Source organism: Lycium ferocissimum, chromosome 5 (assembly GCF_029784015.1).
Source record: "Lycium ferocissimum isolate CSIRO_LF1 chromosome 5, AGI_CSIRO_Lferr_CH_V1, whole genome shotgun sequence".
NCBI lineage: Eukaryota > Viridiplantae > Streptophyta > Magnoliopsida > Solanales > Solanaceae > Lycium > Lycium ferocissimum.
In genome coordinates this window covers 17,839,364-17,910,665 of record NC_081346.1, presented here as the reverse complement: position 1 = coordinate 17,910,665, position 71,302 = coordinate 17,839,364, and the positions used below count along the sequence as shown (strand labels likewise).

At 34.1% G+C, this 71,302-nt stretch overlaps 7 protein-coding genes and 1 non-coding gene across 9 annotated transcripts; 2 read left to right on the top strand and 6 right to left on the bottom strand.

Annotated features, from left to right (window-relative positions):
- The first annotated feature begins 2,593 nt into the window (after window positions 1-2,593).
- On the top strand, window positions 2,594-4,859 carry LOC132056315 (nascent polypeptide-associated complex subunit alpha-like protein 2). Its single transcript, XM_059448452.1, has 3 exons — window positions 2,594-2,802; window positions 4,127-4,239; window positions 4,340-4,859. The coding sequence occupies exons 1-3, from the start codon at window positions 2,649-2,651 to the stop codon at window positions 4,685-4,687; spliced, it is 615 nt and encodes a 204-aa protein (XP_059304435.1). The 5' UTR covers window positions 2,594-2,648; the 3' UTR covers window positions 4,688-4,859.
- A 31-nt stretch (window positions 4,860-4,890) lies between these two features.
- On the bottom strand, window positions 4,891-7,236 carry LOC132056314 (peroxidase 5-like). The gene is made up of 4 exons (XM_059448451.1): window positions 6,444-7,236; window positions 5,981-6,172; window positions 5,718-5,880; window positions 4,891-5,615 (listed from the first exon to the last, which is right to left on the bottom strand). Exons 1-4 carry the CDS (start codon window positions 6,639-6,641, stop codon window positions 5,203-5,205), a joined length of 966 nt encoding a protein of 321 aa, XP_059304434.1. The 5' UTR covers window positions 6,642-7,236; the 3' UTR covers window positions 4,891-5,202.
- Window positions 7,237-7,897: 661 nt separating this feature from the next.
- Window positions 7,898-9,612, bottom strand: LOC132056313 (peroxidase 5-like). The gene is made up of 4 exons (XM_059448450.1): window positions 9,357-9,612; window positions 8,938-9,129; window positions 8,683-8,845; window positions 7,898-8,596 (listed from the first exon to the last, which is right to left on the bottom strand). The coding sequence occupies exons 1-4, from the start codon at window positions 9,564-9,566 to the stop codon at window positions 8,184-8,186; spliced, it is 978 nt and encodes a 325-aa protein (XP_059304433.1). The 5' UTR covers window positions 9,567-9,612; the 3' UTR covers window positions 7,898-8,183.
- Window positions 9,613-12,454: 2,842 nt separating this feature from the next.
- Window positions 12,455-24,002, bottom strand: LOC132057616 (uncharacterized). Its single transcript, XM_059450242.1, has 9 exons — window positions 23,957-24,002; window positions 23,236-23,493; window positions 22,787-23,153; window positions 17,660-18,300; window positions 15,444-16,951; window positions 14,252-14,467; window positions 13,971-14,148; window positions 13,318-13,854; window positions 12,455-12,904 (listed from the first exon to the last, which is right to left on the bottom strand). The coding sequence occupies exons 1-9, from the start codon at window positions 24,000-24,002 to the stop codon at window positions 12,615-12,617; spliced, it is 4,041 nt and encodes a 1,346-aa protein (XP_059306225.1). The 3' UTR covers window positions 12,455-12,614.
- A 15,761-nt stretch (window positions 24,003-39,763) lies between these two features.
- LOC132058265 (uncharacterized) lies at window positions 39,764-41,022 on the bottom strand. Its single transcript, XM_059450820.1, has 2 exons — window positions 40,816-41,022; window positions 39,764-40,204 (listed from the first exon to the last, which is right to left on the bottom strand). The coding sequence occupies exons 1-2, from the start codon at window positions 40,937-40,939 to the stop codon at window positions 39,909-39,911; spliced, it is 420 nt and encodes a 139-aa protein (XP_059306803.1). The 5' UTR covers window positions 40,940-41,022; the 3' UTR covers window positions 39,764-39,908.
- A 4,440-nt stretch (window positions 41,023-45,462) lies between these two features.
- LOC132056312 (heavy metal-associated isoprenylated plant protein 9-like) lies at window positions 45,463-49,139 on the bottom strand. Its single transcript, XM_059448449.1, has 5 exons — window positions 48,839-49,139; window positions 48,554-48,740; window positions 48,010-48,182; window positions 47,797-47,887; window positions 45,463-46,219 (listed from the first exon to the last, which is right to left on the bottom strand). The coding sequence occupies exons 1-5, from the start codon at window positions 48,854-48,856 to the stop codon at window positions 45,774-45,776; spliced, it is 915 nt and encodes a 304-aa protein (XP_059304432.1). The 5' UTR covers window positions 48,857-49,139; the 3' UTR covers window positions 45,463-45,773.
- Window positions 49,140-58,154: 9,015 nt separating this feature from the next.
- On the top strand, window positions 58,155-58,239 carry TRNAM-CAU (transfer RNA methionine (anticodon CAU)). The gene is given in 2 exon segments: window positions 58,155-58,192; window positions 58,204-58,239. It is a non-coding gene; the product is annotated as a tRNA-Met (tRNA).
- Window positions 58,240-60,348: 2,109 nt separating this feature from the next.
- LOC132056311 (protein NTM1-like 9) lies at window positions 60,349-64,478 on the bottom strand. 2 transcript variants are annotated; one of them, XM_059448447.1, is made up of 6 exons: window positions 63,937-64,478; window positions 63,021-63,301; window positions 62,007-62,303; window positions 61,528-61,899; window positions 60,982-61,431; window positions 60,349-60,868 (listed from the first exon to the last, which is right to left on the bottom strand). In XM_059448447.1, the coding sequence occupies exons 1-6, from the start codon at window positions 64,154-64,156 to the stop codon at window positions 60,584-60,586; spliced, it is 1,905 nt and encodes a 634-aa protein (XP_059304430.1). In that variant the 5' UTR covers window positions 64,157-64,478; the 3' UTR covers window positions 60,349-60,583. The 2 variants fall into 2 exon arrangements, with proteins under 2 accessions (XP_059304430.1, XP_059304431.1); XM_059448448.1 differs by having other exon boundaries at window positions 61,528-61,890; window positions 63,937-64,477.
- Between the last annotated feature and the right edge of the window lie 6,824 nt (window positions 64,479-71,302).

Sequence of the window (71,302 nt, the reverse complement as noted above, 5' to 3'; positions counted from 1 at the left end):
ATGTAAAAATTGAAAGGAAAAATGTTCTCTTGTATCATTAGACTGCCCTACTGTCGGCCCTTTAGGCCGAAGTTAGAAGTTGAAATTTGAGAATAACGGGTTGTGAATTGTGATGATCTTCTATGATACCATTTCTTGCATTATTTCATGGGGAAAGACTGCACACATGGTGGAACCACGAAACAACAACTTGTACATGCGAATGAATTTCTTGCATCATTCTCTTTCATTAAGGTACTTAGCAATGTATTCATGTTGTTGTTGTGGGTCTTTATTGATGAACTAAGTGAGCTAAAAGCGTTCATTGTTTGTAAATGAGACGGTTGGTTTATTTTTTTGAGGACGAGCAAAAGTCCAAATGGGATGTTGATGTTGGACGTATTTGACTATGGTTTTATATCAATGTACATATTCTTTTACCGTCCTTTAGGTGGTTTCAGTGACAAGTATAGCTCAACTATGTGTGTTGTTATTTTTTTTTTTTTTGGGTTTAGGATGAGAAAGGAATGAATGGAAAAAATTAAGGAACAAAATTTGGATAGAACGGGAGTTAACTGGAAACCTAGGTAGTGGTAGGCACACTACTTGGAACAAGAATTGTTGGGGTCAAGATTGAATCCTGGACAGAACAACAAAGGTTGATCGCGCTACCAGGAGTTAGGCCAATTTAGGCACACCTTATAAGTACCTAGCGCGAGAAGCACGATTTTTGGAAGAATTGAAAGGGAAAAAAGGCAAGATAATACAGTCAGGCCTAGGCAAAACACTTGAGTAATTTGGTCGATTACGAACATTTTATCCCAATATTAAAGCTTCTTAACCCACGTTCACCAGGAGGCTTTGCTGGAGGTCTTTCTTATCCTTTTCCCTTGATTTCGGTGTTCTTTTGGGCGGATCTTGAGATTGTTGTTATGGCGACGAAATGTATTCCAAGGCTATCAGATTTAATATGAATGCGGGAATTTTATATTCAATTTATGAGTTGATAAATCATATGTTGTGTTACTTAATTCATTTTAAATATTAATCGTTTGATTAGTTGATCACCAATTAAACACTATCTACGAAACTTCATTCAAACTTGACAAAGGAATTTTATTAAGATTGCAGTAAGAGTGAATAAAGCAATATTTACCTTGTTTGAACCAACTTACACAGGAACTTGTTATGCATTTATTTTATATTAATCTCATGGTGATATAGGTCTTGGGATAACTAGAGCAAACAACAAAAAAAAAATTAGTGATTATTACTATTACTTACCATGTAGGTTAGTAACCCAAATAAATTAATTTATTTAGGCGAGTATAAGAGAATACTACTTCAATTCCAAAAATTACAACTTCAATAACTCAAATCTTCAAATTTCAACTTCAAAATCTATGGCCAAACGGAAGCTTAGTTTACAAGAAAAAATCGAAATAAGAACCAAAATTCATCTTCCAGATTTCCAGTCATCTAACAAGCAACCTTGAATAAGGTATTATAACTCCTCCCAATTTTATATTTAAAACAAAACAAGACTTACTACATTTCCTTGATTATAGGCAGCCGGGTAGTCCCATTTGGCAGAGATCTATTTTGTGACCTATGATAAAAGCTCTTGTAGTTCTATGACATTTGTCACAAAAGACCAATAAAAAAATTAACACATATAACTAAAATAAAATACAAGTGATATTTCGAAAAAGATATTTTTTTAAATCTGAATTATAATTGGTCATCGTAGATTATATCTTTAGGAAAGTTCATTCACATATTGAAATCTAACATTTTCCGCCAGCAAAGTTAGTAATATTCTGTAGTGAGCTTAAAAAAACAGAAAACCTGACTTTAACATCATTTATTACAAGAAAAAAATATCTTAATTAACACAGTCAATCGAAACATTTTCGTCTATAATAAGATTGTCTCAGAAGAAGAGGGATTTGAATTTCATAATAATCATTTTCTTATGTAATATTTTTTTATTTTTTTTTGCCGGATTGCCCTTCTTCTGGGGTGGTCTTTAATTTTTGCCCCTTAAATTGGTGGTTTTTAATATTTATCCTTCGCTTAACACTCAGACGTCACAGTTCGAATCCAAGCTCAGTAAAAAGAAAGAAAAAAATCGCAAGACATAAATTGAGATTCGCAGGCGAGTTGGGATTCGCAAGGCATAATTAGACCCTTAAGGCAAACTTTTATCCAAAATTCGGCTCTGCCTGAAGGCCTAACTTTTGCCTAAAGTTAAGCCTTAAGACAGAGATTTGCAAAATTCCAAAGAAAATAATTTATTTATTTAATTTTTTTTTATCCTTATGGTAGAGTTTGAAACCCAACTTATGTAGAGTTCAATTTATGCCTTGCGATTTTATTTTTTGAATTTTTAATTGAATGGAGATTCGAATCCAAAATTAAAGGACCTTTTAGTGAAGGACAAAAAATAAAAGATGACTATTTGAGGGACAATAATTAAAGAAGGACAAAAAAAATGAAAGAGAAGGTACAAGTGGGCTGATGAGATTGGGCGCTGGGAAAGCCCATAGAGAGGAACCCTAAAGGATAAAACCCCACCACGATATTGATACATTTCATTACTTGCTTGCGAATTTTATCCTCAAAGCAACCAACTCTTTCCATTCCCAGCACAAGAAGTCGTAGCAGCGATGCCAGGTCCAGTCATCGAAGAACTCGTAGCCGAGAAGAAGCTACAGGATGATGAGCCTATAGTCGAGGACGTCAAAGAAGAAGATGACCACGATGATGACCTCGACGATTCTGACGACGACGACGACGATGACAAGGAAGATGGCGCCCAAGGTATCTATCCTTAATTTTTTTTTTTTTTTTTGTCGTCTAAGAATGTTGGTCTGTTAGTCAATCTGTCAAATTGTGAAATATGCATTCCTCTTTCGATGGTTGTTACCTATTGTTGTTATTTTAAATACAATCTTTGTTTTTATTTATTATGTAACCACGAACTGCTTATTTGGATGGTTGTTACTTATTGTTTCACACTCTATCGTATTATATTGTATTGAGTTGTCTTGTCTTGTACTGTAGTCGAAGCAATTCGAAGGATAAACTTTACAAGAAAAGTAGGATAAAATATGATTACAAGATAGAGCTATATTAAAAAGGTAGGATAAAATATGATTATTAGATAATAAGCAAAGAGAAAATGAGGAAAAAAATGAGCTAACAACGCGATTGCACGTACATTTTACTCTTTGTCGTTACTTAATAAAATTTAAGAAACAATTAAAACAAACATTGTATTTAAACTAACAACACAATGTAATACAATAGGTAAAAACCATCGAAACAAGCTGGAAAAGTCCAATTTTATGCAACACAGTTTTACCTTATTTTTTTTTTTTATCATTTTGCCTTTGCTTATAGTTTAATACTATTCTTAATCCTCTTATATCCTTTGCCCTCTTTTTTTTATAATAACTCTACCACGTCCTCAAGCAAGGCTCTGAGATTTGATTGGATGAACTATTTTGCTGCTGCATATCTTAATTCCCTGATTTTTGAACCGTCTTGTGGATAATGTAATGCATTGAATCTATTTGGGGTTTGTTTTGGTAGTAGAAATAATTTAAATGCTTAATGCCACTTTTTTTAAAAGGTTGTTAGAAGGAGAAACGGATGCTACTCTTAGTTATCTGACTGCTCGAGTGTGCATATCTAATTCTGGAATAATTAAACCTCATAATTGGCATAGGATTGATTTATACTTGAACATATTTGTAATTCATAATAGATGTTATTGGGTTGCCAGGTTTTTGACATTCGATGATGTTATGCTATCATTTCTGGCTGATTAGTTATTGGATTGCCAGGAGTTTGAGCTTTTTATGAAATTAAGTTATGCATTTATGTCTGACTTAGCTATGCATGTTATTAGCATGCAATGTATTTACTGGCGTCTAGTCTTGACCAGCATTAATGTTTCTGAACTTGCTACTTATCTCTTTGTGCTTATTTTATGATCCATTTTGGTTTTGCTTTTGCACTAAATTGCACACGATCTGTTTAACGTCATTATATGGTTATATGACGTGTGAAATAACCATGCCACACTCTACTATGCCTGTTAACATATTCTGTAGAAGAATCTGAGTGGAAAGTGATGCAGGTGGTAATTCTAAGCAAAGCAGAAGTGAGAAGAAGAGTCGGAAAGCCATGTTGAAGCTTGGCATGAAACCTGTTACAGGGGTTAGCAGGGTCACTATTAAGAGGACCAAAAATGTAAATTACCTTGTTCATTCTTTATTTCATCTTTATTCAATTTAGTATCTTTAAAAAGGTATTTGGATTGATGGAAACCGGTGTAATCACAATACTGCAGGTTCTATTTTTCATCTCAAAGCCAGATGTCTTCAAGAGCCCAAATTCTGAGACTTATGTCATATTTGGAGAGGCTAAGATAGAGGATTTGAGCTCACAGTTGCAGACACAGGCAGCTCAGCAGTTTAGGATGCCAGACATGGGATCTGTGATGGCCAAGCCAGATGTGTCTGCCTCTACTGCTGCTGAGGCAGATGAGGAGGAAGAAGAGGTTGATGAGACTGGTGTTGAACCACGGGACATTGATTTGGTCATGACACAAGCAGGAGTGTCCAGGGGCAAGGCAGTCAAGGCTCTGAAGACCCATCATGGTGACATAGTCAGTGCCATTATGGAGCTCACCACTTAAGTTTTTTTTTTTTAGATATTCACCTTTCAATTTGTGCTTTATGATGAATTTTTGAAGATATCATGCTCATTCTATTTTTGTTGCCCTTGTTTATTGGTTAAACCTCGTTTTGAGTAGTGCTATTGTAGAACCTCAATGACTAATATCAAGAAATGAAGGGCGTTCTCTGTTATTTTGGTTGTCTTGGAACATTTATATTGTTGCGCGGGGTGGTCATCTAGCATTTCCATTTTGCCTGGAAAGCACCGAGTAAAGGTACTTGGCAATGTCAATCTTTTTGTAGGTAGAAAAAGGTGATGAATCTAACACAAACACTTTTGTCTTACATCTCTCCATGAAGATATTCTGGAAATGATACAAAATGACATAATATGGCAGCAAAGCATTACATATATAATCTAGTTCCTGAATAATGCTTTTCACAGTACTAATAGGTTGAAGAAATACAGCAATGTGAAAGCTCCAGCTTGAAAGCAGCAGTCCCCTCTTAGGATACAGAGATATATAGCATTTGTTTAGCTGTTGATGACTCTACAGTTAGCTCGGATCTCACCAGCAGTGTCTGTCAAGACACCAATCTGGCCCATCTTCACCATTGCAAAAGCAAATTTAGTTTTCCAGAGGAATGAATTCCTGCCATATTGCGCTACTTGGGTAGCTGTAGTTGGATTAGTGAGTAGAGTTTGATCGGAGGTGAACAAGCCCCTGTTGGCCAGAATATCGGTGTAGTAACCTTCATCAGTGATAGCTGGGCTTGCAGGGTTCATTGGCACCACCAAATTTGCATCCTTGCTACCTTGTGGACAAAGCTGCTTCAACTGGGCTGCATAGGCAGGATCAAGACTAGGATCCTGGCTCATTGTTGAGTTGAAGTTGTATAATCTGTTACTGAAGGACACGCAGTGAGATCGACCAATGGTGTGTGCTCCTACACATCAGAGATCAAAGATTCAGTGTAAGGAATAGAAACTGCTAGTGCATATAACTTAAAACTCTGCTTGCTAGTGCATATAACTTAAACTCTGCTTACCCGATAGAGTAACCATTTCTTCTTGAGTGAGTCCCATATCTTTGAAATTTTGGGTGAGCTGGTCAACGTTGAATGCAGGAGACGGCAAACTTCGTGTCTCGGAAGCTAATGAAATTCTGCCATCTCTTCTACCAGCTGGAACTTCATAGCCAAATCCTCTAGTCTAGTAATTTCAAGCGTGCAAGTAAATATCTAATATGGTTATAATGTTTAATAAATCTAATTCGACTGATGAACTGTAGTACATAGTATTATATACTTACTAACTCTACGCTATCCCTGGCTGCAAATGTGACTATGTCAGCACACGAAACAACTCCAGGACAAACGGATTCCAACCTCGCCTTTGCACTGTCAATGACTTCAAAACCTCGAAGGCTCGGATTATTTACTGGTGAGTCCTTCTCTGCTGTGTTTGATGGAGTCGATTCGATCAGGACTGATCCATCACACCCCTATCATTATGCCAGAACCAAAATATTATCAACGTCCAGAGTCCGCAGTTAATTTGCTGGATGAAAATGTATTAGCCCTTCTATATTAAAGTTTAACTTCTACTTTCATAACCTAAAGATAACTAGATGTAGCTATCCACAAAAGGTGTCATTATTAACATGTAAAATAAAACAAGGTTACCTGTTGTGTTAACAGGTCAAAGTATTATGTAAAAATGATAAAAACATACTACCATGGAGTGATTCATGAGGGAGTGAAAAATGGACTTACCCTAACGAAGCAATCATGGAAATGCATGCGAACAAGGCTAGCAGCCACTCCCCTATCTTCAAAGAAGGCCTTTGTAACCTCTTGTTTCACTATGAACTCAGCCTTACTACATGAATTTTCATAAAATCCCACTTGAAGCTGTGCTTCTAACATCATGCACTCACATAGAACCAACAATATTAGTGCTCTAATCAACATTCTTGCACTCACTTTTCTTTATTCCTTATAGACTAATACAATCTTTTTTCTTACTGAGCTTGAGTAGCTTCAAAGACCATATGTCAATATATAGGGACAGCCCGTTGATATCAAGTGGACCTTACGTTAATTTTTCTTAATACAATAATTAATCTCGCTTGTAGAATCTATATTTTTCAGTGCCATAAGAAGGCAGTAAGCTGTAAAATTGTATATACGTGAGCAAAGATGCCCAATAATTTGGAAGGTTAAGGACAACTGGAGTTGGTCAGATGATTGACTATAATTGCACGTAAATACACTATACTAACTTTTTTTTTCCCTTAAGAGACCTTTTAGCGTTTATGTAGGAACAAAACAAGCTTGACTCATCCAATTCATTTTGTTGTATTTTCTTTGACTTTTTTTGCAAGAAAATACAAAATGTAGTGGGTAGACATTGATTTAACTCTAGATTTCTGCTAATTATAGTGGATTATGCTTGCAAGTGGATCTTTTCTTTTCTTTTAGTGCTTAAGTTAGATATCTTTAATCAAATGTATACTCATTGAGTTGCGTAAACAACAAAGACTTGCAGCCGGTAGGAAATGAGTCCGAGGGGTTACAAATAATAGTATAATTTCTGTGCACCGATGGTTAAGGTTTGCTTTGAGATTTCGACCTTATTTGGATTGTACCTTAATTGTGCTTAAACTAACAACACAATATAATACAATAGGTAACAACCGTCCAAACATGCTGGAAAAGTCCACTTTAATGGAACACAGTTGGTGCCTTATGTTTTTCTCATTTTGACTTTGCTTATTATTTAATACTTTCTTAATCCTATGATATCCTTTACCCTCTTTTTTATAACTAGTTCTTGGATACGTGCAACTCATACTAATCAGTACAAACATTTTATAACTATACAAATAATATTAGAATATGTTTGTGATGAGTTACGCTAAATTTGAAGGGAGAAAATACAAGCTCAAATTAATGAAAGATGAGCCTATTCGACCGACCTAATTGTTGAACGTAAGATGATTACATATTGTTTGAACATCTAATTTAGTCACGTAAATACTATTGTTATATATACCAAATATTCAACTTGACCATTTTCTTGGTTTCTTTTTTATGTTTCATCAATATATAGATTACATCGGAAGATGAGTAACGTCGGATATAGTTGCAAATACTTCATGTCTAGAAATTTTTGCCATGTGTTTAAGAAACTGTAGTCCTTACACAATCACATACATATCAAGAAGTTGTTATCGAATAAAATGCTATTTTGTAGAAGTTGTACAGAAGTCAATCAACATAAGTCTTTCTCAGGATGGATCTAACACAAGCACTTCTAACTTACATCTCTCCATGAAATTATTCTGGAAATGAGACAAAATGACATAATAGGGCAGCAAAGCAATACATAATCTGGTTCCTGGATGATGGTTCTCACAGTACTAATAGGTTCAAGAAAATACAGCGGTGTGAAAGCTCCAACTAGAAAGGAGTAGTCCCCGCTTAGGATACAGAGAGATATATAAGATTTGTTTAGCTATTAATGAATCTACAGTTGGCTCGGATTTCACCAGCATTGCCTGTCAAGACACCAATTTGACCCATCTTCACCATTGCATTAGCAAATTTTTTACTCCAGAGGAATGGACTCCTAACATTTCGCGCTACTTCGGTAGCTGTTTTTGGATTTGTGAGGAGAGTTTGATCGGAGGCAAACAAGCCCCTGTTGGCCAGAATATCCCTGTAGTAACCTACATCAGTGACAGCTGGGCTTGCAGGGTTCATCGGCACCACCGAACTTGCATCCGTGCTGCCTTGTGGACATTGCCGCTTCAACTGGGCAGCATAGGCAGGATCAAGACTAGGATCCTGGCTTCTTGTTGAGCTGAAGTTGTATAGTCTGGTGCTGAAGGACACACAATGAGATCGACCAATGGTGTGTGCTCCTAGACATCAAAGATCAAAGATTCAGTGTACAGAATAGATACTGTCAGTGCATAAAACTTAAACGATGTGCGACACTTCTGCTTACCAGAGAGAGTAACCATTTCTTCTTGAGTGAATCCCTTATTTTTGAAGTTTTGGGTGAGCTGGTCAACGTTGAATGCAGGAGACGGCAAACTTCTTGTCTCAGAAGCTAATGAGATTCTGCCATCTCTTCTACCAGCTGGAACGTCATAGCCAAATCCTCTAGTCTGTAATAATTTCAAGCGTGCAAGTAAATACGTAATGTGATAATAATGCTTAATAAATCTTAATTAGTATGATTATCGGCAGTAATACTTACTATCTCTACGCTATCCCTAGCTGCAAATGCGATTATATCAGCACACGAAACAACTCCTTGACAAACAGATTCCAACCTCGCCTTTGCACTGTCAATGACTTCAAAACCTCGAAGGCTCGGATTATTTACTGGTGAGTCCTTTTCTGCTTTGTTTGATGGAGTCGATTCGATCAACACCGATCCATCACACCCCTATCATAATGCCAGAACCAAAATATTATCTATGTACAGAGCCAGTAGTTAATATTCTGGATGACATTATGACAATGTATTAATTAACTCTTCTAATTAAGAGTTCGACTTCCACTGTACATATATATACTAATAGTGCAAAAGAATTATTCTAATATTAACCTGAAGATAACTAGACGTAACCATCCATGGCTGAAAAATAAGACAAGGTTACTTGATAGACTTACTCTAACGAAGCAATCATGGAAATGCATGCGAGCAAGGCCAGCAGCCACTCCCTTATCTTTAAAGAAGGCCTTTGTAACCTCTTGTTTGACTATGAATTCAGCCATACTACAAGAATTTTCATAAAATCCCACTTGAAGCCGTGCTTCTAACATCATGCACTCACATAGAACCAACAATATTAATGCACTCATTAACATTCTTCCACTCATTTTCCTCTATTCCATAATCTATTTTTTTCCTTACTGAGCTTGAGTAGCTTCAAACCACGATATCAATATATATGGACAAGTACCCCTTGATGTCACATGGACCAGCTGATATCACTTGTCTTAGACTTAATACTCCCTCTGTCCCAATTAATGTGACACTTTTCTTTTTTTCGATAGTTAATTTGACTAATCTTTGAAACTAAATTGGATTAGATCGACTCAAAATTTTTAATTAAAGTAAAATTTAGTTATTCAAAAACTATATGAAACATACTACTATAAGCTGTAATTCTTCTCATGTCAATATGATGAAAACAAACATTTTAAAATGTTAGTCAAAGTTCACATAATTTGAATCTCGAAAAGCAAAAAGTGTCACACAAATTGTGATACAGAGAGCACAATAATTAACTATCTTGCTGGTAGAATCTATATTTTTTAGTGCATGGTGAGAAGGCAGAAAGCTGTAAACTTGTATATACGTGAGCAAAGATGCCCAATATTTTGGAAGGTTAAGGACAACTGGAGTTGGTCAGATGATTGACTATAATTGCACGTAAATACAGTTTACTAACTTTTTTTTTTCCTTATTTGATCCTTTAGGATATGTAGGAAAAAAACAAGCTTGACTCAACCAATCCATTTTGTTGACTTCTTTTGCATGAAAATACAAAATTTAGTGGGTAGACATTGATTTAACTCTATATTTCTGCTGATTATAGTGGATTATGCTTGCAAGTGGGTCTTTTTCTTTTCTCTTAGTTCTTAATTTCTTTAATCAAATGTATAACCATTCAGTTACGTAACCAATAAAGACTTGCCGCCAATAATGAGTCGAAGGGTTATACAAAGAAGACTATAATCTTTATGCATTGACGGTGTAGAAAACATAACTATACAATCTCTTTGTAAATATAAAATTGGTAATCTAACTTACCATCACAAGTTAATATTCATTGATAGTGAAACGAGAACTGTCCATGCATATAAGTTGAACAATATGATATTGGACCCGTGACTTGAGATTTTGCAGATTAATTGGAGGTAACTCTACGGGTCTCTTTTGTTTATACACTGTTCACTAACTAAAGTTTAATGTCGGCATTTGATGGTTGAAACAAAATTTTAAACAAGGTAATATGACATGCATGTAATCTAAGAGCCACCTGCGGTTTCTATCTTATAAATAACAAGATATAAATTCAATTAGGACCCAGCTTGCACATTATGTGAGGTCCTTATCAAGGGTTAAACAACAATCATAAACAAAAAAATTGCATTAATGCTGTAATGTTATTTCTAATACATACAAGCAATCAGACACTTATACGGAACAAATACGGAACAAATTACATCCAACTTATTATATATATACATAAAAATATAATATATATTCTCATTTAAGCTTTGTATGCTAACGGCTAACCTCCCTATTATAATTCTATTATCGTCTTTAATTATGCTGTTTCTTCACGACACAGCTTAAATAACGGATTTCGCTGGCTTACTGGTATTACAACAACACTAATATAACGTGATTAGACAATAAAACTCATAGTTTTATTTATTTTAAGTTCAGTTAATGAGTGAAAAACTATACAACAACAATCTCCAAAAACTTATGTATATTTTCGCTGTTAGAATACATTATATATATATATATATATATATATATATATATATATATATTTTTTTTTTTTTTTTTTTTTTTTTGGGCTTATACAAATTGATAATCATGACAACTGGTTTGTAGTATTGATAAGGTAAGGTAAGCAAAACTAGTAAACTATAATTTGCTCCATAAAATAGGACATTTGAGTTGAGAAACAAAAAAGTACTCCCTCGGTTTACTTTTACTTGTCCAGCTTGGATTTTGCACATGCTTTAAGAAACAATAAATTGATATGAGTATTTTACCATAATACCGATATTAATTGATGTTTAGTCTTATGTCTTGAAAAATAAATTGGGGAATAAGTAATTAATGTTAAGGTAAAACATGAAAAAAATATAATTTTCTTTTGATATGCTAAAAATGACGAGTAAAACTGAAAATATAATTATGGTATATTGGACAAGTAAAAGCGAACGGAGTGAGTATTCTTTTGAGCAAAAAAAGGATCTTAAAAGGTCAATTACCTTTTTAACATATTATATCGTGTTTCGTGAAGAAGAAAAATTGTACTCCTTCATTCACTTTTACTTGTCCACTGTAGACTTTGCACACCCTTTAAAAATCGTAAATGAAGTGTGTATTTTACCATAATACCCATATTAATTGGTGTATAATCTTAATAAATTTGAAGATGTGAAATGAATAATTAATGCTAAAGGTATAATAAGAAAAATAAATTATTTTTCTCTTGATATGCAAAAGACAAGTAAAAGTGAATTTATTTTTGAAATTGTGGACAAGTAAAGTGAACGAAGGAGTACTCGCTAGTCAGCAAATAACAATTTTTTCCTCCTTTTTATTATTTTATGCAAATATTTGAAACCAATTTCATGTTTTATACAAAAGTGGTGTATTTCTATGCGTTGTAATAAACAAAAAGAAAAACCATGCATATAGCCCTAGTAACAAGCTAGAAAATTTATGCATGATTCTGCTAATTGTCTAGCTAAAGATCCACTTTTGAGTGAAGTCAACACAAAATAAATTATCTTTAATAGTTAAAAATATAAACTAAAACTTTACTAGAACATTATAGGTTGAAAGTTCTCACATCCTTTCGAGACAGTTCAAGTCTTTTCTCAATGAACTTGATATCTGGCGAGTGTTTACTTCATTAGCTGAGATATGTTTTCTTCAAGTGGGAGCAGCATTTAAGTAATGATTTACCAAAATATAGTAATGACTACACAAGCGAGCTAGAAACAAAACGATGTGCACAACCGAGTAACGTAGTAAGCATATTGCAGTATCAGAAAGTAGACAATAGGCATACGTAGTTTCATCACATGCACTCTAGAATATATACAGTGTTTTCATATGTTGACTGGAAAGAGAACATTAAATATCTTCGCGTAGCAATGTCTCGTCAGCTGTCACACATATTCATCCCTGGCTACATGCTCCCAATCTGAAGAAGAATTATCATACAAACCTGAAGAGTTGAGATTTCCCAGTCTGCCCTTCCTATTTGAATGGACAACTGGATCATCCGCGACAGAGAGAAGAAACTGTTTCATGGAGTCACATCCAGAACCATCCGAGTAAGACCCAAATTTACCTTCGCTGGCATTAACACTGTGATAATAGAAGTAAGGTTCTATGACCACATTTGCTCTCTGATCTTCTGATACTTCTCCTTTTAACAATCCAAGATTCTCCGTACCTGCAGATAGGGGTGGCAAGATTAGCCCGTGAAAACATGACCCGCCCTATCCATTCGAGTTTGGGCTGGTCATTGACCCACCCATTTATTAGCTCGGCCCATTTCAGCCAAAGCCCATTATTGGGTTCATACGCAGCACAAATTGACCCATGAGAAATCTTGTCAAAATATTTTATCAAAAAGACATTTTTTTTATCGGATATGTTATATATAATCATAATAAAGAAAAATATTATTTACTAGCTACTTAAAAAAATATAAAAGAAAAAACAAAGAAATTAAACTTCGTAAGAACTGGGCGGGTTGGATCGCTTTTTAGCCCATTTCAACCCAAGTAACTTTGGTTGGGTCATTAACTTAGCCTGTTTTGACCCGCCCAAGTTCAGCCCAACCCGCCCATTTGACATCCCTACCTGCAGAACCAGCAGCAACCATATCCAGATCTTTTTTCACCTCCGTCAACGGTGAATTTAGGTTGTCTCCCCGGTACGTTAATACATTGAATCTCGCCATAACAGAATCCTCAGCATCATTGGCGACCATATGATCCTTTTTCTCCTCCATGAAAGATGAATTCAAGTTGTCTCCCCGCTGTCTTAAGACATTGAGTCTCGCCATTACAGAATCCTCAGCATCATTGGGACTCACATCCTGATCCTTTTTCTCTTCCATGAAAGATGAATTCAAGTTGTCTCCCCGCTGTCTTAAGACGTTGAGTCTCGCCATAACAGGATCCTCAGCATCATTGGGATCCACATTCTGATCCTTTTTCTCTTCCATGAGAGATGAACTCAGTTTCTCTTCCCTTCTATTTAAGATATTGAATCTCTCCATTACAGAATCATCAATGTGGACACTCTTGCTTGAAGTAGAGGGGGGACTTTGGGTGGTTGTCTTTGATGCGCTGTCATTTTCAGCTTCAGGTGCCACTGAGGAATTCAGGTTTAGGTCTGCAGAAAATATGAAGCACAAAATCTTATTTGCAACAGTCGCATCTACTGAAACGTCGGAAACAGAATAGAGACCACAGAGTCACAGCACAGATATCAAAACAAACAGCTTTTACCTTTTCCTTGGCTGAATTTATGCTTCTCCATTTCAATCTTCATACGGTGAAAACGAGCTTTATAGCTTAGGGAACATAATTTTGCTTCAGCTTCAAGCCATAAATTCTTGAAGAGAAGGGCTTGGGGCTGTATTATTTCATCAGAGAGAAAGTTCTCATTGAGGACTTTCTTTATAGCCTGCAAAAGGTAGTTGCAACTCCTTTAAAGTTCCATTTTCAACACTTGAATTTACAAGACTAAACTTTAAATAACAATTGCACAACGTACACATAGAGCATACCTGGGCCACTTGTTCTTCATTTGAATCCCCTAATTCATCTGCAGAAGGAGTTAGAAGGGGTGAATTCTCAGCTTTCTTACCATTGTTCTTGCTCTTATCTTGATGCAAAGGCTGATTACCTAGTCCACAAGAATCCCAAGTAACTTCTTCCATAAACTGGGGGAGGCCTGTCCCAGTGCCCTGGCGGACAAAATTACCGTTATCTACAAAATTACGCTAGCAAGCACAGCCTATCAAGTTGATACGCAAACAGACAACTTAAAACTTAGATCCATTCACTCGTACATAAAACAGAAGGGCACATAATGAAAAACCCAAGGTTCAACAAGATAAACAGGACTGATCCAGTCAATGGCCAAAGGTACACAATCAAAAGTCTAAAGCTGACAAACAAATCCTATTAATTCGAAAAGAAAAAGGACATATTAAAACTTAGTTTCATATTCTTGCTTACGAAAAGAAATGCATGATAAAAATATTCAAAGGTCAAACAAAAACAGGACTGACCCAGTCAATGGCCAAAAAGGTAGCTTAATGATTGAGGTTCTCTTATTTAACAACAATATTTCATGGATATAAGACATCCATTCAGAAGTATAAATTTAATGATGACAAAGATGACACTAGTACTAAGTATGTTGCTCGGACTCTTCAAATATGCCAACGAGTGCGTGTCGGATCCTCCAAAAGTAGTGCATTTTTGGAGGATCCGACACGGGTTCGGCAACATTTTAGGAGAGTCCGAGCAACATACTAACAGCAACAATAAGATTGCAGAATACACATCTCATCTTTATGCTTATTCTTCTCTATTAGACTTAAGAGAGTAAAGCAAGCAAGCAAAGCATATCAACTTCATGCACAATTACATGATAAAGTAGGATGATTAACAAACAAAATAAGTGAAATCATGTAAAAGTTGTTAATATTGAAAAATTGTCACATAAAAGAAAAATGCATATGCGAGCTCCTCTTCTATCCATTATTATATCTGGACCATTAGATATTTGGGTATCCAATTGTCCAGAATGCAGAGACGAGGTGGTCAAGGACCACACAATTATTTAGGTCTGGAAGGAGGAATTTAATTCCACACCAGTAATGGTAATACTGCTACTGCTTCCACAATTTGAACACATTTGGCCACACCTAAAAACAAAACTAGCTAGTTTGATCTCTCCCGAAGACATACCATATAAGAGCGGCGAGATTCTCCAAACTTCTCAAAAGTATCATGCTGGGAAAACATTGTATCTTTTGTTTCAATCTTCTTAGCGGTACATGCACCAAGATTGGTAATTGCATGCTTAAGGGCGTCATGGTCTTGTTCCTCCAGTACACATGCATTAGTCAAACATTGGGATTTAAGTAGCTCCGAAAGGTTATGAATTGCATGCACAAGTGTCTGAACATCCAGTTTTGGACTTGATCCTATTTGATATGGTTGGGCCGGCTTGGCATCTTCTTGAGAAGCTGGTGAACGTAAAACATTTTCTGCAGCATCAAGTGCAACTACTCCACCCTCTAATGTGTCATTGAGGTTCAAACCAGAATGTGTAAAACCCTCCGTCAAACAATGCTCTGTGGGTCCGTCGTTTTCAGAGTAATGCGGTAGATTATATCCTTTGCTAGGCTTGTTCAGATCTTCAGAAAATTTAAGTACCCCACTGCTGCTGGACAGATCCATATGCTCAGATGTTTCTTTTGTGACGTCATTGGTCCTGTGCTCTTCTGTAATATAGTTATTAGTTCCAGTGCCTTCTGAAGGAATTGACCGACCAATTCCTGCATATACGTTATGGTTATGTAGATTGTCCTCACCAAGTTTCTTTATTGAAGTTCTCCCTGAATGTTCTGGTGGAGGGAACAAAGGATTGCTTTGACCAAAATCAGAGCATTCTAGTTTGCTTTTGAATTGGCATGGGCTTGGAGCTTCAACAGAGTCACAGAGAGAAATACGAAAAGCAGGAGAACCTTTCCAGCAGGGTGAATCTTCATTTGGGTTATGAAGTTCTAAAGCATCTGAACATTTGTCAGTAAAAGTCACAGGTGGTGCACTACTGTAAGGAGCTTCAGATCCGGATCTTTCTTTAACTGCAGTCTCTATGCTATTGCTACCACAAGGATGGCTTGGGCACGGATTGTTAATTGACGACGATGCATAAAAAATGTCATTGATCTTGCCAAAGTCCAGCGGTGGGCCTGTGTCCAAGGTAAACCCTTTGACCGGAGATTCCTGACCCTTATTTAACAGGTAACGGACATCTGATTTCTCACTGTTACTAGCTCCAGATTTGCAAATATCCACATTTTTGTGCAAGTCTGTCTTCGGTGTGAAGAAACGGCTTCCAGAAGGTGCTGGTCTGATAACCACTGCAGGAGAAGATTTTGATGTGGATGTAGTATCACGGGGACAAGAATCAAGGGGTTGGAAGGATTTTTCATGTGGAGTAAAAGGGTTTTCATAGTTCGGGTAATTCTTAGAAGATCCTAAAGAAAGTCCCGCTTGGCAAGATACAGGGAGAATTGAACCCATAGCTGTTTTTGAGTTAAAAGATGGGTAGACAGGTTCTTGAGCGAGATATGATTTGGCATCCATATGTCCCATACTTGAAGGCCCAGTATATACTCCATCAGTAAAATTTCCAGACAGAGCACCAGAATCTTCTCCAGCTATGTTCACACCTTCAAGTGAATTACCTACAAAAAGATGGACATTAAAAATATGTTTGAGGGGCACTCAGGGGCACTCCCTACCAACTGAACTACTTTTGCAATTATGTTTGAGGGGTCCTTTTAAAATATATCATAGTTTTTCAAGGTGTATATATATATATATAGGGTTTTTTTCGAAGTTGGGGGGGCACGTGTCCCCCCACCCAACACGTTGGGTCCGCCCCTGGTTACAAGCACACAGCAACCCTCGCCCCACATAGAGATAAAATCACATGAATCAGGCGTGTAGAAGTAAAAGACTTTAACTCCACGATATGAATAATTTGTCATTGACATAACAAGTAGAAATGGATTGGAAAATCAAGGAAAATTTTCAGGTCAGGAATAGTATAATAATACTCATCAATTGAATTAGATTTCTTTTTAAAAGAAAAACTACAACAGTACTACGGCAGTGAACAAAGATTATTAAGGTAGACCAATAAAAGTCAAATATGACGTCCTAAATGCAAATAAACTAAAAGTTGGATACACTCAGAATGCGCAAATTCACACACATAAACCAGGAATCCATACAACATGGTAATATATTCGAAAGAGATCATTGCATGGAACATATCTGAACAATGAAAATGCTGAAACTTAAAGCCTGAAAAATACGAGAAGTTACACATTCACATCATTGTTCAATCGTATAAGGAATACATTGATAAGAAACAAAAGCAAAATTACCTTGAGACATGCTATTCATGTAACCAAAAGAAGCACCAGCATTAACTCCCTTCCTCTCATCTTGCTTCCCCTCAGCCACTTTATTCCAAAAACTCCAATGCGATACCGGGTATTCCAAACCAGACAAGCTCTGGGTATAATCAACTTGAGACGACACATTAACAGCAATATTACCCGAATTAGGCAAAACATCAAACGACGGTTCATTAAAGGCCACCGAGGGTTGGTCATTCTTCACTACTGAAGGCACATAAGGGGTATAATATCCCGAATACGCGTCACTCGAAGCATTAACAGTGGGGTTTGAAGTTGACCAAAGGTGATTATTACTGCTGACTTTAACAGAATCAGTTGGGGAAAACTCAGGCATGCCAGTTTTGGGCATAGAATCAGTAACTATTTCATTGTTTGGGAAAAAATTGTATCCATTGACTGAAGGGTCAGCAGTATATTGCCAAGACTGCTGTCCAAATGGTTGTACTGTACCAGTATTATAATTGGAATCAGTGAAATTCAACACTTGTTTTGAATTTGAGCGATCAACAGTAAAAGGTGGGGCTAAAGGTGATAAATTGGATGAACCAAAAGACCCTAAACCCATCATCTCTGAGAGTCCACTCAAAACATATATTTTCAATCCACTGATCAAAACCCACAAAACTATAATTAGTCTTAACAAATAACAGTATTATCAACAAGATAAAATTCAGTCTTTTATCCACAAAAAAGAATCACAACTTGAAAAAAAAAATCAAGGATTAATTAAAGAGAAAAGAGAACATACCCAGACTGTGAGAGAGGTAGCGGAGACTCTTCTCTTTCCCTTTTCCAAAGGTAGACTAGTGGAGTTTTGGATTATTCTGTTTCTATACTCTTTATCTTTTCTTTTTTCCAAATTACAATGTTACCCTAAACTTCTCCTTTACACCCGCCGAAGAAGTCGAAGTTAATGTAATTAATCACGCTTAATTTGTTTAAAAAAGAATGACATTTTAGTAACAATTTAATTTTAGAATATGGTTTTGTTCTAAATAAAGTGATTTACAGTGATATAAATATCTGTGACTTATTTTAAACTACTAATTTTAAAGCATTTTTTTATTTCTTAAAACTACGTGCGTAATCAAGCACCCCATATAAAATTGGACGGATGGAGTACTATTTGGATTAATTATTATAGGGTTAATAGTACTTATTGTGCATTAATTACTAATAAATTTCAATTTTAATCTTTATAAAATCTGATCAAACATATTTAACCTATCAATTAATTGAAATGTGATCATTTGATCCTTTTGGTAGTAAAGATTCACAAATTTAAGATGATTGTTTAAGAATTTCAACAAGGATGATTGTTCACCATACTCCGTTCACTTTTACTGCTAGCCGCCGCCATCACCCACTATTATCAACTACATTACTCACCACCAATGACTGACTTCGCCTATCATCATAGTTAGCCGTCATCACCATTAGCCACCATTCACAACTATCACCACTACCAACCTCGTATAATTTTTTAAAAATTATTTTGTCACCACTACCAACCTTGTATACTTTTTTAAAAATTATTTTGTTCATACAATATTGGATTAATTTAGTATTTTATTTGAATTTTATATTTATTAAGTTTAAAATAAAGAAAATTTTTATATGTTCAGAGTTGAAAAAATAAACTATCTTAATTATTTAGTATTCAGATCTTAATAAAATATTTTAATATTCAAATATATTTAGATTCAGAAATCTAAATCTTTATGCACATCTATTATTCAAATGTGTAGTCAGATTCAAATGTCTTAAAAGGGCAGCTCGGTGCACAAAGCATCCCGCGTTAGCAGGGTTTGAGGTAGGCCTGCGCTCTAAGAGGTGTGATGTAGGGTACCCTAATACAAGCATAATAGAGACGATTTTACCGTTGGTCCAAGACTCCCCTTCTTCAAGTCTACTGATCTTTGATCTTTTATATAGTAATAGAAATGAGGCCTAACTACCTCTTCAGTCTAGTCAATCACTAACTGCCTTTTAAGCAAACCACCGTTCTATTTTAGCAGAATTAAATAGTTACATCCACTAATTACACTATATGTGTTGATTGTGCTGAATGACTTGAAAGAATAATTCAAGTGAATAATGAAAGAAAAAGAAAAAAAATACTTAATTAAAACACAAGAAATGATACAGACGTGTCGACAAACGTAAGATTTGAAAACCCTGAATCCAATTCTAGGGGAGGAAAAGAAGAAGGAAAAAACAACAAGATAGATGGGAATTGAACTCTCAACTTTCATCTCGAATAACCCGTAAATTTCAGGGATATTCACAAAGAGATCAAAGCATATCTCGAATATTCCACAAACTCTTGAATATTTACAAAGAGATCAAAATCTCGAAAATCCCATAAATCACATCAAATACTGTCGTTATCAAATTGACTGATGTTCTTGAGATCAAATACATCACAAGGAGGTCATCCTACGTTCGAGAAATATGCTACTAATGGCCCTTGAATCGCGAAGAAATTTTAGGAGAGAAGAATCAAGGGAATAACAGAATTGTACCCGCAATATTCATCAATAAGATCTATGTTTCTTCAAAAAAAAAAAAAAAAAAAAATCTCAACTTTCACTTGTAGAGGTACTCGATAATCATTGCACCATATGACTCTCTCGAACAAGGAAACTGGTAACATATAGCCTTTTGCAATTTGAATAGAAGAAAATGATCATGTAAAGATCTCTCGTGTGTTATTTTCAGAGATCTTAGTATGTGAAATAAAGATCTCATGTAAAAAGATATAAAACGACAAAAAAAAACAATTGTGAAGTGTTACAAAATCGATTGATCCGATAGTTTGAATGCACACATTAGAGGTGGCAAAATCAGCCCATGAAAATATAACCCGCCCATTTATTAGCTTAACCAATTTCAGCCAATAAAAAATTGTGCTGATATGTAGCCCAAATAGACTCATGAGAAATCTTGTCAAAATATTTTATATTTTTTTTTATTTGATATGTAATATATAACCATAATAAAGAAAAATAATAATTGTAAAAGGTACAAAGAAATCATAAAAGAAGAAATAAAGTAATTAAAACTTAGTATGAATTGGGTGGGTTGGGTTATGACTCGCACTTTTGCCCATTTTAGCCTAGTCTATTTCAACCCAAGCAACTTTTGTTAACTTAACCATTTTAACACGCCCATTTGAAAGCTCTATGCACATATATACTTAAATAGTCTTGGAAAAACAAAAAACTTTACTATACATAATATGGGAGGAGGAACATGGGCCATGGTTCCCCTTGAAATTGCATGAACTCAAACAGTCTTAAAAAAAAAAAATTTAATATACATAATATTGGAGGAGGAACGTGGGCTATGGCTCCCCTTGAAAATGCATGAATGTACCCAAAGTATGATTGATATCCTTGAAAAAAACTTCTTATTAGATGAACTAGGGGTATTCATGATCCGATTTGGGTCGGTTAGTACTTGAAAGATGACCAAATTATTTAAATCGGTTTTCAGATACAAAATCAAATCAAACCAATTAAGTCGATTTTTATTGAATCGGTTTAATTACAGAACACATGACTACAAGAACTAGAAACCCAGGAAAGACTACTCACCAAACTGAGGCTCTAACGAACAACTACTTGGTTCAAGCAACAAAAATTGCACGTATTTCTACAACAAGATAAAACCAAACAAGAAACATATATTGATAGTTGTTCCATACTATTCAAAGAAGAGCCTTTAAGTATCATCTTTGCAACAAAACAAAATCTAACAACATGGTCTGAACAGGGGCGGAGCTAGGTAGGCTCCGGGGGTTCATCCGAACCTCATCGGCGAAAAATTACAGTGTATATATAAGATTAAAATTATTTTTTTATGTATATATAGTAGATGTTGAACCCCCTTGGCTTCTTCGTGTATTTACTTCTTCATATTTTTAAACCCCTAGGTGAAAATCTTGGCTTCCGCCACTGGGTCTGAGTGCCCCCAAAAGAGCTATAAAGTAAGGAACACACACACACACACACACACTATATATATATATATATATATATATATATATATATATATATATATATATATATGTGTGTGTGTGTGTTTTAAATATTTTCGAATAATCGGTTTGATTCGGATTTTTTCGGTTATTTTTTACTTAAGATTAAAATCAAAATCAAATCATATTTTGTCAGTTTTTAATATTAAAAATCAAATTAAATCAAACCTACAAAATATCGGTTTTTTCTTCGATTTGATTCGGTTTTCGGTTTGATTCGATTTATCGGTTTCCCGTGAACAACCCTAAGATGGACACTTTCTTGATCAAGAAGGTTGAAGTTGATACGTCATGCAGTCGCGATTTCAAGTAGGTTCGAGTTAATATATATTGTCGTCGGCTAATCACTTGAAGAGTATTATTTGTGTTGGTAGCGCTAAATAAACTCTTTAGAAAATAATATCATTTATTATCTAGTGCAATGTACTTCCCCCATCTCAAATTATTTGTGTGTGTGTGTTTTTTTTTAACACACCCCTTAAGAAGCAATAATTAGGAGGAGTATTTGACTAACTTCACTCTTGTTTATGTCTAAGTTATAATCTTTCTCCATTAAATGTTTAATCTATTTATGTGTCATCTTCATTAATGATAAAATTCTATTAAGGGTAAAATAGAGAAAAAATAACTAATTGTACCTTGAACTCCTAAAACGATAAATAATTTGAGACAATTATTTTTAGTAACCACGATAAATAATTTAAGACGGAGGGAATAGAATGAACGTAGGAAAATCGAATTAAGTTTTTGTTGTGTTACACGACCTACTTACAACATAGAGTACACTATCAAGTTTGGTACGTATATCAAATCTCAATCCTGTGGTTATATTGTGTGTTTGACTGGTGAGATTTGAGAATGAACGTAGGAAAATCGAATTAAGTTTTTGTTGTGTTACACGACCTACTTACAACATAGAGTACTCTATCAAGTTTGGTATATATCAAATCTCATCCACCGTGGTTATATTGTGTGTTTGACTGGTGAGATTTGAGAATGAACGTAGGAAAATCGAATTAAGTTTTTGTTGTGTTACACGACCTACTTACAACATAGAGTACACTATCAAGTTTGGCTGTATATCAAATCTCAATCCTGTGGTTATATTGTGTGTTTGACTGGTGAGATTTGAGAGCCATTGAGAAGCTTGAGTCCAACGCCTTGCTCTTTCAAGATCATGCTCTGTTCTAAGCAATTTGGAACTGATTTCTCCATATTTTTCTTTCTGAAGACGCAATTCCTCTTTTATTTTCTTTAGTTCAGATTCGACCCCAAGTTGTTCACTGCTCATCCCGGATTTTCCCAATTTTATTGTCAGCTTAAGAACTTCATATTTAAGAGCCAGCACAGATGAAACAAGTTGAGCAACCTGTTCTTTCAATAGACAATTTTCCTTTTCAGTATTGTCTTTACAAGCTTCACAATTCATCAGTTGATCTTTTAAGCTTGAATTCACTGAGGTAATCAACTCTTTTTGTACTCATCTCTTGGTATTCACCAATTAGGTTGTTCATCAAATCCACCAGTTTCTCTTTTGAGAGCAGATCTAACTTGCCTTTAAGCTCATTACTTGCCTTGATATCCTTCTCAGTACCAGATTCTGAGTCTTCAGTAGCCATGAGAGTAGTGTGATCAGCTTCATCATTAGAGCCCCAGGTTGCCACCATAGCTTTTGTGGTTTCCTTGTTTTGTTTGTCATTGGTCTGCTCCTTCTCTGCTTTTTCTCTCTTCCACTCTATTTCCCATAGTGGACAATCTACAATCAAGTGAACAGTGTTCTCGCACTTGAAGCATCCTCCAGTCTGTGGCTTGTCAAGGCTCTTTCCCCTTGTCAAGACTTCTTCTTCTTCTTCTTCTTCTTCTTCTTCTTCTTCTTCTTCTTCTTCTTCTTCTTCTTCTTCTGTGGCTTTGAGTGCAAGAGATCCATTCTCCATATTCATCTCGAATGTTTTCAGATTCCGTACTAGTTCATCTAGAAACATGATCACTATGTCCTTTGCTTCTCTTATGGTTGTTACCTTCATCTTGAATGACTTGGATAGAAGTGATGGTCTTTCCAAGGGACGTCAATTTCATTCACAATAAAAGATTATATAGTGAACATCTCGGAAACTATTTCTCCAGGTTTCATCCTGGAATTTTAAAAGTCAGTAGCCAGCATAGCCTTTCTGAATATCCTGACTTGAGTGGTTACTTCATGAGCATCCTTTAGGGCATACCAGATTTTTTTGGCAGTTGTGCATCCTGAGATTCTATTGTACTCATCTGGTCCAAGCCTATGCATTAAGACATTCTTGGCCTTAGCTTTCTTTTCCAAGATTTTATTGTTACCTTCAATATACTCACTCTTCTCCTACTTCACTTTAGTGCCATCTTCTCCTACTTCACATAGGGTTCTTCAATAACCCTATCCCAGAGCTCGTAATCCTCAGCTTGTAGGTGATTCTCTATGCGAGCTTTCCACAATCTATAGTACTGTTCATTGAACAGTGGTGGTCTTCTAGGAGAGAATCCCTCACTGTGTCCAAGAGGTGGTGCAGCATTCATCATGTTTCTTTTTTGAGGTGTTAACCTTTTAAAGAAAGCTTGCTCTAATACCACTTGTTGTGTTGCACGACCTACTTTTTATCCTAATCAATACCAGATTTTCACCTATGAGATAGAACACATTACTCTACCTGTTCAAAGCTAGCGTTTGCTAAATAGTAAAGAACAGTAAAGTAAGAACACAACAATTTTCCATGGAAACCATCCGGCTCACAAGGGTGAAAAAATCACGACTTACACTTGTGTAGGATTTTTTTCAAACTCCACTACAACTGTAAGTCTGTGCAAATTTAAGTTACAAACTCTGTAACCTAGGAACTAACCTTGAATTTCTATCTCAATAATCTCCCTAGACTAGTAAGCACCCTTCAAGTTATCCCAACTTGAAGTTGAATTTGACTAACTGTTTGTACACATAATTTGTGCTTCTAATAAAGCAGATAAAGATACAACTCGATAAAACAGTTTAATACACAAATCTAGACTCAAGAATTATAAAACATAAACTCTGTAGAACAACGTCTTCAATCTTCTTCGTAGTATCAGGTGGAAATTTCGGAATCAGAACACTCAATATTGCATTGACTGTAGTAGCTCAACATTCTGATTTCTTCTTTATGAATGTACAAACCTTCTTCTTGGTAAGACTTGGATATATATAGCATTGAGTGCACAGCAAGTCGGCAAAAACCCAAACCCTTCGTGAATCAGCCTATTAGTTGTAATAGGGTTTGAGCTGAATTAGGATTCTTTCCTTTCAATGCGGCTTCATTGTCCTTGTAGGAGTACGGAGTATCTTGATAATTATGGCAAGGAATCATGCAATTCTTGACCGTCAAGTCTTTACCATAAAACACAAATCTTACTCGCAGTAGGACTGTGATCTGGAACATGCTCTTGAACCTGGTCCAAGCACCTGGTTCTTTCTTCTCTGAATCTTCACTCTGTCTGAGATGGAACATATCCATACACCTGTTTCAGTCATCTTTGTTCTCAAGAGTCTCTGATCTATCTTCTTCTAGCTCATCCACTTATCTCTGAGATAGAGCATGTTCTTGGACTTGGTTCAATCAACTCCATATTCATCAGGACAAGCTTAATCACACATCCTGCTTCCCCCTGTTTTTACTGCATTTGGATCCTTCTGTTCTCATACACTTCTTCCCCTTGTCCTTTGTATTTGCGCACCTCTGCGTATCCGAACTCTAAAGAACATGTCTCATTCACTGCATGTTTATATATGTCTCTGATCTATTCATTGCACTCACTTCTATGGAACATGTTAATAGACCTGATTCATGAGTTTTGTCTGCTCAGCTGTCTAGTTTAAGATCTCATAGAACATATCACCAAACCTGGTTCACCCAACCTATTCAGTGGCTTTGTCCATCATTTTTCCGTGTCTAGTTCATTCGCTCTATATCAACGGTCTCTAAAGCTGGTTTACTATCTTTGTTCATTTACTTTGTCAATCATCAAAACATACATGCTTATGTCAACAGTTAGGCCTACTTTAATTAACTTTGGAAAGTGCAATACCTAGACGCAGTGAACCAAGATTATGGCATATTGTCACCATCTGGACGTCATTTCACCGTTAATGGTAATTGATAACCAGCAGTAATTTTAATTAAGTTGATTTTTTAGTTTTTTTATTTATTTATTTATGTTTGAAGGGACTAGTTAATGTTAAGCTTCTATTTCGAAAAGTTTGTGATAAGCTTCGGACGTCAACGATTAGTCCATTGAACCTCTCATATGTCATAATTTGACTAAGGTCTCTGAAGGTTGTATCTGCAACTACTTGCAAGTGTATTAGGTACAACAGCGATAATAGATCATTCTGATTCTTTTACTATTTTTTTTCGTTATTGATATTGGATGTTGCATAAGTTACTCATACACTTTTTTCAGAATAAATTAGTTGTTTAGTTATAGAATAAATTTAATATTTGATTTACTAGAATATTTAGTTTCTTATTTGTACTAAGAATAATACTTTAGTTGTGAGAAATATGTACTATTTTGTTTACGTATCTATTTAAAGTCATGTGATTAATGAAATTTGAGAGATAAATTTTCATCCCTATTTTTAACTTTGCTGCTTGCATATTTCTTCAATAAAATCTTAACAATAGAGCGGACAGTAAGTAATAAGAAAATAGAAAATATATAGGAGGGTTTTACTGAAATTAAACTCTTCACTATATTGTAAGGTAACGTTGCAAGTTGCAACTTGCGACCAATTTAAACTATATAGTACAACTTATTTGTTTCTATCGGATGTCCTCGAAGGAACAACTAAACTATTACATCAATCTCTAAATCTTTTAGATTAATTCTTGTTTTAAACGACAATGAATTTGTGGAAAGTGGAAATACTACACATTAAGAAATCTGGCCTCCTCTTATTCAAGGCCATAGATGATAATATGATCATTTTCCTTCTTCTTGTTTTTCTCTTCGATGTTCTTTCAGAAATATCTTTATATCTTTAAAAAAATTATCAATACAAACGAAGTAAAATAGTTTATAGAACAATTTTTTTCCCAGTGAATGACATTATGTGGAATTTAGTATATAGACATGTGATGCCATGAGACTTGAGCCTCAATCTAGGTGGCCTGCGAGGTCCACATCCTATTTAAATCTCAGGGACGCTCTCGAAATATAATGTGCTGTTGCACATTATGTCAACAGAAAACCAGAGGCAGAGGTTGATACACAACATTTCAATGACATAACATTAGTCTTTAATCATGGGCTTTCTGTTCCACAGTGGTAGAGTCAAATATTAATGTATGGAAATTTTAAAAAAATATAAGAATATCATATTTAAGATTCTAAAATATGCAACCTGAAATAACTTCTGAGTTCATCTAACAAAGTAACCTTAGGAATGAATTTAATGAAAGTTTCAGTCTCTACCCGCTTGGAAGGTGTTACATCCGTAATTTTTTCGCTAAGTTCTAGACTCACACTCATGTTCTAAGTTACTCAAAGAGATGTTTGACATTTTGGAGAAGTGCAAGACAGTGCAATAACGAGGATACATTGGAGGGCAAGTTTGGTGCCAACGTAACCGCGATAATTCCAAATGTTATTAAACCACGACCAATAGCGTATATTTAAATTGCAGTTAAAAAGCTCATAGTTAGTGTAGTATTATGTTTGAAAAGTATGAAAGATGTTTGTGAGTGGAAATAAATTGAAAATGTCAAGGAGAAATGTCCAAAGTAAAACAAAGTACTCAATAAATAACTTGCTGGGATGCCTAGTCCTCAGCACTAGAATTAGTGTGAGGTGTTAATGGCATTCCAACAACCACTAGATATAAGTGGTGCTAAACACTGAAATTAGTGCTAGGGCAATATTAATTTTTGAGATTTCAGGATGAGTTCTATTAATATCCTTCTATGAGACCCAACCATTTCGATTTTATTCTTCTTCCCAGGGTTAGGGCTCGATCCAGAGAGGAAAATTTCACCTCAAATCTTAGCCCTAGACATCAAGATGAGCATTATTTGTACTAACTATATTTGGTTATTCAATGGTCTTTAATAAGAATTTTAACCCTTAAATCATGTGATTCACCCGATTGATGATGCCTTAAAAGGAACATATATATACATGTTAAGGATTCGGTCAGCAGAGAGAGCTCTGCCATTTGCCGATCACGGCCCCCTAGTTTGGGTTGAAAGAGGTAGGAAGGAGATGTGGGAAAGGAAAATGAAAGAAGCAACCAAAACAATTTTTTGGAAGTGCGACATACAACCGTTGAAATTTCCGTCGGTAATAGTTAAACTAATCAGATGGTCGCCCCAAACATGGAGCTGATATTTAAATAGGAAATTAACATCAACCATGGCTATCTTTATCGCTAACAAGTAGCATCTTTTATAGTATTAGATTTAACAATTTATATATACATAAAAAAGCTATTTCACCTTGGTTGGATGGTATATTTTGTGATGACGGGGGCCATTGGATGTGTTCGGACCCGGTATTCTTCTCTAACCCTCTTGATTTAATTATTATGGACCCATTATTCTCATGGCTTACGACCTCTCGACAGTAACAATTACTTCAATACGAACAAGACGTATTTAGTTGGGTTGAGCCGTTGAGGCCCTGCCCTCATGAAATGTTCAATCCTATAATGAAATTTAAATGATTGGAAAACGATTACTCATTCATTTTGTGTAGCCCTTACGCTAAGAATAAACAACAATTCTTTTCATGTAATTAAAAAATATAATAGGAAATGCTCAAGTGGATATCAAGCAAAGTAGAAGTATAGGAGAATCCAAGATGTTAGTATAATGAGTGTAACTTTTGGTATTCATTTTCATGATGCTCCATTTCTAACTTTGAACTGAACTATCATCCCACAGAACAAGAAATCGGACTTTATCCATTTCTGCATAAAGTAACTCACCTGAAGATAAGCACTCACATCAAAACTGAATCAGCCAAATATTTCTTCCTTCACTGGAAGCGACACTAACGAAATGAACACAAACTCATAAACTTTTTTTTTTTTTAATTCATTTGATGAAAATGAATCATCATCCATAGTGATGCACATTACAAGGTTCAACGTACAAATTTGTACAGTGCTGCACTAAACAAGCAAAAAAAAAAAAAAAGGGTTCCTCGCATTACACCTATATATGAAGCTATAATCTAACAAAGATTCAAATCAACCAATATATAAAAATCAAACAAATTGTTCGTATAGAGAACTAAAAGTAGACAAGGAAAGAAGAAGAATCTTGAATTTCAGGGGAACGAAGGCTCTGGAAAAACAGAGGAACCTGCAAACGCCTTGGTAGAAATAGTTGCTCTCTCATTCTTGATATCACTATTCCGTATTCTTCAAGTAATTCCACCATTATTCCTACTTGTATCATCCTCTCTGTTTTATTTTTCTTCTTTCTGAATACACTACTTTTTTCTTGATTGGGAAATTGGAAGAGGGTTGCTTTCAAAAATCACAATTTGGGTAGTTGAAAAACTTGAGAATCCAAGGAAAGAATTTGTGTGAAACCACAAGAAGAAAATGAAAAGGAGAAGAGGGTGATAGGCGATAGGCGATAGCTATAGCCCAAAATATATATTTAGATGCTGAGGTTTTTGACTTATTTTTTAGGATAATTTAACAGTGTTCCATGTGGATTCTGCCCCGTAATGATGTTGGTATTATTGAAAAGTTGAAACATTTACAAAATTTACAATGGTTTGGTTTTTGAATAAAGGTTAGTGGCTTGATTAAAGAGGAGTACTTATATTTTAGTATTTAATTTGGAGTAATTGGAAGTTGCGTGAAATATCAGATAACTACATTTGTCATGGCATTTTACATGTGTAATCCACCTTTGTAGTTTTCATCTAAAAGACAAATTTCTAGATTCTGCGCGTTATGTTACTTTTGACAATTGATAAGTGTAGATCCCTTATCTAAAGAACCAGTCACACAAAATGTAAATGAGAACACTAGTTAATTCTTTTAGGTGAAGTGGGTAAAAAGAAAGAGAACTTGATCTATATAACCTACTAGATTTATGTAGAGCCAGTCTTGTACTGATTTGGATTCAACATACTTTTATTTCGATATGAAACGCATTTGAACTAGATATTTCTTAATCATTTTTTCTCTCTCACTTTTGACATTTCTTGATCACTTGGCTTTTGCGTAGTGAACGCAAAATGGTGTTGCCCGCCTCAAAATGAGGAGAATAGATAATGATTTATTAAAAAGGATTTAGGAGGTAAGACGGTAACAACTTGTTTGGATGGTTGTTACCTATTACTGTATTGTATTGTTACTTTAAATATAATATCTATTTTTAATTATTATTCAAATTTTATTATGTCATATTGCCAAAGTCGTTATCTAAAGACGAAAAATATCATTTTATGTAATGATCAATTTGGTGTAATCACAATTTTTCTCATCTTGCCCATACTTATACTATTTAGTAATCTTATTTTATTCTTTATACTGTCTTTTTTTATTTATAATAACTTTACGTAGTTTTTCTTCGTAATATTAGTTTTATTCTTCAAATTGCTGGTGTGTGGCATTGGGAATCAACGAAAATAATATAGTACAATTTATTCAAATATTATATTTATTAAAGCAATACAATATGATATAACGCATGTAATACAATACAATAATAATATGTAACGACCATCAAAGCCGTAAATGGAACAGAATTGTCAGTTGCCATACGAAGGAATCTATTTACCGATAAGAATTACATACAGAAATCCTTATTCTATATAGCTATACGGCCGGTTTATAGACTTTATAGAATCATAAGTATATTCTCGAGCGAAATCAGGGCTATACTTGATATTTATTTGGATGTGACCAGACCACTCATGGGCAATTTCTTTTGGGGTGGTCTTTAAATTTTGCCCCTCATATTTAAAATCTTTAAATTTTGCCCTTTGGCTAAAACCCATAGGTTTTCGAGTTCGAACCCACACACGGTCGAAATTTTAAAAAAAAATTTGCAAGGCGAGTTTAAAATTAGCTATACTTATGCCCCCACCGGCATATACGTGAAGGAATTACCAAAGTTATCTGGACCCGACATACTTATGCCTTATGGGCAGACTTAGCATAAGTATGTCGGGTCCGGCATAACTTTGATAATTCCTTCACAAGTTTATGCCGGGTCCGGCATAAAAGTTTGCCCATTAAAAGTATGCCCCTACCGGTAGACTTTGCCTTGAAGCATATATATATATATATATATATATATATATATATTTATTTATTTATTTTTTTTAACTTTTCAAGGTAAACTTTTAGTACTAAAAGTGTGTCCTATAAAACATAACTAAAAGTATGCCCCATAAGGCGTAAGTTTTCCTTAAAAACATAACTAAAAGTTTACCTTATAAGGCAAAGTTTAAATTTTGCTATGCCCCCTCGGCGACTTTTAGTTATGTTTAACTATAAGTACGCGGGGGGCGGACTTTGCCTTATATATATATATATATATATATATATATATATATATATATATATATATATATTTAGTTTTGCCTTAACTAAAAAGTATTTAGTTATCATAACTAAAAAGTATGCCAAGGCGGAACTTTTCCTTAAGGCATAACTTAAACTTTGCCTTATAAGGCAAAGTCTATGCCTTAGAAAAGTTCTTGCCTTATGGGGCATAATTTTGTTATGCCTTAATTAAAATTACGCCCCGTAAAGGCATAACTAAACTATGTCTTAGGAAAAATTACGCCTTATGGGGCAAACTTTTAGTTATGCTTAGGATCGGCATAACTTTAGCTTTTTTACTTAAAGATTGTATGTCGGATCGCATACACTCACCCCGATCTGCCTTGCGAAATTATTTTTTTATTTTATGCTTGAGCGGGAATTTGAACCCAGAACTTCGTGTATTCGCCTACCTTTCCAAGCGAAGGGCACAACTTAAAGACCACAAATATGAGGGGTAAAATTTAAAGACCACAAATTTGAGGGGCAAAATTTAAAAACCACCCCAAAAGAAGGACAATCCGCGCAAAAAAATGACCACTCATCATCTAGACATAATAGATTTCAAACAAATGTTACCTACCCGACCTACTAATAATACTAGTCATTTTCAACTATTAATATTAAATCTACTAATAAAATATGTGTTTCCAATAAAATACTTAAAATATTTGATAACATTACTGAAAAACTTCTTAAAGATGAAATAACTTCTGAAAAGTTCAAGATAGTAAATTTGTGATTAAAGAAAATTATTTAACAATTTCTTGATCGGCCAAACCCTAGTTTATTAGTAAAATAACTGCTTAGTGCTTTTAATTAGTTGTATAGTAAATTTTAAACCCCTCATATCATGATAAAGTCATAATGCTAGAGCTAGACTATCAGGTCTATAAGACTATAAACCCACCAAAAGTCACACTCTGCTCTAAATTAATACAGAAATGGTTTACAAGTTGACTAAGTTGGCGTTTGATCATAGAAATAAACAACTTTTTCACTTTTTTTGAAATTTTAGAATTGGAGTTGTGTTTGACCATAATTTTTATAAATAGTTTTTTTTTAATTGAAATGTACTTGTTTTGATTGTTTCTTGTTTTTCAAATTTCAAATATAACTTCAAGTTATATTTGAAATTTTCATGGCCAAGGATTAATTTTTGAAAAAAGTGAAAAAAAAAAAAAATCAGAAAAAAATGAATAATTCTTATGGCCAAACGGGTCCTAAATTAATCATAGTAACACTTTTAGGTTCTCTTCAACCTTATATTTTCCATTTCAAACTTATAGATAAATTTTGGTCATCATTAAAATATCTTTGTCAGGAAATTAGGAGTATTCGTATTGCCTAATACAACTTTTTTCTATAACAAAAAATTGTAATAGATCAACGGCAATATGTTTATTTAGCTTATTATGTTTGATATACAAACTAAATTAACCAGTTGGATAAAGTAATATCGCCTTCAAGAACCAATATCCCTACTATTATTGGGTTCGTTCCTATCTAAATTAAGGCGTGGTTATCTTGACTTAAGGCCTCATTTGTTTTCATTAATATTAAGACGTCTGAATCTGAATGCACATCTGAATCACTAAGATGCTGTCTTTAGGTCTGAACACTGAATGATTAAGACTGTTTATTTTTCAATATCTGAATGTGCATAATGTATTTATTTAAACATAATAAATATACAATTCAAATTAAAAAGTAACTAAATAGTAGAAAATAGATACAAATTTAATAAAAAAATATTATTTGATAAAAAAATGAAATATTTATGTTCACTAGTAATGATGGAGATGTTTTGTAGTCGTGGTGGGTGGTGAGTGAGGGTGGAGGGGTGAGTGTGTGGTGGGTGGTTGGGGCGAGGGGTGGGAAGTAGTGGGGACGGGGTTAGTGGGGAGTGGGGTTGGTGGTGAGGGTGAGTGGTGTGGGGTAGGGGTTGATGGTGGGGCGTGAGGGTGGGGTTGGTGGTGGGAAGTGGGGGGTGTGGGGAATGGGGGTTGGGGGTGTGGGGTAGGGGTTAGTGGTGGGTGGTGTGGGATGGGATGGGATTGAGGGTGGTGGGGAGTGGGGGGTTGGTGTGGGGATGGGTGGGGTTGGAGTGGAGAGTGGGTGGGGTTGGGGTTGAGGTGGAGGGTGGGGGTTGGGGTTGGGCGGTGATAAAAAAGTTTAAATACAAAATATATGATGATTAAGATTTAATTCGAATATTAATGATTAAGGCACTTATTCGAGCCGATAAGTTAGATGTTGTCGAAAAAATGCGTTTAATGGGCAAGATACGAGCGAATTCGGTCAGACCTCCAATAAGTGCAAACAAATGAGGCCTTAAATAGTATTTGCAGTCGCTTTCGTTTATAGCTTATAAGCTACGCAATGAAGTTAATGAAATATATGAGTAGTCAATTTTCTTAAGCAGGTTTATTATATGTGTATTTATTGTTAAATTTTCCTTTGACTACTTATATATTCCTTTGACTTCATTGCGTAGTTAGTTCGCCTTTGACTACGCAATTTCATTTATTATTTTTAATTATATTTGCAATTAAATTAGTTTTTCATGATATAATTAGTTTGGATCGAACTCAAAGACGATCGAAGAAATAATTAAATGCAGGTGGATGTTGTTTTTCCAAATAAGATTTGGTACAAAGTCATATCAGATTAGGTCATAACTTTCATTTCTTAATAAATATTTGCAACCGCAAAGCAACCTTCCTCTTAATTTGGATTCTTTTCATGTCTTACAAAAGAGGGGGAAAAAAACAATTTGTGTTAAAGATTCGTTCTTAGTTTTTTGTTTAAAAAAATAATTTCAACCAAATGTGTACAAATATGAAAACACAGAAGTGTTGTGGTTCGGAGATTAAACTCCTTCAATAAAGTTTTTATATTCTCTTTTCAGTTGATACAAATGAAGTATCGATCGATACTGATCAAACGAAGATAATTAGTGGGCGTTTGGCCATAAAAATTATTCACTTTTTTCCGGAAATTTTTTTCACTTTTTTTACTATTAGCGCTTGGCCATAAAAATTATTTACTTTTTCCCGGAGTTGTATTCCGGAATACTGAAAACAAAAAAATCTTGTTTTTCAAAAATTTTTCACTTTTTTTACATTTACCAAAAACTACTGATTTAAAAACTATAAAATACACAACTCCAACTTCAAAAATTCCAAAAAAAATGAAAATGTTTTTGGTATTTATGGCCAAACGAGCCCTAAAAACTGTAAATACAATAATTACTATTATGGTGTTAAAGATGAATAGAAATTCTTCAAGATTGTGTTGTTGAAAACATATGGCAGGCAATAGACTACGAAGACACTTTAAAATGATGATTCATACCTCAAGCTCGTACTACTGACGCATATAAGGGTGTCACGTGGTCGTCTATGGACCGCAAGAAAAAAAAAATTTGTTATAACTAGCCGCCCACCAATATAATAGCTAATAAATATATATTTTTTACATATTAATATATAATATGCATAAAATATATATTTTTAATACATAATAGTGTATATTTCTTATATATTGGTTAACGAATGTAATTATTTTTGGCCAATTAGCTAAAAGTACAACTTGTCCAAAAAATAAACCAGTCTCTCAACTATGATGAGGTCCATATTAACAGCCCTATGATTTAATATATTATAATTTTTACGAAATAAACAATCAATATTTATGTATGATTATTGTTATAAATATGCGACATGATTTTGTAAATATATTTATATAACATTATTACATAAAACATAAACTCTTTAATATAAGACAAGTTGTGACATACCCTACCACCACAATATAGAATGGGCAAAATATAATTGAGGTCAAATACAATAATATCGGCTTTAAAATTTAAATTTCAAAAGTAGGACGACCATTAGATATTCTATAATACAAGTACAGTGGTCGATTTTGGTTAAACTATCCACTTAACTCTAAGGGCTCGTTTGGTATGATGGATAGAGAAAAATAGTCCCAGGATAAAAATTAGTACCGGCTTAACCCATGTTTGGTTGGAAAAAAAATTCAAGATAACTAATCCCGGGATTAGAGTGTTTTTTATCCCACCTTGAGGGTGGAATAACTTTATCCCGGGATAACGATAAGTTGTTTCCAACCAAACGAGCCCTAACAGGTACTTATTTAGTCGTATTATGCTTTTGTTTTGACCAAGAGCGCTAGTTATGAGGAGCATTAATTAACACTCCCTCCATCCCATATTACTTGGCCATTTTTTTTTGCACGCCCCTTAAGAAATAATAAATAAAAGATATATTTTACTACTTTATCCCTATCTCTTTCCAATAATTACGTTTGACTATTTTCAAGAACATTTGATACTAAGTAAGATGGGAAATATTTAAATAATTTTATCCTGAGTTTGTAAATGAACTAGTAATTTAAAACATATATTTTTTATTATGGTCAAATAATACGGGACGGAGGAGTATAATGACCGAAAACACATGTAATATGAGTCCGTAACTTTTTTAACCCAAAAAGTGTCAAAAGACACCAAAATACCCACTAAAAAAAAAGTGACCAAACTACCATTTGGGCACTAAATCAGTGCGCAATAGGATCAAACTGTAAATTTACAGGTTCTATTAAGCACTAATTTAGTGCGGAATAGAGGTTTTTTTTTTTTTTTTGGGTACAATTTTAAAGTTCTTAAATTCACATTTTTTTCATACTTTGACCAAAGATTAGTCATGTTTCAAAACTCTGAAATATCAATATTTTATATAGAACTTGATATCTTTTTTTGCGGACAACAATGTCGGCTCATTACATCGAGTATACCTAAATGTTTGGATCGGCGTTTTAGGGTTGTAAAGTGCCCCGAAGTAAGTTTGTTTGTTTGAATCTTGTTATCTTTAGATTTAAGTGTTTTATTTAGTCAAGACATTACTTTATTTCGAATGTACAAATAAAAATATTATATTCAAAAATAATTCATCCAATGCGAGAGATTTAAAATAATTCAAAAATACAATAACAAAATAATACCAAAATATTTAAAATAATATTTATCATGTCCCTCCACCAAGGTTCGATCCCTAGTGGTTGAGGTAAAAAAAATAGTCAAATAGCTAGACCACTAAGCCAAGTTGGCATTTAAGCAATATGTAGACACTTTTTAATTTTTATAGTGTTCACTAATGCTACTTATCTTGTTTCTCAAATTGAATTTCCAACATTGAAATTGACATTCAAAACTTCATCAGCACGGGATTTCCATCTTGAAATCTACTTTTTATTATCAGATTTTTACCAAAGAAGAATGAAAATTGTGCACCACTTTGGGGGGGAATTCAAATTGAATGACATAATGGGTGTTTTTTGGAAAATCGGCCTGGCTAAACTGCGCAGTTTGACCCGCTAGATCTCGAAAAAATATCCAAAATCAAAAAAAAAATCTCGTTAAACGGACAACCGAGCTCAAAGTTATGACCGTTTAAAGTTTCATCAATTTACAACTAGTTTTTCTCTCTCTACTCCTTAAAATAAAATTGCCTTGACTTCAAAAACAAGTTAAATCTTAATAAAATAAAACACTTAAACCTAAAGATAACAAGATTCAAATAAACAAAACTCACTTCGGGGCACTTTACAACCCCTAAAACGACAATCCAAACGTTCAAGCCTACATTATTGTTCGCAGTGTCTATATATTGCTTAAACCTAAAGATAACAAGATTCTATATATTGCTAAAACCTAAAACATAAAAAGTGTCTATATATTGTTTAAACCTAAAGATAACAAGATTCAATCAAACAAAACTTACTTCGGGGCACTTTACAACCCCTAAAATTAGGGTTGTTCACAGTTTTGGTTAAAATCAAAACCAAACCGAATAAAAAAATCGACATTTGGTTTGATTTAGTTTGATTTGGTTTTAAATTTTAAAAACCGATAATATTTGATTTGGTTATGGTTCTATTAAAAAATAACCGAATAAATAACCGAACCAAACCAATAAATTATATACATAAATTTTATAATTATTTATATGTATAATATTATTTTTTATAAATAATTATAAATATTTTATACCTTTTAATCATTAATTTGATTTTTGGTCTACTTATTTCACATGATTGTTTAGGCCATATTTTTAAGAATATGTCCAAGCCCATGTCTTTAAGTCTTTTAACTCTTTAAGTGTTAAGTGTAAACTTACGAACAAAAGCTCACGTTAGAGTTTAATGCCTTTAACTTAAATTTTTAGCCTTTCTTTGTCAGCCATTTGATTTTAAGTTTTTTTTTTTTTAATTTTTTTTCTCGAATTTATACTTTTCTTTTTTCTTGTCTGAATGGGTCCTAAACTTCTAATAATTTTCATATGAGAAAGACAGAGGTTGTAAATTTGGAGGTTCCTATAGAAGATACTTCAGAAACATCAACATTTGCTGCAACTCAAGCACATGGTAATGCCCTAATACTTCTTCCGTGGGTAATCCTCCTAAAAAGCAGAAAAGAACAACTCCTTGTAGTCGAGACCCTAACCTTGGGGATAATGATAGAAAAATATTTGAAATTTGGGATCATTACACAAAGTTTTTTTAATAAAATGGGAGAATTGAGGGCAAAATGCAAGTACTGCCCCAAAGTTTGGGATCATTATACAAAGATTTTTTATTTCATATATTTTCATTTTAATTTTAGGTAGTCTTTATGTTTAATTAACATGTATGTTTGTAACAACAGGTAAAAGCTCCTATGCTCTACTTTATTTCCAGGTATGTGTATTAAGATGACAAAAATGGTGCAGCCACTACTCAGTTAGTTTTTAGCTCTATATGTAATAGTTAAGCAACTTTGGGTAACTTGAGTACTTCTGTATCACTAATAGTGAAAATGTTTCTATGATGTATGTTCCACCTTAAACTGTAAATAAAAGTTATCGTTTGAACAAAAAAAAAAAGACATGTCTTTTTCAACTTTTTAATGTTTTACTGATAAGTCTCATGGCTGCTAGTCATAAGCCGAAAAATTGAACTAAACCGAACTAAACCAAACCAACAATAACCAAACCGGTGGTTATTATTTTATTTGGTTTGGTTATGGTTTTAGACATTTAAAAACCGATTAAATTGGTTTGGTTATGGTTTTAATCAATAAACGACCCAAACCGAACCATGAACACCCCTACCTAAAACGACGATCCAAGCGTTTAGGTATACTTGATGTAATGAGCCGACATTGTTGTTCGCAAAAAAAAATATCAAGTTTTATATAAAATATTAATATTTCGGAGTTTTGAAACATGACTAATTTTTTGTCAAAGTATGGAAAAAATGTGAATTTGAGAACTTTAAAATTATACAAAAAAAAAAAAAAAAACCTCTATTGCCCACTAAATTAGTGCGCAATAGGCCTTAATCAAATTTGCAGTTTGGCCCTATTGTGCACTAATTTAGTGCGCAAAAGGTAGTTTGGTTATTTATTTTTTTAGTTGGGTATTTTGATGCCGTTTAACACTTTTTGGGTTAAAAAAGTTGCGTGCTCCATGTAATATATGGCAAGTCGATACCGACATATTCCTAACTTTTTTAAACAACAGAAAGGCCTCACAAAAAGTTCAATTTGTAAACTTGACTTGACATGTCCTCCCTCACATGCCTAATGAATAGTACAATTTGTAAAAGTGACTTGACATTTCAATCCTAGGCATAAAAACGCACATCATTCTCCAATCGTGGCTTAAGTTTGCCAACCGCGTTAAACAAAGACCGTATATATACGTTCTTATGTACGTGCAGGATAGTGTTATGTTGTGAATCAATTGAGTCCCTCATGGATTGCGATGAGTATTTTTATGAATATATAGGTTGAGCTATTTATCAGATAGGCTAGGCTAGTCTTTGGTTTCAGTCTATGAGAACTATTTTTAGATCAAGTTGATCGAGACTTGAGATCGCGACTTAAAATGATGAAACAGTAGAGTGTCAGAGTGGTGGCTTGGACCCAGCATGAGTTCCAAATTCCAATTGCGACCAAAATAAAAAAATAAAAATACCAGTCATATATGATATAACCAACGAAATTAGAGGAGTGTCAAGAGTAGTGACTTGGATCTAAGAAGCGGTATAATCGAGGACGATGTTATAAACCAATTGAGTCTCTCAATAATTGCTGATCATTAATAATGAGTTTAAAGGTCGTGCTTAGTGGACTCTCCTGCCTAACAACCTAGTCTTTTGAGTTGAGTTCTCATGTTCAATCTGTAGCAACGGCGGTTCAGTTTCTAATTTACTATGTATGCAGTGATGAGGAATTCGACCAGATAATTGGCAAGTAATTATAAGTGAAATTTAGCAGCTCGAAACATTAATAAGGTAAAAATGGCAATTGATTTTATGTCATAACTTTATCCCAATCAAAGACCCAAATCAAACATAAATGGATTATTTGTGCCACAAAAAGTGAAGATCGGAAACCAAAGATGGGAACACTTAATTAATCGCCGACATAAAAGTGGCAGCTATATACAAAACAAAGTTACAATCATGCTCATATTTCTTTATGTGGCGAGTAAGGAAGCAACGTTGAGGAGTAGGACATAATGTTTTAATTATTAAAATGAATATGTTCTAGTGAAGGCCTTTTTCAAAGCTTTCCAGCTTAGAGATCGAGCCCTTATGAGAGCCAAAGGTGGTGCAGTGGGCCTAATTCGAAAACGAGAAGCTGGTGGGCTTGATGATGAATCTGTTTCTGATTCTTCTTGCATTGTGTCCATGTTGTTGTCCTCTTGATTCCAAAAACGAGCGCCTTTTCTTTTGCTTTTAATTGTGGCTAGCACATCATACTTGTTGCATATTCCCCATACTGTCACCTTCTGTTGTTCAAAATCTACATTCACTGAGTATATCCCTGCAATTTTGATATATTATTACTGGTATTAGTACAAGATTCCAACAGAGAAATTAGGATGAATTGACTTCTAAAACTAAGAGAGTAACCAATTCCAAAAGTTAGTCGATGCAAAATACTGCAACATAGAAGTGAGTATTGGGTTAGTCTATGTTTTGTCAAAAATTTTAGCTCGAACGAAAAACAGTGATTATTGGATTAAAGTTTAGCTCAAAAAAAAAGCAGTGAGTATTGGATTAGTCACAATCAGGACCAAAGTGACATAGGCATACACACACAGAAATCACATACAATAGTTCCTCTAAAGAAAGCCCATTTCCCTAGTTTATTGGGCCTAGTTGACAATTATGACAATAAGTTGGGCATTATCCTCTCCTGGCCCGTGCACATGGGAAGGCGTCATGTATGTTGTTTTATTCTATAAAAGAGACTTAAAAGTACACAAATTAGACCTCTACAAACTCAACACAATAACAAAAAAATATGAGATTTCTGCTGACCCTTTAAGATCATTAAAAATCTTCCTTTTTTTTTTGGGGTGGGGGGAGGGGGGGGGAGGGATGGGGATTTTAGATGACATATTACTCCAATAAATGCATCATTGTGTTTACCTTTGATATGGGAAAGAGCCTTGTTGACTTTTCTCTCACAACCATAAGAGTAGAGAGGCACCATCATTTCCACATACTGAGGTTCTACATTTCTGCCTGCTGGAACTATCTGCATGTTCGCCATGCCCAAATTCGAAGCTTAAAAAGTCCTCGTGTTATATAAGTATGTAATAACAGTTGTGTTACCTCAAGTTGAGATTTAGCTGATTGATAAGGACTTATATATAGTTTCATTTAGAGTGTATTATGACATTAGTGACGATCTATCTGCTAATCCTAAATCAAAAGCAGCAGACAAGACACAAAAGATTCTTTCTAAAAAAGTTGGATGAAAGAGCTAGCACACCTCTTTTACTTTTCGCTTTTACAATATTCTTAATTCATCTTATATGTACAAATTAATCCTATTTCTTAACATTTTGGGTGCTGAAAGTTTTCTACTTTATGGTTCTCTGAATCGAGGAAATTTTCTTTAAAAGAGACGTGGACTATGACTAGGACGAGTGTAAAAAGATTAGTGTCATCAACTCATCATGTTCCTAGGTCAATCAGCAAAAGATAAAGTTTGTTCATCACAACCCATGTGGCCTTGCATAACTTAGCATGTAAGTTAACTTTTTAAATGCTAAACATTGGATATTGTTAAATGTTAGTGTTTTTGGAAACTTAACCACGAAAGTTATTATTTCTTCCATGCATCCTAGTGTAGGTACCCTTTGGCTTTTTGAAAAACTTCCTCTTCCTTTTATGACATCTTTTTAGGCGAAGGGTGAACTCGTGAAGTGGTGAAGTGTGAGAAATTAAGAGGAAGATAAAAAGGGAAGTGGTGACCTTATCATTAGATTGGATCATGCACCTATTTGGTGCAGTGTGAAGTCTTAGATTGATATTTAATCCCTTGTACACAGCGGATTCATATTTAAACTCTATGATTCAAGAGGTAGAAGTGGAAACATGTCGGTTAATTGTTGTCAAGCTTAATAAGGATGAGAACAAACAACATCATCCACTTAGGTCTATTATTGAAGATTGTAGATATTTGTTGAATATTAACAAGGCCTCTATTAAACACATTTGGAGAGGCTAAGAAATGGGCCAGATTTTCTGGCAAACGAAGGGCACCAGCATAATAATTTAAGATTTAATAACCTGGGGAAAAATGCATTGAAGGATATGGAGTTTCTGCTCCTGACTTACATGGCATTGCTTTTGAAAGATTGTATCTTTTCAATATACCAAAAAAATATTTAAGCTATGGGTTCACATAAATCATATTTACTATTTGCTACAATTTTAATGGATTTTTGCACATAAATTTATGTTCCGCATTGAAAGTGCCAAGTTCAAATGAACCCGATATTATAATTGTGAATCCACCCATGGTTGAAGGAGGGATGGACGTAAAATGTGTATTTATGACAATATCTATATGTTTATAATGAAAACTTATTAAATAAGAGTATTTAATTGATTCTACCCCATAAATTTCAAGCTCTAGATCCGCTACGAATTAAAGGTGTTTGAGCGGCAGCCTAAAGTAATAAGGGAGGCTGAAGGAATATTTAGTTTTCGGAAGTTTTCAAAAATGATAGCCCAAAAGAATTTGCCCAATTCCTTTTACTATCATGAGAAAGATGGTTGCACTTTTGAATAGCTCATGGCCTTACATGACGCCAAAGTAATCTTATCCTATATATTCCTCAGTGAACCTAAAGCTTATACAAGGAATAAGGCTGCACTTCCTCTGATCCCATTGCCAATTTCTATGTTACTATCAGAACATCTTTTTAATTTAATCGAAGAAAGCATCCCCATACATTGAGTGTTCTTATTACTTCTAATTTAGAATTATCAAACTTGGTTAATTAAACAGCCAAAAGAATAAACTTGGGAGTAATGACAAAATTCAAAATTAATGCATGAGCTTGCGACAAAAGCCAAGCCTGTGTTGGTTAATTGATTATATATCCTCAAGTTATTTTGGCCTATTACTTTCTAGTTGGTCTTGCTGCATGCCCTGCATGTTTTAAAGCTGCAGTAATATTTGAATAGAAATACAACAGGACAAACCCCTACTTATTTTAGAATTAATGACAGAGAGGATCTATAATTTTGAGTTAATATAAAAGCATGCATGTTCTTCCTTTAATCAAATGACAACTGATCGTATTAAAGCGACTCCTCATAGATTCCCTTCACATGATCCCCCTATCATCTTCTTCAGCAATAATTCTGTCTGATTGAGACACTAATTACTTTAGCTTTTCCTATTGTTCTCATATTAAGTCTGTTACACATTTTATAAACCACGTTAAAAGGATAACCAATGAAATCCTAGTGCGACATTTAGTGCAGATGGTATAATGTGAAATCTAATGAAGGCATATTTAGCTAGGGTTAAAAACAGTGGCGGAGCCACACTATGCCGAGGGTGTTCATCCGAACCCCCTCGGTAGAAAAAAACACTATTTCTATAAGGTTAAAATTATTTTCTACGTATATATAGTAGATGTTGAACCCTCTTAGGCTTCTTCGTATGTTTACTTTTTTATATTTTAAACCCCCTCCACAAAAATTCTAGCTCCGCCACTGATTAAAACTTAAATATATTACGGCAAAGCACTAAGGCAGGGAGGGCGCAAGGTGAGAGAGCCCCAAAGTCAAAATTAATGTGTTTGTCTTGTGCGATCATTTTCAACTTATTGGCTCGATCGCGTAGTAAATAGTAATCATAGAACAAACATAATTATCACAAAAATATAATGGACATATAAATAGTATTCCTTCAGTTCCATTACATGACACACTTTTATTTTTAATAATATTATTATAGAAAGAATGAAACTACTTTAATTGAATTTTTCGGTATAAATATCATGATATATTTAACTTATAAATTTTAATGTAACCTATAATAGTATGTTTTAAATTATTATGTTTAAAATTATTCATATTTGTATTTCATGGGAAGGGGAGCGTAGGCGTAACTGATGAGTTGCCGCCATATGATCTGGAGGTCGTGTGACTGTTGCTCGCCGGAATAGCACTCTCGCGACATACAAGGAAGACGCACAATGATAAGATAATGCATTCGCGTCGACTTTTTCCCGAACCCCGTACATATATAATGAGACATTGCATCGATCGTTTTTTTTTTTTTTTTGTTTGTTTGTTTTGTTTTTCATAGAATATCGTCATATAAATAAAATGAAAATAAACACTCCATGTTCTAACGTTAAACGTGTATTGTCGCTATTGGGCAATACAATAGAGACCCAAGAAATGAAATTGAGGACACAATGGAATCCTAAGTCCCAACACTTAAGAAGCAACAAGTGTGACCCAAAACCACGTTAGAGAAGGGTCCCACTTGTTTGGCGTGGCACTAAGATACAAGTCAGAAGATGACTCAGATAGCATAAATCGTCAAAGGTGGGTCCTCACCACGTGGAACCGGGGGCGGTCCTATGTGGTTTCAAATGGGTTCATATGAACCCACTTCATTGAAAAATAACATTGTACATACATGTATATTTAATCGCTTTTTAAAAAATATATATATATATATAGTGTTATTTATATATTGAACTCACTTGGTAAAAATTCTAGATCCGCCACTGCGTGGAACCCATGCATTTGTCTCTGCTCAGGGAAAAAAGAGAATCTACAATCGAACACTTTATAACACGCGTCATGTCTCGATTTATCCTTTATATTAATAGGAATAGTACCACAGGCTTTACCAATTGTTATCATATGTCTGTTCCAAAAAGTGCTCTCCTTTTCTTCTACTTTTAATTTCGTCCCTATAACATAGCTTCACCCCATACAGGTTACATCAATTGAAATATGTTTATATCGATAGTTGAAAATTATAAGAGAAATATAGAATCAAAACCTAAAGTTCATCAGTTAAAAGGTACTGAAAATTTAAATGTTTAATAGACTATCATTAATAGAATGAAACTAACTATTTTCAGTATAAACTTATACGCAGTATTTAATAATCACTGAAATTACACTAATATAAATATAGTAACAATTTTTGTTTTTACCATTTTCTGTTTTTTCACAAATGCGTCTACTTTTTTCGTTCCTTTTTCCGGTGTAATAGAGACCTTAAACTTTATTAACATGAAAGGTTAATGATTTAAACTAATATTAACATGATAGGTTAATGATATGTGAATTTACGAACTATAATATAATTCTGTATCATGGTACATGATGAGTGGGCCAAACTTAGTCCAGATATCCCAGCTGAAGTGTTAGTTCAAGACTTCTACATATGGGATCATACATGAAGCGACATTTTCCAACCTACGAAATATTAAAGATAGGACCACCTCTTCGCCCATTTCTATCATATTCACTCCAACAACAAAACAAAAAAATCAATATAAGTTACTAAAAATTTGTACTATTCAATTTTGCTTGTTCTTTGGCTTATCAATTCGTTGGGAGTTACTCTATCTTACTTTGTTTTCATGTTCTGGATGATAGCATGATACATATAATTCCGAAATACAGTCAAGCATATTATAGAATTAAAAAATCAAAGGCAGACAACGTCAGAAATATGTGTATAATTGCGTCATATACATGAAAATTAATATTGAGCAAAATGTCATATTGTAACATTGAAGATGGTAATTAATACTTATAATATTATATATACATAACAGAAAAAACAACAATACTTATAATAGTATATATACATAACAGAAAAAACAACAATGATGTAACGTAGCTACTCTTGAAGTACTACGTTCAAGACTAGGTATTACACGATAAATATTGGTATTTATCATTATTCATCTAGGGAAAATTAATATATCCCCTTCACATGACCATCCATACAACAAATGAAATACTTCCTACGTGTTTAATCATCATCCCACAATATCATAAAAACTCAGTGTGGGATCGATTAAGTACTATTATTGATTGCATGGTTATTATGTAATGCAACATGCATTAGGGTTTTCATCAGAGAAGAGCTGCGGAGGTGGGATTCTTTCAATAACGTAAAGTGGTTGATACGGATAATAATGCATCATCTTATTGATGGTGTGTTGATCATGAATATCTCCAATTGGAATGATCTCTTCTCCTTTTTGTTCTTCTTCTTCTTCACCTTCTTTCTTTTCTTCCTCCGGTGGTTTTTCACCGTCGCCACCTTCTTTCTTCTCTTCGGGTTTAGCTTCTTCAGCTGGCTTAGGGTCTTCGGGTTTGGGTTCATCTGGCTTTGGTTCTTTGGGTGGATTCTCGGGTTCGGGTTGAGGGACAATTTTGGCTTGCTTTTTGGTGCGTCTATAGACATACTCGACGAGCTTATCGGCGTCCATGGTGCCTGTCACCGTTACTTTTCCCGTGCTGGCTTCTGTTTCCGCACTTCTCACTCCTGAATTCAGGAAAGACAAATTAATAATTTACATGGTTTAGATCATTAGGTTTCAATTTATTTTTGGGAAAACAACACAAAATTCCCTAAAATGTAAACTATTAATTTACCCGCCTCCTCTTAAACTAATTTCGCTTCTTACCCGATCGACCGAAAATATTTACCCGAGTAAACCTTCGCCCAGACCTTTCCTCATGGTATCATGGAGGACTAAGAGAAGGACTGAAGCAGTCCTCCATGATATCATCTTAGTATATTTATGTATCACGATGGTATCACAGAGGACTTAGCGGTGCCTCATTAAAGGTTGTCCTCCTCGATACCATCATAGTATATGTATATAAGATGATGGTATCATAGAGTTAATTTTAGAAAAGCGTGTCTTTTGAATAAATGAAAATGATACCATCTCAGTATATTTATATACCATGTTGGTATCATAATTTTGGGGGTATTTCGGGTAAATAGTTATAGGGGCTTGAAAGTAAGAGAGGTATGGACGGGTAATAATTTTGTTATCAGGGGCAGTGACGTTCTTTCCCCTTTATTTTTTTGTGTTCAATAAAACATCAATCGTATAAATTGGAACATAGATAGTATTAGTGGCATGGTGCATGTTATATTCGTGGAGTAATATAATTTATAAATTTTCATAATAAAAAAAATTATAAGTTGTAACTAATACTGTTATAATGAGTTAAATAAAGTTAATAGTGTGAAAAGCTTAATTCTACATGTATTATTACGTTATTGTGTGACAAGTCACGACTAGACAGTTTGCTTTCTAATGTTAATTTCGGCAACTTTAAAATGGGAAAACATTGCCAATAAAGTTAGAGTCGGCTTAATAATCAATACTTTACTATACTCGTAAATAAAGAATATAAAAGCTGTAGAGATGAAATCTGAATCGCTAAATTCTATTGGATAATTTTTCAACAAAAAAAAAAAAAATAATTTTGTATTAGTTTGGGCTGAAAAAAAAAAATAATTTCGTATTAGTGGGTAAAAAATTATTTGAGGGTAAAATCAAACTTTTATATTCCAAGATAAAATATCATATTTAAATATACTACTCTCTGCTGACTGCTGTCCACTTTCAAAAGCTGTTGTTCCGGTTAATTTTCATTATGTTTGGTCCAGATCCAATCAAAGGCAAAGTTCTGATTTTACCGGGGGAATTTCAGAGTGATTTGACTGAGTATAATGGATATTTCCCATCATTTCTCATGTTTCTTATCTTGTTTTTCAGGTCATCAATTATGCGTAAATTATTCAAATAGAGTAATTTTTTAAAGTACTTTTACAGCTTATATGTATATATGGATAACATTCGTGCACCTGCCATTGTGTCCCACCGAAACCTTAAAAATGGGGCCATAAGTGAATGGAATCTCAGCAGTCAGCACCAATGTTATTGAGCTTTCTGTTGAGTCTGAATTATTTACTACTTAAGTTTAATTTATCCAACTGATGGCGTTAAAGAGAAATTTTCGTCAATATATTTTAACATGTTATAATAAACACCATACCATATTTTTTAAGTCACAAAATATGGTTAGTAGTAGTTATATTACCTTTCATTCTGAGAATCTTCTTTTTAAGTTGCTCGGCGCAAGCCTCACAATGCATGTTGACGTTAAGCTCCACCGTAGTCGATCCACTTACCTGAAATATATTAAACGAACGATATGTTTTACATTAATGATTCTCTATGCATACTCACCAATAGTAACTTAAAAATCAATTTCTAGCAACAGGCAAGAACAATATACATGTCACAAAGTTACCTGTGAAGCAACAACTTCAGGAATTGGTTCACCCTCAGCTGCTGGCAAGGGTGACAATACTTTTGCAACTCTCTTTGTTTTCTTCGTAATACTGTCGCACACTGCTTGTGGCTCTACTACTCCCTTTATTGTTACTTGGTTTTGGGCCATGTCTATCACTACCCCTTCAACCCCTGCTCCAATTACATGCAAATTCAATACTATTAAAAACATAGACAAGTCTAGAATAAGTTGTGTAAATTCAATAGAACTCAATAAGAATCTAGATTCTTAATTCACCTATATTAAAAGGTAAACTACGGGGACATACACACAACTGCTGAAGTACGGGGAAAAATAAGAGTTAAATTTCTCAATGATTGCTAAAATTATGATTTTTTCCGTACAAAAGTTACTACAAAACTATTTTTTGTCACTATAAAATCATTCAGCTTGCAGATCATCTCTTTAGAAATAAATGGCCGAAACCAACAAATCTTACGAGAAAATCACATAAGCAAGCTAAAATAACATGTTAGCTCAAATTAGCACAATGTATACAAACCTCTAATCCTTGAAATAGACCTCTCAATTTTCTTGGCACATCCCACACAATGCAAGTCCACATACAAAATGAAAGGGGGAGGTGGTTTTGGCTCTTCCTTTTTCTCCTCTTCTACTTTCTCTTCTTTCTTCTCCTCTGTTTGTTCTTCCTTTTTCTCCTCTACTTTTACTTCTTCCTTTGCTTGCTCCTGCAGTGTAATATAATTCATTCACAATCTCATCAATTCAACAAACACACATAAATTCATTCAACAAAAAGATACAAAATGAAAAACAGTGCACTAACCATGATTTGTTCACCCATTTTCTCTGTTTTTTTTATGACTATAATTTCAAAAACAGCGCGAGAGCTTTTATATAGTTCGAAAAGGGGGTGTATAGAGAATCAAATTGCAGTTATATGACAAAATAAGATTGTAAAGAGAGAAATGGGCGGTGCGATTATTATCATAAAAAGCAAACTCTGTGCGATGGCAGAGCACATGCAGAGCAACTAACTATACATAAAATTAATCCTTGCTTTTTGTATATTAGTTAGGGAAGAACATAAGAGAGAAGGGGGGGTTTCCAAAGAGTAGGGGCTAACCAAATTTATAGGCATAAAGGTGATTCAATTAAAAAAGAATTAAGGGAATTAATAGGAGAGAGAAAACAAAAGAGAATATTATGAGAGCACTAATTTAATTCAAATTCTATTATGCCTACGTACTATCATCTCCTGTTTGAGTGTGTCCCACTCATAATTAATCACCTACCCAATCACAAAATTTTGTCTTAATACATTCACCTTAGAGCACATTAATTATCTAAACCAACACAGTTTACTTCACCTAGGCGTTAATGACACCTTTAATTAATTCACCATTTTCCTAATCCTTCTTTTTTTAATTGTAGAAAATTCTAGAACAGGTTAGATATTGAACTGCTGATGATATTAAGGTAGTGATAATTAAACACGTGGTGCCTCGTATGGAGATTGTTAAGGGATCAGTAAACAATACTCCTATTGCAATTGCTTGACAATGAAAGTTCTAGCAAAGTCCATTATCCGATTTTTTTTTCTCTTCATTTGACCATCAACGAAGGTACTTTTTTCTTTTCTGCATATAAAATTATCGACTTTCTGTGCCAGACGAGTCTGGCAAAGAAAAAGTATATATCCCTACCCTTTAATTGCTGCGATACAACTTGGTATTTGAACAAAAATTGGTGTTGGGATCAAAGTTTTTGGGGATGTGAAATCCCTAATGATTTCAGTGTAAAGTTCTGCGTGCTTCAAAGTTGGTATCACATGGGTTGTTCCACTTCTGCATCTCAACCCCAATGGATGGATCACTATTTTGAGGCGGAGTATAATTATTCCCACGTCTCATATTACTTATCCATTTGTCCTTTTTAAAAATCAAACTATATAAATTTTAATCAATATTTTGAGATATATTGATCCACCATATTCATATGAGAAGAATTACAACTTATAGTATTTTTCGTGTAATTTTTTAATAGCTAAATTATAATTTTAAAATATTGAATTGATCTAATTCAGTTTAGCTCCGAAGATTAGTTAAATTGATTCTCGAAAAGCAAAACATGAAAACTAATATAGAATAAAGGGAGTATATATATTCAATTGAAATTTTTATTAATATAAGATATGTATTCATAATTAAAAAATACAATGAGTTCGGCTAAAGCATCAAAGATTGAATAATCAAGTCAAATTTTGGACTCCCTAAGAATCTTAAAAGTCGAATCAATTAGTTAAAATTTTGAATCCGTCTCTGTTCCTCGCCTTTAAGCCCCAAAAATTATTTCTTTTGGTCCAATGTCTAGGTTAAATCATATTAATATTTCATATTTAAGCCATACATTGAAGTGATTGTGTCCAAAATTAACTATGATTAAGAAATTAGAATGTATAAACTGAATAACTATTTTTCTTATTCAATCGATGAACTCTAGGAGAGAAACAGAAGCAGAAAATAAAATGAGACCCCAGAAAAAGGAAAACAGAAACCGGTAGAGAAAGGAAACTAGAAGAAATTTTGCCGACTTAAAATACCATTTTCGTTTGTATTTCACGTGATATTTTTCTGTTCATCAATCAATTAACTACAAAATTCATAATGACTCTTTCACTACACCTACCTTACCAAACAGCAACAGACAATGAAATTGATGTACTGCTAAGTGCTGACTCTTGCTTACCTTTTACATCCGTCCCCTCAAATCCATTCCAAACACTTCAAAAAGGCAGTTCTATCTGAAGTTAATTAATTTGGTAATTAAAGTAAATACTTTTGAGATCAAAAGTCGTCAATATGTCCCTACATTGACACATACGGGCGGTAGGTTTACGTGGAAATGACTCGGCACTAATCAGTAGTGTCGAAGCATTAATTACAAGTTTACAACTTACCCATTCCACCCAACAAAGAAAGTTACTCCTTGAATAATGACATGCCAACCAAAGCAAAATTTCAGATAGTATACCGACAATAACATTTTCAAGTTTGGTTTGTATCTCATTGGATTAATAAAATATTTCCTTAAATAGAGATGTTTTTGGTGAAATTTCTGACGTGTCTGAAATTTGTGATTTGTCCTTAATTAGTTTTGGTGGTTTTTTGTGTGGTTGATGAAGAGTTTTTTAGGTGAGGAATTGTGGGTCACTAAATCTGGTATTTTGAATACTATTTGGTAAAGTGGGATGGAAAAGTTCGTAACATGCAGACACATCATATGCATATTGCATCATTAGTAGCAAAAAGGCAATCAAAGCTCAACCACCCATTAGCTTTCAAACACCTTTCTGGTTACAATTCAACGTTCAGAATATACTTCCGATTTTGTTCCCTAATTAAACAAATGGAATTAAGTTAAATGTTTAAATAGATGCAGCCTAACGATCAATGAGTGATGATACTCACATGATATACTGTAAAACCTCTCGATAATATATATTCATCCTCTATAATGTAGTAACATTTTATTATAACGTCCAAGTTTTTTTAGAAATAATTTGCATGTTATATTATATATTTAACAATGATATAGCAGCCACACAATATTAGAGTAAACGATGTCACTATAAAGAAGTTTGACTGCACATGATTTTTTCCTTATATATACTTAAGCAATAGTGTTGATATTTGTTGTGATGAAAGATAAAAGTACTCAGTAAAATAATTGAGGTACGAGTATACTGGTTTAGATTCCAAATAAGATGAAATTTAGTTGAGTGTTGTTTAGATGGATTGTGTTGGTTGCATGTGCTGTATTCCCTGGTTTCTTGATACAGTCAAAAGGCAGTTGAATTTTCAAATGGAGCTTAGAGTCGAAGCCAGATAGGTGCGATCTAAACTAGAGATTAGTCTACTGAAGAAATGAATAACTTTGCCAAACAGAGCTAAGTTGCTTAAGGCCACTACTTTGGATAAGTTCTCCTCTACTAGTTTATTATTTCAGATCTCATTAATTAATCGGTAACTTCAGTTACTTAGCATAACTATTCATTGCACCACCAATGAATGGCTTCGATTATTCTAAAGGGTGCTTCTTTGAAGTTTGAAAAAATTCCAGGTGCATTTTCCCTATCCTTTTTGTGCTCTTCTTATCTTATTAACAAGGTTGCTTATGAATTACACGGACCACTGGTAAGTCCAAGGACTGGATCTTTTTCTAAGGACATGCGGAAATCGATGTAGTAGTAAAATAATTAAGGTAGTGGTGCATGTATTTTCATAACTAGAGGTGTCAAATGAATGAGTTGAGCTGAATTTAGGCGGTTCAAAATAGGCTTTCTTAATATATATATATATATATATATATATATAGGCAGGTCAATAGCCTTTCCAAAAGCTACTTGGGTTTAAATGGGCTAAGAAACGGGTCATAACTTATTCCGCCCAATTCTTACCAAGTTTTAATTTCTTTGTTTGTTTGTTTATAATTTGCTCAAGTACGTACCTATTACCTAATAAATTTTTTCTTTATTATGACTATATGACATGACACATATCAAACAAAAAAATATAGTTTTAAAAATATTTTGACTAGATTTCTCATCGATCAATTTGAACTACATATCAACCCTCGAATTTAGATGGACTGAATTAGACGGGTCAAAATGAGCTAAACTAATAAAATGGATGGGTCATTAACAACCTCAAATGTAAACGAATTAGGCGGATCATGTGTTGATAGGGCTAACTTTGTCGATCCTACTCATAACTCATGGTGGATGCTCTTTGCGCGCTCGAGTCAACCTCGAATTTAGATGGGCTGAATTAGACGGGTCAAAATGAGCTAAACTGACAAAATGGATGGGTCATTAATCCCCTCAAAAACAAATTAGGCGGATCATGTGTTGATGGGCTAACTTTGCCGATCCTACTCATAACTCATGGTGGGTGCGCTTTGCGCGCTCGAGTTTGAGATTTTATATGTGTATTTGTGCAGTATAATATGTTACTTTAAAGACACATAAACCTAATTAAATTCCCACAACAATTAATGCTGATAAAATAGATAAATGGTCAAATCCATATTATCCTTTTTAAAATGGATAACTGACGGATCATAAATGGATAATTGGTGGCTCCTCAAAGCCCTCTGCTGACGAGGATTAGATGAGAAGGATAAGTGAGAATGTTTCAAGTGTTAGAGCGTTAAATTTGGGTTTTGGAGTAGTTGCTGTTTGTCTTCTTAGAGTCCACAGAACTTAGGTGTTAACAGTATGAAATTAAATGAATCATGTTTTCTTAGTTCCTTGATTAGTTTATTTAGGGATGTCAAATGAGGAGTTAATTGAATTTAAGCGGATCAAAATGAGCTGAATTAATAAATGGGTAGCTCATTGACCGTTCAAAAATTGCTTGAGTCTATTTAGGAGTGTCAAATGAACAAGTAACTAGACTGAATTTAGAAAGATCAAAATGAGCTGAATTAATAAATGAGCAGCTTATAGACCGCCCAAAAGTTACTTGAGTCTATATTTCCTTTTTTGTTTGTGAAGATTTTGAAATTGATGGGTCTCATTGTATATTGATTCATTTTTTGTAACTTAATGTAAATGAGGATAGGAGTCCTCCCGAGATTATCAAAGTTCAAGACGACATGTATAATATGAATATCAATATTATCCGCTAGTTAACCTACTTTTCATCCGTGTTAAATATGATCAGTTGATCGAATATTTTATCAATGTTTACCTAACTTGTTTCCGACCCATTCATATCCGACGCGGCACACCCGTCTGCAGCACTTATCACAATAGAGCATGAGTATCTCCCTTGTTAATTCATTCAAAATCCAGTGTCCGCTCGTGATTCAGGGAGGTTCATGCCCCCGAGCAGCCTAAAGGACAGAACTAAATCGTGCATTAATCTTTAGAAGCTATTTACGGAGAAAATTAAGGAAGACAAGTGAGAATTACGGTTTCTTGAAATTTGGCACAGTGCACATGGCCATGTTAAAGTTCACCTTAAAATCAAGCACAAGGGCAAATTAATTTCATTTTCAATTTTTCTGCGGTTGTTTAAAACATAACCGAAAAACAAAAAAGATCATCATAGGCAACCAACAAAAGCGACTAAAATACTAGATTACTAGAATCACTATCTTAGAACTAAAGAGCTAGCCGGCCATATGATAAGCACCACCAAATTGACGAACACCGTTTATATCAATCAAAATCAATTTCAATGTCAGCAGTGAGAGCATTGATCAGTCCCGAAAGAGGCATAGTACGTCCTAGCCTAGACATTTCCCTGTTGTGAATCTCAATTAAGTCCCTCACAAGCTGATAGTCCTGCTCAGACAAATTACTAGTGACAAAGTTAGAATTTTGTCTATAGGGCGTCAGATTTTGAGCCACAGCAAATAGAAACTCCTCAATAGTTTTGTCTGTGCACTACTTCCTCCCATGTAACGAAAGAATTGTGGATAATCTGACTCACTAACCGCGTTATGAGTATCATAAAGATTAAGGGCCTCATGTTGAACCCTGGGGTCTTCCAGAATAGGAGATCCTGTCGAGATCAATGTCTCATACATGACTTTGTAAACATACATTTCGGACCATGCTAAGAATCCAAAGCCTAGAGAACCCGACGAATCATAACACGTTGATGCTGAAATCACAAAATCAATCACTGCCTCTTTTAAGAGGGCATTGAAGCGCTTAACATTGACCGAATAGCCTCTGCCTTTGCGAAAGAGTAAGGTACCAACATCTGATCTCCATTTGGAAACCATCCAACTTTAGCACGCAATGCCTTGATCCTTTTGGTCATGAAGTTGTCATATAGTTAACTCGGGTTACATTCTGGAGGAGTAACAGTATGGTGTAGCCAAAGATAACCAATATCTTGTTATAAGGAGAATTACCCTCAACATGATAGTCAATCAAGCGCTCCTTGGCTTGGGACGGTAATTTCACGGTGTGGATTACTCTAATGCCTAGTTTAGCTAACCTGTTGGTCAGCACATCTTTAAAATCAGGGTTCACCAGAGTGAGTAAACTGGCTATAAAGGAACAAGTGTCTCTATTGTCTGTTGCTCTGTTAGCTTCACGCACATGCAATCTCAAAGACAGAATGCCCATGTAATTCTAGAGAGTCTAGTTCTACTCCCCTCTAACTCTGGTGTCTAGTAGCTCCGGAGTTGGCCATGGGGATCAACAAAAAATATTAACGATAAGCAGTAACTTAAAATTATAAATTGTTAAAGATTAAAGAAATGAATAACCCACTTGCTTGTTAGTACAACTTATAGATTTCTAGATGCAACATACAACTTATCGTCATTTATTTACATGGGAATTGGAAAAGGTCAAATTATTTCTGTACAGTGAACACATTGGGTAAGCGAAATGACGTGCCAGCGGATAGTTGTATTCATTGTACATTTAACGGGTCGTTTAATTTGAGGCGTCGGCCATGGAGCGGCCCATGTTCTTGTTACTTTGCTCCGTATATCTCAAATTATTTGTCGTTTTTTTATTTTACACGCCTCTTAAGAAACATTGATTAGGAGGGGTATTTGATTACTTTACCCCTATTTATGTTTAAATTATATTCTCTCCATTAAATGTTTACTCTATTTATGTGTCTATCTCTCCATTAATTACAAAATTCTATTAAGGGTAAAATGGGAAGGAAAAAACATTAATTATGCTTTAAACTTTTAAAGCGATAAATATTTTGAGATAACTATTTTCAGTCACGATGATAAATAATTTGAGACGGAGGGAGTAGTTTTTAATTTGAATTTCTCGAACTGACTAAGCATGGTTTGATTCACGCCTCGCTATTGGTGATGACTTTATTAATACTAAATCTATCCTCCAATTAACGTAAGGATGCAGAGAGACAATTTTGTGATTTCGCGCAAATTTTGGATTTCTAGTGCATGCACTCTCCCCTGATTAATTTCTCCCTTCTCATGCAATCCATTTAATGCTTCTGTTTCAACCTTGGTTAGGCAAATAACAAGAAAACAAATAAATAAATAACCAAAAAATACGTGGATAACTTGTATACGGGAAATCAATGAAAAAAGGTTAGGCCAACAATAGTGAAGATTCCTCCAGCAAATTTTTCTCTGTGTCTCACATAACTTGTGTTATTTATGTGAAGTTTCGTTTTGTTTTAGTTTGGAGACCGAAAGTTCACATACACAAAAGTATAAGATTTGAATCCAGTAATTTGTGAAACAAAAAGAAGTTGAATACAACTTGCCTTAAGTTGTGTCATATATAAAATAAAGTTTATAGAGGATACATGTATGTACCAGGGGCCACGGGCGAACCTAGCATTATAGGTGGAGTTTTAATTGAACTCATAAATTTCGATGCAGAGCATAAATTTATGTGTAAAACGTTATTAAAATTGCAATAGATAGCATACATGAAACCATACAACAACATACCCAATGAAATCCCACAAGTGGAGTCTGGGAGGGTAGAGTGTACACAAACCTTACCCTACCTTAGGAGGTCGGGAGGTTGTTTCCGAAAGATCCTCAACTCAAAAAAAAGCACGACAAAAGGGTTCAGATAAGAACGAAAGTAAAAAAACAATAACAGAATACTATAACTAAGCATTATGAAGAAAAGTAAAATATGGGTTCAATGCTGAAATCATAACTTTTAATATACTATTGATTCTGATACATGAAACCATAACTTTTAAAATACTATCAGTTCAATGCCGAAAATTTTAAAAGGTTGAATCCATAAAAGTTAAATCTTGGATCACTAGGGAGTGGACGAATGGACCCCACAATAGTATTCCAAGTCAAAAAGGGAAAAGAGAGTGGGATTTTGATAGAGGGTTTGTGTTTTGGTGTCAAAGTAAGAGTGACAATTAAGAGGAGTAAGGTTCAAGTGCACTGAATGTATGGTATGTAAGTTGTATGACATATATCCATGCCAATGTAGTCTGTCTACTTCCTTTTGAGTCCAATATAGCTGAGTGAAGAATACACGCTTTGCCTGCTTCTTTTTAAGTTTGTCACATTAATTTGAACGCAAAAGATTTTGATCCTCGAAATCTGGAATACTTGTATTTAAACTTTCTCCTTCTTCTCCTTTTTTTTTTTTTTAACAGAACAAGTCGCTGTATAAATGCTAATACAGTAATACGATCTATGTAGTATTCCATCATCTAATTATGAAATTAATTTGAATGCGCAAATTCAAAATAAAACAGTGAATTAGGCTTGAAAAATGAAGGCTCTTTCGGATGTAAGCAATCACGCTTTCATGATGAAAAGTGAAGACATGCACCAATGTAATAAGGTGTAATAAACTAATTGAAGCAAAAAAAGAACATGTACTTGAAAATCCCACTATAAATGCATAATTTGAATTGAAATTCAGGGCAGGCGAACCTGATAACTTGCTTGAGAGTAAGTAATCGATTCAAGAGCACGAGTTGCCCAAGCAAAACATGGAAACGAAAATGAATCACATGTATAGTCAAGCGTTTCAACTTATTCAATTCACTTTTTTTTACACAATGCATCATGCATAGACCATATGTTGGAAAACTAAATCCTCCCTATGATGATTCTGATAGTGATTGGCATGGTTTTGACTCTTGATCAAAGTAACTTCCCCGAATTGGAAGCACAAAAACAAAATAGGTTTTAAAAATAAGGGAGAGTAGCACTATTAGTCACTCAGTTATTGTTAATTCTTAATTATGGTCCTCGTGATTTATGACTCAATACATCTAATATCCGCTTTTCTTTATCTAAGCATTACATTATATTTAGACTTTTAGAAGTATATTACCCTCAAATATGGAATAACATATATGTTTAACATAATACATGATTACTATTTTTTAAAATTACATTCCCAAAGGGCTAATTTTATTAATTAATAAACAAAAGACTTGCAACAAAACAAAATAAAGGACCTATTCTACATAATACATGGATAATTAAACAGTTAATAATTCTGAAAATTTATGAATATTCGTAGGCAAAGGGATCAAGATATACATTTTTAAGTAAGCGAAGGTGAAATGTGCATATTCAAAGACTCTATTTCCAGAATTGATATAAAGAATACAAACAAATTTAACCACACCGGGGTGGTGGCGCAGTTGGCTAGCGCGTAGGTCTCATAGCTTCTGAGTGATCCTGAGGTCGAGAGTTCGAGCCTCTCTCACCCCATATCTTTTTTTTTCCCTTCTTTTTATCTCAATTAGCTTTCTAATTTCAAGAGTCATAAACTTATAAGTTATAACCATAGAGCGGGCAACTGGGTATATATCTCAGCAATATTTTCTATATACTCCATTTGTTCTTATAAAATACTCCGTTTATTCTAATATAACTAGATTATAATTATAAGGAAGCAAATTTTTTATCCTCCGTTTGTTCAAATAAAACTAATTATAAGGAAGAAATGTTTGGATACTCGATACATGGATGTGCTGATGATATCCCAATCAAGTAGTTAGCTGGCAAATGTAAAATCACACTTGAAATAATACAAGATACTCCTATTATTTATATCAATTAATACAGAGGTCGAGTTTCTAGAATGACCAAGAAAATTATTTCCCTAGTCAGTTGGTTCTTTAAATAACCAAACCATGGTCACAAGATATTAGACGAGTTTCATGGTGCAAAAATAAGTTTATATTTATTTACCCGTTAAACATAAAAGTCTCAATTTATTGTTGCTCAACATTTCTTCCTAAACCAATCCGCTGTTTTGGACCTTAACACTGTTATCCATTTTTGTCGCATCGAAAGCTTTCATAATCGCTATCCGGTTGTTTACCTCAAAATTCGGTAACAATTAAATTTGTAAGTGAGGTATAGGATATGTGGATGAACTATAATTTATTTGGTTGGTATGAGGTGACTATGGATTTGTTTGAAGTTATATATACATACGTGTTAGAGCTGTGTGAATGTGTACAGTGATTGATGATTTATGCCAAAATATATATTAAATAATATATTGAAAGGATGAGCAAAGCTAAGGAAGAACACCACAAAATCCGGACCAATATCTCGAGAGAGAGCATATATTTGACTATTACATGTTGAGATACGAAAAAGTTAACCCCAAAAAGGGGAAGAATGTCCTCTATTTATAGGTATGCGCTTATGGACGTACGAATACAATACAAAAGCCTTTATGAATAAAGAAACCTAAAAAGGATAAGGTAGGACCGTACGGTCGACACACCCGTACGATCGTCGATCTTGATGGCATAACGGTTTCTGTAGCGTGGCAACCTCGCGCCGCTAACTTGGGACCAACGGACACGTTGATTTTGGCTCGGCGTATTCGGACAAACGGACACGCTTTTCTTGTCTCGGGTCAATTACATCCGGTACAATACCCCGGTGTGAAGAAAAGATCGAACATGCTCGTGCTCATTTGAACATATCCTTGGCTCCGGTCCACCGGTCACACATTGACCCACTTTTTACCATATACACTGGTAAAAAAATGTGCCTTGTATTTTGTTCGCAGGCATCCTAGAAAACCTAGTCTGTCAATCGTATTGAAACCAAGTAGTCAAGATATTATCCATGTTAATACAAAGTAAAATGCATTATTCGGTGAGGGCCCTGCCTTCCACAACTGAGGCGGAGGTTCAAATCCAACAGTAGCGTAGCTTCCCTTCCCATTTCCCCCCATGAAAAAACGCATTGTTTGAACAACCCTTATTTTCTTTGGAAAGTAACTAGTTGACATCTCCTATGCCTAGCAAATAGTTGCTTACACAAGAATCTCTAAGGGTATCCCCTATTTAGGCTAATTTTATAAGAAATTTACGCTCAGAGGGGCTTGTTTTGGAGCCTTATAATTTTCCCCAAGCCTTAAATACAATGGAATATGAATTTGTCTCAATCAAAGACTCTAAAGCTCCAATGCCTGTTTGCAACCTTTCTACTTTTTCTCCAGTTCCCGATCGAACATGTGAAATGTATTGACTTTCATTCATCTACATCTTCCCTTAACCTAACTGTTGCTAAGGATTCTCGGAAGTTTAAGAACCTTAGAAGCAAATTAGATGTCATAAATCTCGGTAATAATAACCAAGCTACAACTTCTCCTTTTCATCAAATCCCACGAGGAAATAAAGTGCCATCCGCGACTTTGGTGTGGCATGATTTTAAAAGCAGAGTCACCACAGCAAAGTTCCACATTCGCCTTGCTTTGGTGTTCTCTCTTTTTTCCCCGCTGGGTTTTTGTGTTCGTGTGGAAAGTGAAGGGCAGGGGGATTCAATATCGAAATCCCAAATAAAAGTTTCGGCTAAACTCAGTCAAAGGAAACTCAATGGTAAGGTCCTACTCTTAGAGATACATGTACAAAACGAGCAAGCCCTTCAAAATATACACTAGCAAACTCTAATGTCTCAACTCAAGTTCCTGCTGCAATAAACATATTGGATAAATTCAAACAGGAAAGGCCTGTTCATGCTATACCCAGAACACATGCCCCTCATACATTAGGAATCTCTAAATACAAGTCAGGTAGCCGACGCCACACTATACAGAGAGTCTAAAGTAACCCGAGACACCAATGAAACCCCAGACACCAATGACGACCGCTAGCAGACTTGCAACCACAAGAACCTTGGACATGTAAACATGTGATGAAGTTGAGAGCTTTGAAGCAGTCTTCAGGGACGCATCAAGACTTTCTTGAACTGGAGAATCATCTGCATCTTCCACTCGGGTGCTCAAGTCATCAGTGTCCCCACTAACTCCCTCATATTTTTCACATGTTGTATCACTGGCAGTGGAACTATGTTCATCAGAGGCTTTCTCACCCTGCACAATCCCAATATAATAGTTTGTATTTTGGTGTCTAAGAGGGTAAATGTGTCTTCTAAATTTAAGAAAGAAGTAATAACTTTAGGGAGAAAGGGATTGGAGAGGCTTACCTCAGATACTGCTTGATGACTTTCTGCCCCCCGACTACGAATGCCACACTCAACTGGTCCAACTTGCATTTTCATTTGGAGACGTATTCTTCTGTTAGCAGTTCCTTGTGGTCTAGACTGCATGTCATCGGGTGGATTATGTATTTGCCTGGGCCTGATTTTTATTCCAGTTCCTGAGCCAGAATGGCTTAATACATTTATGTAACCACCTGATTGTTCTACACTTGGGAAGCTCGGGACCTGACTTTCACCAAAACCAGCAGGATAACTATAATGCCCAGGGTAGGAATTTTGAAAGAAACCTAGATTTCCTACAGTATGATCACTGCTAACAGAAGGTCCACCACGAGCCTGTAGCACCGTAGTTCCAATGGAATTAACTTCTCTCTTAACTGCAGTCTCATCCAAATTGCCCCACAGCACCTCAGGATCAAAGAATTCTGGCTCAATCTTGGATAAAAAGAAATGCAGCATAAGATCAGCTATCTAAGAAAACCTTTTTAAGAAATGCCATGGATTAATTGATGTCGACATGGTTCTACTTACCAGGCTTTGGGTAACTTCTGCTTCTGACTCACTACAGGATCCAGAGTCCTTAATCATCGGGCCAGTTATGCTGCAATTTTTGGTGTCAATATGATGTGATGCCAATTCTTGTCCAGAATCTTCACATGACAACTCATCGGAGTTGTTGATGACTGAGTCCAAAAAGTCATTAATATCAAGAGCATTTGTTCCATACTGAAACTGGACATCTTTTTGATAAGCAGAGATGTCATTATTCAAGGGGACTTGCAAATAGGAAGATCCAAATTCCACCTGCAACTGTGAGTGCAGTGGGGAGAAGATCTTCCAATCTAGAGGCTGCAATGACGGGTCACCAAAATTTCCAAACATTTTTGCTAGCTCCTGATCCGGCTAAACATGAAGCAGAAAAAGACAATAATCACTTCAACCAATTTAATCCATGTTAAAAAGCTTGTTATTCAAGCAAAAAGGTAGAACCCTGATGTAGGTTAACTTACCGGTGTGGATGTTATGTCCAACATTTGATCTTCAGCATCATCAGCAATACAGCTATTGCTGTGACTCTCAATGGGTATTTGTTTGCCATACATCTCACCTTTGGAAAACTCTGCTGCATAGCCTTTATCACTATCATTTAAAGGTTGTATGACCTCTAATGGAGTCGCTGCCTCTGATAATTCATCTTCCGTATGTGATTTGGCAGCTGAAGCATTCTGTTCAGCATCTAAAGTGGAATTTTCAACATCCGGCTTCAAATCAGTCTTCTTAAACAGACGACAAAGCACAAAAGCACCCTGCAACAGGCAAATCACATCTCCCAGCATGAACTAATTTTCATTGCTTCATCACAAACATAAAAAGAAATATGTATTTTTTGTAACTGAAATAACAATAGAAGTATAAGCGTGTTTCCTGATTCAATTTCAGAAGGACGCCTCTGATAAAAGGTTTTTCAATTTATTTTTGATAGGTAGATGCTTCGTATCCAAACTCACTAACCGGGACAACTCAAAAACTAAAGAATCAGCATTAATTATGAGAGCAATTGCAGTGTATTTCAGTAATACGCTGCCACTGATGTAGGGCATGCACGAGCCTATTCTAATTAGGAAAGAGGTAAGAAGTTCTAAAATTCGTCTTACAAAACAAGTCATCTATAAAAAGTCTTTTAAAGAACAAAGCTAGAAAAAATCCAACAGCTAGTTAGGCTATTATCGGTACAACTCCACAGCCTCAGGAAAATCCTCATGTGGATGTGACGGGGGATCTTCAATTTTGCAACGGGTAATTAAGCAATTCAAAAGTTATAATTCATGTCGCTGAAGATGTTATCCACCAAAACAACCAAATAGGATAAAACTAACCAACCCTATATGTTCAAATAACCCATTACATAAATATGCAGCATAAGGCATGACTTACGTGATCTAAGCAACATCTTATGCACAATGATGCAATCAGAAAATAAAGATACAAATTTAAGACACAAGATTAATAAAGGAAGTGCAGACCTGGCCGGGGTGTGATCCATCCAATGACTTGTCAGTTGCACGGTATTCATGAATCACCCAATGAGTCCTCTTGCCTTCAGGAGCTCGGCCAATGTAGTACACCAACGTCTTCTTCATCCCAATTTTTGTTCCCTTCTTAGTAGTAATGTTCCTATCTTTACCGGTAGCTTTCCAGTAGCCTCGTTCTGTTGCTCGGTTCAGTCGCTGCCCATTTTGGTACTTACGATCCTTTGGGCAGAAGAAGAACCACTCGTTATCATTTGACTCCACCACTGACATATCTGCAATCATCCAAACCAATCCACACAATTATTTTAACTTTTGGTGGATAACACGAAAGGTTAACCAGTACAATCCTTCCTACAATCACTTATTCAACCACAGTCCTTTACTTTCCTTTCATTTTCTTCCCCGAAAGTATACTTTTTAACATAATTAGGAGTGGGTTATTCACCAAAGTCCTCAATTTTATCCTTCAAATTGAAACAGCCCACTTTACGAGTATATAAACCTAACGGATAACGCATTACCAAACACCGAAACTACCAAATACACATCTAAACTATACGAGGGTCCTATTAGCCCTGAACTTATGGTATTATTTACCCCCCTTGAACTTATTTTTTGGTATTATTTACCCCATTGACTTAGATGTTGGTGTGATTTTCACTAACATATGTTCTAGACAGTTCTATGAAAATAAACTCCTAAACCTTAACAAAACAAGATAAAGTAAATCTTAAAGGCCAAAGCATCAGTCTTTCTAAGAAATAAAATCAAAGACAGCTCCAGCAATTAGGTTTCCAAATTGAGGGTTTTCCAAAAAATCAATTAACTAACATCACAAGAGACTAAAAAGTTAAATTAGTAAACAAATTAATCTAAAGGGTAAAAAAAAAAATGCAGTAAAACTAACCAGGTAAATCCCAAGGCTCAAGTTTACAAATATCAACTTCACGAATAACGCTGACTTGACTATCAGCACCGTTAATTTTCAACCGTAGATAATGATTAACAAGCTCCTCATCCGTTGGTCGAAAACGGTAACCCACCGGTAAAGTATTTAACGGCGGTATACCCATCTGTTTATCTACTGGAATTACAGCGATCGGATTACCTCCACCTAGTACAGCCATAAAGTGTTGAGATGTGATAAAAAAGCAGATGAACTAATGGATTATTTAATAGAAAAGGAGTAGTAAAAAAAGTAGAAGTATTTGATGAGATCTGGTTGTTGAATTAAGAGAAGAGATTCTCAAGTGAAATGGCTATGGTGAAGTGTTTTTTTTTTTTTTTTTCATAGAGGAAACAACTAAGAAAGTGAGCTGAGTGACATTTTGTTGAATTATTTCTTAAAATATGCTGATTTGGAAGAAAGAGAGAAGCCGTGTTTTTACATTCTGTGTATATACCGCGTAAAAATGTTGGGACGTGGGTTTGTACTGAAATTTCGAAAATACCATTCTGTTAAGTGAAATTACAGTTCTCTCCATGGCTGATATGGTTACTAAGAAGAAAGTGTGAGGGTATTTAAGGCAATTAGGGAAACGTAGCTACTAAGACTAAGAAACGGAAGTCATAAAGCAAATGGTAAATTGCCACGTGGAAAGAAAACCAAACCCAATGACGTATGAAATGTTTATCGAACTTAAATATAAAAAAAACAGATAATTCCCTGACCAATTCCACCGAGAGCTTCCAGAACCAACTTTTATTTTTTACTGCTGCTGCTATTTTTTTTCGACTTCCAACTTTTTTATTTTATACACCGGTGATTTTTATTGGGTTCGAAATTTAAATTATAATAATTTTATATAACTACGATAAATTAATTCTTATGTAAAAATGGTGTCAGTTTTTAAAAAATATTATAAAAAAATATAGAAAAGAAAATGAATCAAAAAAAAAAAGGGAACATAAATGAAGTTCAAGTTCCATTTGGCTTTGTTTAGCCTAGTTGGGAGTTGGGAGATGGGATCAACATATGACATTTAGGAGTTGTTTTGTCGTAAGAATAAGGATAATAATTTTGAGACGAAACGTGAATTAATAAAATAACAAATTTGTTTTAGTTATTTATGCTGGAGCATATTTGTGATTATTTATAATATATTAAATGTGAGATAATACTTTCGAGATTAGTAATTGCATAATTAAAAAGTAAAATGATACATTTGTTCTTCATCCAAAGTCTTTTAAGAAATTCAAAGTTAAAATTGACGATAATGGTTTATCAAAGGTACAATTATATATATATATTCTTATTATATCTTGTACATTTTTAATTCAATGAACCGAACATCAACTTATAATATATATTAGCCAAATAATTTTATCATTATTTAACTTGAGTATTGCAATATGTATATATTAATGTCATTTGGCCCATGCTAAGCCCGGGGCCAAACCGATCTTAAAAATTTCAATTTGTAGATATTTTGTAAATTTATTATTTCTTTGTTTTTCTAACATCAATTTGATACTTTCAATAGACTTCTATCCGAAAGTTAAGGGAAAATAATTTTTTTAGTTTATATATTAGATTTTAAAAAAAATCAAACATTGACTTTTCTAATTGCTATTTTACTTAAATATTTTTAGAATAAAATCTCCGATGATCCAAATTCGGCTCTTCATATGTTAAATTAATTTCACTTGCTTTTTGAATTAAACTTACTTATTTTTTACCAAAAAAAATTACAATATTCAAAATGTCAAAAATATTCTGACTATATTGTTGTATAATGAAATCATTTATATGATAAATTAAAATTAACTTATAAATAAATATAAACAATTAAAACCCTTGATATTACAGATATTTTTGTAGATGTTTTGTAAAAATATATTGAAAAGTCCATAATTAAATTGTTCTTACAAGTTTCATGGTCCTTCCAAAAGATGCATGTGACAACTTTTTGTTTTCTTAATTTAATAAATCATTTTTATGAAATTCACATTGTAATAACTTTTTCATGTTGAATTTAACTATTTTGTCTTTGATTATACAGTATTTTGCAAAATATTAATGTTCAATAGGTAAAAAATATACCCCACTTTTTGCAATTGTTTAGTATTATTATTGTTTGGTTTTACTGGTACAATGTAGATAACTATAATATTTCATAGTTCCTCTTTTAATATAGTAACCTATTAGATTATTAGATAAGTTTTATGTTGAAAGCATGTGCACGTAAGATTTGATTAATTAACTAATGTACTTCGGACTATAATTTACAATTTCGATTCATTTTTAAGTATATTTAACAATGATAGTCTATTTGTATTTATTCTTTTGATTTAAAACTTAATCTTACCTAATTAAGTGAAATCTTTGCTAATTACTTATTTATAACCGGACGAATAAAAATTTTAAATAGTAAATGATAATTTAATTAACATCAACAAATAATAAATAAATAAACATAATATTTTTTCAATAATTAAGCCTATATTACGGAATTTGATTGACATGATAATTATATTCTTTAAGTGTCTATAATAAATTCTTAAGGAAAAATATAATTTTAAACAAATTTAATATTTCATAAAGACTCAAATATGTATAAGCATGTTTTTGCACAAAACCATCTTAGTGGCATAAAAAAAGATATTATCTCATTTTTTTGTAATAGAAAATGATTTTTCATTTTTTTTTTTAAACCGAAAAAATTGGCATTCTCCCTCATATATAGTATTAATAATCACCAATCACATCAAGATGTATCGTCGTAATATTAATCATCTTTAAATATATGAATCTGAATACACATTTGAATATTAAAATATTTTTAAGTTTGAATATCAAATAATTAAGATTGTTTGTGTTTTTCAACATCTTAATGTGAAAAATTGTTAAATATAGAATTCAATAAAATACTTAATTAATCTAAACAAAAAGATTTAGAAGACTACATGGTAGCAAGTAATAGCAATTGCTAGCAGTGGTGGTCGCGATTACCGATTGAGAATGGTGTTTATTAATGGCATTATGTATAGTAGTTAGTGGTGATGGTGGTTGGTAGTAGTAGTTGTAGGGGTGACTGCTTAGTCGAAATTTGAAGTTGAAATTTGAAGATAAATAATGCAAAAAAAGTCATTTGGAATGGGGTAAAATGGAGTTTAGCCCAATCCGTCCTTATTTTAAACAAATCAAAAATCAATATTTTTTTAAAAAATTATAAATTTATTTTTCCAAGCTATACTATATCAAGCTACAGTTAGTTTTTGCACATAACTATTTATCCATTTTCAATAGAAAATGATTTTTTTTTTTTTTTTTTGCAACCTAAAGTTTGTATCATGACAAAATACCAATCCAAACGATCCCTATATATCCCGAAGAAAAGCTCATATCCCCCAAGATTGACCAAAGCATTGAAAACTTGAGACAATTTCCATCAAAAACAAGCAACTTTACCTAGTGGGATGTATTTTTATACTCTTAAGGTAAGAAAAATAGTCCAGGAAAAATTTTAAAGCATTCAAGTTGGATAAAAATCCGAGAAATAAATAACTTATCTCGGGATAAGTTGTTTCCCAACCAAACGAGCCCTATATAGAAGAAAAGCTATACCAGGAAAACTTGAGACAATTTCCATCAAAAATGACAGTTGCGATGTACAAGGTGAACTATGGAAAGATGCATTCAAGCATAAAGAAAATAAAGATGGGTTAAAAGTAATGGGGATTTGATTTGGGTACAATAAATGGGTTAGCCCATCATAATTATATGTAATGCCCAAACCCATGAAAACACAAGCGGGTTGGGCGGGTCAATTGAGGGTTTGGAGCTCAAATTAAGCCACCCTAGTTGATTGATAGTTGATAGTGACAACTGATAGGTATGGTGGTGATAGTGATAATTAATAGTGATGGTGAATTATGACGGCGATTGGCGATGTATAGTGATGAATGATAGTTGTGATTTGCGATATATAGTGGTGATTAACAGTGGTGATTTTCGATATACAGTGATTGGTGGTTATTGTTACTTTGCAATGGTGGTTGGTAGTGATGATTGCAAACAGTGGTTAGTAATGGTGACCGCTAATTATAGTGATTGACAACGATCATGGGTGTGACCAATGATGTTGATTGTGCGCAGTGATAGTTGATAATGGTATGTAGGGGTGTTTACGGTTTGGTTAAAAACCGATCCAAACCGATTAAATAAACTGATATTTATTTGGGTTCTGTTTTGTTTTGTTTTAAATTTTAAAAAATCGATAATATTTGGTTTGATTTTGATTTTACTAAAAGCAAACCGACGAAAAAATCGAACCGGACCGACAAATTTTATGCATAATTTTTGTAATTATATATATACATTATGTTAATTTTTATAAATACTTTTAAATAATTTGTATACTTTTAAGCAAGATTTATTTATCTGTAATAGGCCAATGAATTTTATACCTTAAGCCCATTTTTAAAAAAGAAATCCATGAATTCAAACTCATTTATTCAAAGAAACAACTATGACATTTACTAAGATTTATTTTTTGTATTTCTTATAAACTTTATTCCTTAATTAAAACTTATAAATCCTAAGATATTTTCTCCATAATTCAAGAAAACTATAGCTACCATCAGTGGCGGATCTAGGATCTTTACTCAGGAGGTAAAGAAAATAACAATAGCTAAATATAAAAAATAATGTTATTCTTGGGAATTAAACCTAGGATGCTAGAGATAATTTTGAACACCATTGACCACTTGAGCTAACCTTTTGCATTTGATTAGGGAATTCAAAAGTCAATGTATGTACATAAACACAAAATATCTACCCTATATACACTATAATTTTTTGCCGAGGGTGTTCGGGTGAACACCTTTGGCAACCTCTAAATCCGTCCCTGGCTACCACAATTAAAGGGTAATAACGATTTATAAGTTGGAAAAGTATAGAAAATTCTCTCCTAACTGTAGGAAAAAAACGTGAAAGAGAGAAATACCGTTAGTTTTCTTAATAATCAAAAAAATGAACCAAACAGTTGAATATGCATTATATTTGGTTTGGTTTGACCTTAATAATCTTAAAAACTGACTAGATTGATTTGGTTTTGGTTTTAACCCCGAACCGGCCAAAACTGACCCATGAACACCCCTATTGATAGGTTGCGATGATGGTAACGATATAGAATTGGTAAATTGTCATCTTTGTAGAATTTTTTGAATGAACATCTTAATGATATTAAGATTTTATTACAATCATAATTATTTAGATCTATCTAAATCCATTAGTGATCATAGCATTAAAAAAACAACACAATTAATAGTTAAGATCTGAATAATTAAGATTTAGATTTGGAGAATAAATGAATTTCATAATTGAGATTTGAATAATTAAGACTAAGATATTTATGAGTCTGTATAACTAAAGCGTAACTTGTTGGCAGATCAAAAGACCATCCATAGATAAATTGCGGTCCCACGAGGATTTTTTTTTTCTTTTTTCTGTTTATTTAAAGTGCTACTCCTGCTTATTTTGTTTTTATTCTTTTCTCTTTTATTTTATATTCTTTTCTTAAATTTGTTTTCTAGACAAACACTCCGCTCTTTTGTCTGTTTGTGATATATACTTCTGAATAAACAATTCATTTTCCTCATTTTAATCAGTGTGTGGGAAAACACACGGTACGAGGTAAATTTATTGTTCATTTCTTCTGAAAATCCAATCGAGTAATTGGTTTCAAAAACCAGCTGGTTTGGCCCAAGGTTTGTCTAACTTTTACACCTTCTTTTTAACAACAAATTGTGTCAAAAGTAAATAGTAACGGTTACTTTACGGCAATGGGGCAACTAGTGATTCAGAAAAATTAAAATTGGTATTGCACCTACTTACTTTTTATAATTGCACCTTGTGTTTTAAAATGAGTATTTTTGGACGTATCCCTGATTTGGACGTTCTAACATGTTTTAAAAGAGACGTGAGAAGCACGTAGAAGGCGTATGTGCGCTCTGTTTTTTTAATTTCACTTTTTTTAAAAGAATAATTTCTCCTCCTCTGTTGCCTCTTTAAACAAAATATTTATCTCCAACTTTCCCATCTGAAAGAGAAAGAGCACTAATATGGTAGTATTGAATATGCTCCAGGCATATTATAAACATTTTAAACTTAGAGACAAAACGATTTGCTCTTCACTAGAATCCTACAATTAAGTAGCCTATATATGTTGGCCAGTAGTTTTTTTAAATTGAAACAATTTCGAATCCACCTGAACTATCCTTTTCTAGAAAAATACATTTAGTTTACTGCTTACCAATCAAAAGAATCGTCGTCACTCATTGTAGCGAACATAAAATTTTCTTCTTTTACTTTTTTCCTTTCGGTTGCGTGTGGATTTCCATTGGACAAGAGTGGTTCTTTTCTGATTTGTCTTTTTGCTCCTTCTTCTCCTGTTTTTCTAGTTTTTTTTTTTTGTTCTTTATCCATTATTCTCGTATTTTGCTGGAGTATTTGCTTTTTCAGATTAATAAGCTGTTAATGATTTGTGTAACGATCAACTTTGTTGTTTTAGTAATGGACTAATTTATTGTTGTAAACTCCATCTAAAAGTAGCTGATATTTAATGTGTAAGAAGTAATGTGGTCTAAACAAAGTCTTACTAAATCAACTGCTTTCATTTCTTAATTTACCTAACCCGCATCAAATTTACATCAAATTAATAGATGTATGACACTGTTTTTACCTAAACAAAGGGCATAGAATATAAAACCCCTGAATAAACCAACGTGATGTTCGAATTAACTTTGTTTTTGGGACGTTAACCTCTCATCCTACTTGTATTACAAATCATTATTATTGTATTGCACAAACAGATGTTAAAGAGTGCTTCTGGGAAGAAAGTCTGAATATTCCCTAATTTATTCGTTTAAATTGCACAATATATAACTGTAGTTTAATATGTTTGTCGAAAAACACTTGCTACATTTTCCATTACTGTATTCGCTGATTTTAAATTGTTAAGTGATCTACTAGTGTAATTTCTTTTATCTTCCTGTGTATAGAAATGAAATTCCTCTTTTATCCATTAGGATTTAAATTAATGATATATGTCAAATGGACTCTTATCATTTCTATCAGACTATCACACGTGAGAAGGAAAGTGGAGGATGTGGAAAAGTGAAAAAGAAAAAGGTGGTTGGGTGAGGAAGGAATCTTTCATTCTCAGTATTCAGTAAGAGCAACAAAGGAGAGGAGGTACCACACCAGTGACACCACATTAAAACTAGTGGAGTAGTAATTTATCATAGTACGACAGATAAGTTTTAATGCT

Bases quoted from the DNA above. Each gene is read 5' to 3' on its own strand.
- LOC132057616 (XM_059450242.1), bottom strand. From the start codon at position 24,002: ATGAGTACAATAGAATCTCAGGATGCACAACTGCCAAAAAAATCTG. The intron at 14,468-15,443 runs GTATGTCTTCGG...TGTGCTTGCTAG, and splicing joins AATCTCGCCGCTCTTATATG to CGTAATTTTGTAGATAACGG. The intron at 14,149-14,251 runs GTATGCTCTATG...TACCTTTTGCAG, and splicing joins ATGAAGAACAAGTGGCCCAG to GCTATAAAGAAAGTCCTCAA.
- LOC132056313 (XM_059448450.1), bottom strand. From the start codon at position 9,566: ATGAGTGGAAGAATGTTAATGAGTGCATTAATATTGTTGGTTCTATGT. The intron at 9,130-9,356 runs GTAAGTCTATCA...GCATTATGATAG, and splicing joins TCCATGATTGCTTCGTTAGA to GGGTGTGATGGATCGGTGTT. The intron at 8,597-8,682 runs GTAAGCAGAAGT...TTTGATGTCTAG, and splicing joins AGAAATGGTTACTCTCTCTG to GAGCACACACCATTGGTCGA.
- LOC132058265 (XM_059450820.1), bottom strand. From the start codon at position 40,939: ATGGCGAACATGCAGATAGTTCCAGCAGGCAGAAATGTAGAACCTCAG. The intron at 40,205-40,815 runs GTAAACACAATG...TCAAAATTGCAG, and splicing joins GGCTCTTTCCCATATCAAAG to GGATATACTCAGTGAATGTA.
- LOC132056311 (XM_059448447.1), bottom strand. From the start codon at position 64,156: ATGGCTGTACTAGGTGGAGGTAATCCGATCGCTGTAATTCCAGTAGAT. The intron at 63,302-63,936 runs GTTAGTTTTACT...GGATGATTGCAG, and splicing joins TGAGCCTTGGGATTTACCTG to ATATGTCAGTGGTGGAGTCA. The intron at 61,432-61,527 runs GTAAGTAGAACC...TTTTTATCCAAG, and splicing joins CAGAAGTTACCCAAAGCCTG to ATTGAGCCAGAATTCTTTGA.
- LOC132056312 (XM_059448449.1), bottom strand. The intron at 48,183-48,553 runs GTTTGTATACAT...TAATTGGAGCAG, and splicing joins GTCTATTTCAAGGATTAGAG to GGGTTGAAGGGGTAGTGATA. The intron at 46,220-47,796 runs GTAATATAACTA...TCCTGAATTCAG, and splicing joins GAAGATTCTCAGAATGAAAG to GAGTGAGAAGTGCGGAAACA.
- LOC132056314 (XM_059448451.1), bottom strand. From the start codon at position 6,641: ATGTTGATTAGAGCACTAATATTGTTGGTTCTATGTGAGTGCATGATG. The intron at 6,173-6,443 runs GTAAGTCCATTT...GCATAATGATAG, and splicing joins TCCATGATTGCTTCGTTAGG to GGGTGTGATGGATCAGTCCT. The intron at 5,881-5,980 runs GTAAGTATATAA...TGAAATTACTAG, and splicing joins CCAGGGATAGCGTAGAGTTA to ACTAGAGGATTTGGCTATGA.
- LOC132056315 (XM_059448452.1), top strand. From the start codon at position 2,649: ATGCCAGGTCCAGTCATCGAAGAACTCGTAGCCGAGAAGAAGCTACAG. The intron at 2,803-4,126 runs GTATCTATCCTT...AAAGTGATGCAG, and splicing joins CAAGGAAGATGGCGCCCAAG to GTGGTAATTCTAAGCAAAGC. The intron at 4,240-4,339 runs GTAAATTACCTT...ACAATACTGCAG, and splicing joins CTATTAAGAGGACCAAAAAT to GTTCTATTTTTCATCTCAAA.